Genomic DNA, 72,089 nt, shown 5'->3' on the forward strand with positions numbered 1-72,089 from the left:
ACTGCCTCGGGATAAAACTCCCCTGAATGGTGCTCCATGGGGGGACGGTTGTGAGATGGAATTGACCTGTTGCCCCCGGATGCAGATCAGAAGTGGTTACAAGAGCTGCCGAGTGCTGAGGCCCACCTTGGCTCCCTGAGACTTTGTCCTAGTTATCTTGTTAGATATTGCAGTCTCTAGCCCTTACCCCTCACATTCAATCACTCCATTTTCCCCATTCCCCATGCCCCATCCATGCCACTCATGCCCACCCCACCCACCATGGCCCCTCATATCCTACATGCAAATTGATTCCCCCATTTCCCTTATAGACTTCATGCTAACTTAATGTCAACTCATGCTAATTCACCCACCACTTTTTGCCCTTACACCTTCCATGCCAACTTACCCATATCCACCATGGGCAGACCTCAGGAGCTACATTGAGATGGAATAAAATAAAGATTAAAATACCTATTGCAGCTTTCACAATAGCAACCAAACAGTCCAATTCATGAAAGCCCATTCAAAACTTTAAAAGCCCTCATGTATTTAATCCCTTATCAAAACAAACAGAATTGTATTCATAACCCCACATCAAAGACAGCTAATTGTTTAAGAATCTCTTTGACCTGTCAATCAAACTGTGAACTTACACCCCCCCACCTCTGCTAGGATAATTGTAGGTTGTGGAAAGCAGCCAAACATTAACAATGATATAATGATAGCCCTTTGGGTATCATTACAGCTATTGTAACTACTAGGACAGATATTTTTGAACAGGTAGACTTTCTCCCCCAAATTTTTAAAGAGCTGAGGGTTTAAATAAATTCACAACTTGAGTTTTTTCAACTCTCATTGAGACAGTCAGGCTGTTTTTCAAATTTTAAAAGGATGGGAATTTAAATAATTTGACAGATCGACAGTTCTACAAACCTTATCTGCCCTTCATGAGCCTTAACATCTCCTCCATAAATTCGTGACTCTTGCAATATGTGATAAGGCCCTTGTTGAAAATTGAATCTGTTTGAACTGTACACTAAGTTCAAATTGCCCTGCAGATTTTGGCTTTCCCTCACATGTGAGTCATGCCACGCCCCCTTTCCCCTACTGGCAAAAATGGGACCTGTTGGAAATGGGGGTGAGCCTTCCAAATCCTGGTTCCATCTGCCACGTTTAAAGGGCCATGAAGTCTCCAAGAAAATCTGGCCTGTGTCTTTCAGCACAATTGCTGCCTCTACCGCTGAGCACTTGAAGCATTTTCTGTTTTCATTTCCATGACCTGCACCTTGACTGATTTGAAACTTGCAACTTTATATGCCACATGAATGGGGTAGTTTGTTGCAAAACTAGTCATTACCATTTTTAGGTAGCCTTAAACTCCAGTGTTGCCTCTGTGGGCTGATCTCTTCAAAAACATGACACTGTTGGATTATATTGTCCAGGCTAAAACAAGCTGCTCAATTAAAGTGCACAGAAGCAAAAGATGAAAAGTCACATGCCTGAAATATTAGCTCAATTTTTTCTCCTAAAATACTGCCTGAACTGCTGAGCACCTCCTGCATTTTTTGTTTTTATTTCAGATTTCCAACATCTGAAGTGTTTTGCTTCTATATTAAAGCTCATGGGAATGCCTGCTGCAAACATAAAGGGGGTGATAGGTGGGAACCTATATTCTGACATTCTTGAAGTCTGACAGCTTAATCTGCTCATTATTATTAATCTCGGAGAATAGCGCAATAGAGAAAAAACAGCCAAACAACCAAGAAGACAAGCACAAATTAAATTGGCCCGGAAAATGACACTTATGAAAAACTCAAAAAACTCAAGCTTCCTGAAAATATTTAAAGCATCCCTACTGGACCAATAATTAAATATTGTTCTTCATTCCCTGAAATTCCCGAGTGCAGTGTCCTGGATATATATGTATGTATGATAAGGCACAGCAATTATTTATGTGTTTATTAGTCAGTGAGATGGCAGAAAATAATTATCCATAAAGAGCTGAATAAAACCAAAAATATGTTTATGGCACCTGGTATGTCTTGTTAAAAGCACCAATGTGCAGCTTTGATTAGTTACATAAATGTGAGGAGTAATACCGCTCTTGTTAAACATGGATAACACACTAATGTTAAAATGCCTTGATGGAAATAACTAACAAGATGCAGGTTCGAGTTCATAGTCCAAGACTGTACCCTAACTGCTGAGGCCAGATGTTGGACTCAACTAAGTGTGATTTTAATAAAAGGTGTTCTCATGTAATTTTAATAAACATTGTTCACTGCAGGCATGAATTTTGTGACATATAAGGAAGTAAAATATTCAACCTGTAGCTTTGTGTTGAGTCTGCTGTTGAGAGGGCTGTAAAATTTACAATACATAGACATTTCTTTTTCCTGTTGCTTATTTGACTCATAACAAAACTGTCCATGCAAACTCAATATTTTGTAAGAACTGAGCATGTCAGATGTGGCTCAGTGGGCAGCACCCTTGCCCCTGAGTCAGGCTGTTGTGAGCTTACTCCAGTCCTAATCCAGAGATTTGAGCAGATTGTTAATCACAGCGAAGTACTGAGTGACTGCTGCACTGTCAAGGGTGCTGTCTGAGGTGTTAAACCGAGGCCCCATCTGCTGTGTCAGGTGGACACGAAGGATCCCATGGCACTAGTTGAAGAAGAGCAGAGGAGACATATCCAATATTTAGTGCCAATATTTATCCCTCAACCGGCATGTTATCTTGTCATTATCACATCCCTCTTTGTGGGGGCTTGCTGTGTGCAAGTTGGCTGCCATGTTTTCTACATTACAGCAGTTAATACACTTCAAAAATATTTCATTAGCTGGAAGAAACTTCGGATGACCTGAAGTTGAGAAAAGTACTAAATAAATGCAAGCCGTTCATTTTTTTTTCCATTTGAACCCACCAAGTTTCCATTATTTTTTGTTTCTCTGGCTTCAGTGGACAGTGACTATTGAGAGCATGAAACATTTGTGGTTAAAAAAAAAGGAAATAAAATAGGAACTAGTCAATATACCATTATTGCAATAATGAGTTAGTAAAGCAGTTAAAATAGTTGACACCCATGGATGATGGGATTTAGGGCTGGGGGACTAGGTTGACTATTTTAAGCCACCAGCCACAAGTACAGGGTTGATGGGAACCGTACAGTTAAAATAGCCTTCAAAAACTAACTGCTCGATTTCCTCTCATTATGATTTTGAGGAGGCCCTCCTTTAAGTGGGCATGACACAGGCTGATTAAAGTCCTCAGAGTCCAGGCCTTTACATTAAAAGTCCATAATAAAGCCACTATACTAAAATCAATGAATCCCTCACCAACAACATCTTGGGGATTACCATCAACCAGAAGCTTAGTTAGACATGCATATAAGTACTGTGGCAACAGCAGAGGCTAGGAATTCTGTGGTAAGTAACTCACCTCCTGAGTCCTCAAATCCTGGCAACCATCTACAAGAAATAAGTCAGCAATTTGAAGGAATGCTCTCCATTTGCCTGGTTGCAGGCAGCTCCAACAATACTCAAAAAGCTCAACACTATCCAAGGCAAAGCAATCCGCCTGATTGGCACTCTATCCACCAAATTAAACTCCCTCCACCACCGACGCACAGTGGTGACAGTGTATGCCATCTACAAGATACACTGCAGTAAATTGCCAAGCCTCCTCCGACAGCACTTTCCAAACCTCTACCACCTGGAAAGACAAGGGCGGCAGATGCATGGGAACACCATTAACTGTAAGTTCTCCACCGAGCCTGCACCAACCTAACTTGGAACTACAGTTGAAGAAGGTAGCTCACCACGACCCTCTCAAGGGTAATTGGGGATGGACAATAAACCTTGCTAGCTACACTCACATTCCAAGAGTGAATAATAAAAAAACTGCCAGGGACAGGAGTAAGATGAAAAAATGGATTTTCTATGTCAGGCCTGCTGGATAAATATAAGGACAAAAGTAGAAACAGTCATTGCACTATCGTGATGAGGGGACAAGAGATGTGGAGATTGGCGGCAGTGGGGAGCAGGAAAGAAAAATTATTAACATGAAAGATCAGGGGTGTTCACAAAAGGATCATATACTGTGCAATAGGCTTTAGATCAAGAAGGAAAGAAAATGAATTGTCAGTTCTGATGAAGGACTCTATGGGCAGAATGTTACGGTTGGCAGGCAAGTGAAAAGGCCAAGTGGCCTTTTAATTTTTTAGGAAACCTCATCCATGAGCAGGATGAGGTATCCTAAAGCAAATAAACATTAAATAAAAACTTTATTTTTGAAATAAAAACATGCCCAAGCTCAGGTGACAGAGGCACATGAGGGGACATGCTTTAGTAAATTTTTATTCTCTTCATTATTTTTTTACACAGAGCTTCAATCACCCTGATGCAGCTCCGTGCCTCAGTGAGATTGAAGCGCTCTTTCTTGTGCATGCGTGAACTGCGTGCTAGGCCTGGCTCTCCCTCTTCCCCTCGCCTGCACAAGCAGCACTCAGCACTGCTGCTCGTGATCCACACTGGGCAGGCCTCAATTGGCCCGCCCGCATGAAATCATGGTGCAAGGTCGATCATGGGCAGCGGTCGCCTTCCCAACTGCCTCCACCTGTCCCTGCTGAGCACCCCTACCAAGGGCAAAATCCTGCCCTTTAAAAATACAACTTGCATTCATAACGTTTAACATTGTAAAAAATCCCAAGGCACTTCACAGGGCAATATCAAACCAAATTTAACTCTGAACAGCATAAGAAGCTATTACGGAAATGACCAAAAGATTTGCCAAAGATGTTGATTTTAGGGAGAGACTCAGAGGAGAACAGGTAAAAGTCGAGGGGTTTAGGAAGGGAATTCCCAGGAAGTGACCGCCAATGGTGAAGCACTTAAAATCGGGGCTTGTGTGCAGAGTTGGAGGAGTGTAGCAATCTCAGAGGGCTGTAGGACAGGAGGAGGTTTGTAGGACAGCAGAGATTTGGAGGGGAAACGGGAAACTGGCCATGGAAATGGAAGAGATTTTAAAACTGAGGTATTGCCAGATCGGGAGCCAATGCAGGTCAGTGGACACTGGGCTGGTGGGTGAACTGGACTTGGTGTGAGTTAGGGCAGAGGCCTTCAGCAATGGATGAGCTCAAGTTTAGGTAGGATGGAGGAAGGGAGGCTGGGCAGGAGCGCATTGAAATGGTAAATTCTGGAGTTAAGAGAAGCGTGGCGATGATTGTTTCAGCAGGAGATGAGCTGAGGTAGCAATGGAATTGAGGGATGCTAGGGAAGCGGTATGGATAGCTGCTTGGAAACGCATCTGAGATTAAATACAAAACTTATATGAAACATTAAATGATATTTTGCTCCTTTTTAATAGTTCTCAGTGATGGATCATTATTAAAATGCAATGCCTGCAGCCAATTTCATCTTTCGGCTCAAGGTTCTTCAGGAGGTTTGTGCAGCTATTTCAGTTTCCTCTACTATTTCTCACTCTAGAAACAGGATTGTGTAATTTTGTGGATGAGCAGAGATAATTACAGTTTAAAGTGCAGACTTGGTCAATTACATAGCCAAGATTAATGGCCCAAATCTTGTGAGTTTGGTGACTTGCACCATATAGCACACCACCTAGTGCACCAATCCCAGTGTTAGTAACTTGCTCCAAGTTTCTTGCTTTTCTTATTAGTAGCATTGGGAATAGCAGCACACCTAACATTCAACATCGATTCAACATTGCTGAAGTGTTGGCACCTTCACCATCTGGGGCTATGGGAGTTTCCGAGTGAACGGATAAACTGAAATCTACAAATATTTGAAGCTGTCATCTCCCTTTTCAAGTTTTTTTGATTTATTCTCAGTGAATTTAAGCCATTACATTATAAATTATTTTTAATTCAGGAATAGTATAATTCTTGACTTTTACTTTTGTGGATTATGAGAGCATAAATGAGCTGATCAAACCAAATTTGAATTTTTAATGTATTGAAGAGTTCTGGTGCATATTTCAGTTGAAATGCGACTGAGGATTGCAACATTTTTATGGTACTTTTAAAATGCATCTTCAAGTGGAGACCCCGGCAAATGTTCCCTGGAACAGAATGCAGGACACAGCAAAGGGGCAGATGGAAAGAAAAAAAATAGGTCAAACAGACCAATTTTTCAAACTGCCTGACTGAGATGCAGAAAGAAACTGTTATAAAAACAGAAAATGCTGTAAATACTCAGCAGGTCTTGCAGCGTCTGGAGAGAGAAACAGAGTTAACCTTTCAGATCTGTGACCTTTCATCAGAACTTTCCCAGATGTGAAACATTAGCCCTGTTTCTTGCCACAGATGCTGCCAGAGCTGCTGAATATTTTCAGCATTTTCTGTTTGTACTTCAAATTTCCAGCATTTACAGTATTTTACTTTTGTAAAAAGGAATTATTATTGTTGTTCTTGAACAGAAATCTCAGGAAAATGTCTTGTATGCCTTGTGGAGGGAGCTGAGTGACACCTCTCACATCTAGTGCTCTAGGCTAATGCTGGAAAAACTTTAATAACTTGCTGAGAGCAGGCAATGTAGCAGGCTATTTTTTTACTTCCTTGAGCATCTCGAGCACTGGCACACACCTGGAAATGATTAACTACACAAGTCAAACTTCACAAGGCAGCACGGTTAAGGGGATTGCTATCCTCGCACCTTATCTGCTGCTTTCTCACCCAACACAAATATTTCCACACTGAATTTTAATGTTCCGTCTGCTAACTTAACAGATCTTTTACATCTGCTCTGATATCACCTAGCCTTCTCCTAAGGCACTCACTCTCCAGAGAAAATGTGTGCAAATTACCCATGAAAAATAGGGGACTGGAGGTGGCATTCAGGACACCAGTGAGATACCTCACAATGAGGAACAGGCCATGGAGTTGACAGAGAGGCATTCATCCCTAGCATCAGAAAAGGCAAGATTGGTGAGCAGCAGCATAGTGCTCACACACCTACACAGTTGTCATAGTATGTTTTGAAGAACAATATAACCATAGGATTTTTAATATTCCTCCACGGGATGTGGGCATCGCTGGCTCGGCCAGCATCTATTGCCCATCCCTAATTTCCCTTCAGAAGGTGGTGATGAGCTGTCTTCTTGAACTGTTACAGCCTATGTGGTGTAAGTACACCCACAGTGCTGTTAGGGAGGGAGCTCCAGGATTTTGACCCAGCCACAGTGAAGGGACGACGATATATTTCCAAGTCAGGACGGTGTGTGGCTTAGACGGGAACTTGCAGTTGGTGGTGTTCACATGCATCTGCTGCCCTTATCCTTCTAGGTGGTAGTGGTCGTGGGTTTGGAAGGTGCTGATGAAGGAGCCTTGGTGAGTTGCTGCAGTGCATCTTGTAGACGGTACACACTGCTACTATTGTGTGTCAGCGGTGGAGGGATTGGATGTTGGGGTGCCAGTCAAGCAGGCTGCTTTGTCCTGAATGGTGTCAAGCTTCTTGAGTGTTGATGGAGTTGCACTTATCCAGGCAAGTGGAGAGTATTCCATCACACTCCTGACTTGTGCCTTGTAGATCATGGGCACGCTTTGTGGAGTCAGGTGACTCTCCACAGAATTCCCAGCCTCTGACCTGCACTTGTAGCCGTAGTATTTATATGCCTGGTTCAGTTCAGTTTCTGGTCAATGATAGCCCCCCAAATGTTGATAGTGGGGGATTCACCAATGATGATGCCATTGAATGTCAAGGATAGATGGTTGGATTCTCTATTGTTGGAGATGGTCATTGCCTGCCCCTTGCATTGCATTAATGTTACCTGCTACCTATTAGCCCAAACCTTAATACTGTCCAGGTCTTACTGCATAAGAGCACAGACTGCTTTAATATATAAGGAGTCATGAATTGTGCTGAACATTGTGTAATTATCAGCAAACATCTCCACTTCTGACCTGATGATGGAGGGTAGGTTATTGATGAAGCAGCTGAAAGTGCTTGGGCCTAGGACACTACCATGAGGAAATCCTGCAGTGACATCCTGGTACTGAGATGATTGACCTCCAACAACAGCAACCATCTTCCTTTGCACTAGGTATGACTCCAACCAGTGAAAGATTTCACCCGTTTCCCATTGACTCCAGTTTTGCTAGGGCTCCTTGATTCCACATTTGGTCAAATGTGACCTTGATGTCAAGGGCAGTCACTCTCACCTCACCTCTTGCATCCAGCTCTTTTGTCTGTGTTCGGGCAAGGGCTGTAATGAGGTCAGGAGCTGAGTGGCCCCGGCAGAACCAATATTGTGCATCAGTGAGCCGGTTGTTTCTGAGTAAGTGCCACTTGATAGCATTGTTGACAACTCCTTCCATCATTTTGCTGATGATTGAGAATAGTCTCAAACTGGCTGGGTTGGATTTGTCCTGCTTTTTGTGGACAGAATCACAGAATTGTTTTGGGGCAGAAGGAGGCCATTTGGCCCATTGTGTCTGCACCGGCTCTCCAAATGAGCATCATGACTTAGTGACATTCTCCTGCTTTTTCTGTGCAGCCTTGCAAATTTTTTCTATTCAAATAACCATCTAATGCCATCTTGAATGCTTCAGTTGAATCTGCCTCCGCCATACTTCCAGGCAGTGCATTCCAGACTCAAATCATTCACTGCGTGAAAATGGTTTCTCTCACATCATATTTGCTTCTTTTGCAAATCACTTTAAATCTGTGTCCACTCATTCCCGATCCTTTTATGACCGGGAACAGTTTCTCCCCTTCTACTCTATCTAGACACCTCATGATTTTGAACACCCCTATCAAATTTCCTCCTAGCCTTCTCCTCTCCAAGGAGAACAGTCCCAACCTCTCCAACCTATCTTCATAACTCAAGTTTTTCATCCCTGGAACCATTCTTGTAAACCTCTTCTGTACTCTCTCCAATGTGTTCACATCCTTCCTATAGTGTGGCACCCAGAACTGTATATGGTAGTCCAGCTGAGGTCTAACCAGTGTCTTATATAAACTCAGCATAACCTCCCTGCTCTTGTACTCTATGCCGCTATTAATAAAGCCAAGGGCAGTACCTGGGAAGTTTTCCACATTACTAGGTAGATGTCAGTGTTGTAGCTGTACTGGAACAGCTTGGCTAAGGGCGCAGCTAATTCTAGAGCACAAGTCTTCAGTACTATTGCCGGAGTATTGTCAGGGCCCATAACCTTTGCAGTATCCAGTGCCTTCAGCCAATCCTTGATATTGCACGGAGTGAATTGAATTGGCTGAGGACGGGCATCTGTGATGCTGGGGCCCTCAGGAGGAGTCAGAAATGAATCATCCACTTGGAATTTATGGCTGAAAATTGTGGCAAATGCTTCAGCCTTGTCTTTTACACTGATGTGCTGGGCTCCTCCCATCATTGAGGATGTAGATATTTGTGGACCGTCCTCCTTCAGTGGGTTTTGTTTAATTGTTGTTATGGCAGGTGGATAGTAAATGCCAAGCTGCTGAAATCCCAGAGGGAAACTTGAAACAGTTGACAGTACTATTTGCAATTTGTAATTATTTTGAGATGTAGGCTTTGAATTCAGTAAATAAAAGGCCACCAAGGCTTAGAGATTTTTTACAAAACTAAATTAAACATTTATCAAAAAATAAAAAGATTTTAAGCACATACACATGTCTACAAATTACTACTGCAATAACTCCTAAATCCCATAATTAATCTGACTCCCAGTTACACCTCTGTTAAGGCAACAATAAAACACATATATAGGCCAAGATTTTGCCCTCATCAGGCAGGCTCGGTGGGAGTGGGTGGGAGCAGTCAGGAAGCCGACTGCTGCCCGTGAACGGGGCCGGACTGCGATTTCAAGCTGGCAGGCTAATTAAGGCCTGCCCAGCCTGAAACCCGTGCTGCGGCGCTTGGCACTGCCTGTGTGGAAGGTGGCGGGGGGGGGTGGGGGGGTGTTGTGGGGAGGGAACTTTGTGCACGCATGTGGATGCACGCAGGAAAAGTTCCCTGAGGCCAGAGCTGTCTCAGGAAGCTAAAGGTATAAAAAATCAAAAATCTGTAATTAAAAAATGTTACAAAACATATCTCCTCATGTGGCTCTGTCACATGAGCAGGGGCATGTTACTAATGAAAAATTAAAATTTTCATTTTATTGTTAATTGCTGCTGGAAACCTCATCCCACCCATGGATGAGGTTACCTAAAAAATGCAAAGGGCATTTGGCCTTTCCACTTGCTTGCCAACTATAAGGTTGGACCGGCATCGAAAAATTACCTTTAATTGGCACTTTAGTGGCCTTAATGGGCCTATTAATTGACAGTGGGCGTGCTGCTGAGCCCTATGTTGCGCCCACCGAGTGAAATATCGTGCGAGCGCTCGATGATGTCGGGATGCTCACCCAACGTCATCACATGCCATTTTACGTTCGTTCGGGTCAGGCACGCACCCGCCCGACAAGGTAAAAATCCTGGCCGTAGATTTAAACAGACCTAGGCAAAGCACAACATCCTGGGCTTAGAGATTTTTTACAAAACTAAATTAAACATTTATCAAAAAATAAAAAGATTTTAAGCACATACACATGTCTACAAATTACTACTATAATAACTCCTGAATCCCATAATTAATCTGACTCCCAGTTACACCTCTGTTAAGGCAACAATAAAACACATATATAGGCCAAGATTTTGCCCTCATCAGGCAGGCTCGGTGGGAGTGGGTGGGAGCAGTCAGGAAGCCGACTGCTGCCCGTGAACGGGGCCGGACTGCGATTTCAAGTGAATTGCGAATTGAAAGTGAGTTTTCCTCAGCTTCGGCTCCTTGTGGACAGCAACTTGAGGCTTTTCACAATGGTGTGTCTGTGTGCCCGGTGAGACAGGACATACCCAGGATGGTGATGGCGGTGTTTGGGACATTGTCCATGAGTATGACTATGTCAACCTGTTGCTTGACTTGTCTGTGGGACAGCTCTCCCAATTTCTGCGCAAGCCCCCAGGTGTTAGTTCGGGGGACTTTGCAGGGTCGACAGAACTGGATTTGCTGGCTTCTACAATCTAGTTTCATTAGCCTCCAAAAGGTTAAGCTTACCATTCTAAAATGATGGTGCCTTTCCCACAGACCCACACAAAGTAATTTTAAGGTGTAAGGGGATGAGGAGAGGATAATGATGATGAAGAAGAAGAGAAGGAGCAGTGAGAAGGAAGAAAATGATTCCTAATTAACAAGAATGGTAGTGATGAGGGTGATTGGGAAGAGGACATGTTCACATAGGAGTCCCAGGAGCGAGATTCTGTTCCATGGTCCCACGCTACATTCATCTCAAACTCTCAGATTTTCAGGATCTGATATTTGACATTAGAATAACCAGTTCCACTGATCAGTGGGGAGACGGATCCAGGGCCCAGTAGAATGGCTGGAGGAGGCCTCAACATGATTGCCATTCCTCAGGACAGCAGCCCAAGCCAACCGTCCAATCTTCTTCCTTCAATGCAGCAAACAAGCAATGTGTAGGAGTTGATGGGAAACCACCCTGATACCAGCTAAGTCCAAGCTGCCATAAGCAGAGGTCCACCTGCGTTCCATGTTTGTGCTGCAAGGGCAGCCAACTACTTTTCACCATATTCCCTTAAAGATTGCCACTTAGGAAAAGCATTGCAACAGGTGAAATATAGGAATGCTTAAACAGACAGGACACCCTTGATTTTAATCTAACTCACCAGGCTAGAAACCCAGGATGTCTGGTTGAACGCTGGTGCACATCCCATTCAATGTTGATTTCAGTGGAGGGTAAAATTCAGCAGGCGTAAAACCTGTGTTCCACCCAAACCTGTCAGTTACCTAATATGCTGATAGAACAAAATTGCTTTCAGTGTCAGGAAAGAACAGTTTGTCTTATGGTCACCATTGAGTAGCTTATATTTGAAAGGAAGATGTGCATTTTGTTACTCTTAGCAATTATAGTGTACAGGAAAGGCCCAGCGATTTATTGAACTAGCTGAAAAAGACATGCATAATTATTTAAGACTAAGGAAGTTAAAGTGGGGAAGGAGTTTGTCAGCAATGTTAGATTGTGTCAAACAAACAAGAATGCTACATGGAGCTGATCTGTGATGACCCTTGCAGATGTCACTAAGGAACCAACACTTGGAGCGATCAACATCTTGGTGCTGTCCTCTAATGAAGGTGAGACCATCTCCCCAGGAATCTCCACGTTCAACTGACTCTGGCATTGGCTGCATTTCAAAATTCTCAGTCGAACTTATCACGACTTCATTGATTGTGCAAAAGCATGGAGCAGGGATCTACATTGCCCCTAGTCCTCAGTATACTACATGTGAAGGAACTGATGTGGACATTTGTGTTGTGAGAAGTGCCAAAAAACATGTGAAAATATAGGGTAGAGGTGAAAAAATATAGAAAAAACAGAGGAAAATTAATATAAATGGCCTCTACCCATTTTGTTGTCAAAAACGTTACTTGCCTTAATCACACCAAATTGCTAAGATTGCATCAACAATAGCAGATAGTTCTAAGCATTAATGCAGTCTTCACCTATGTATTTGCTGCTGATATTTTTCCAGCTGAATTTTTATTCTTCGGATTAACACAAACCATTTCCCCCTTCACCTAGTCTCACCTTTGAGCGAAACAACCGAGGCTGAAAGTTCTTGATTGCCGGAAAGGAGAACATGGGGAAAACCTTCACATCAGTGAGCTAAGTGGCACAATAACATTTTATCTTGTAATGCTGATGTATTCAAATTAAGAGGAAATAAAGCATTTTGCCAAACATTTTTTCCCTCCATAGCAAACAACTACTCAGTGTGAATGGCCCTAATTTTCCTCTCATGTATACTCGGAGCCTTTCCAAATTAAACCATCCACTTAGTGTTGTCCTTACTTTTAATATTCTAAACACTGGCACCAGCCTTATACAATTGCAGGAATGAAATTTGTTATTTGGCTCTCCAATTGCTTGACTATTAAAATATTTTACAAAGGCAAACATTGTTCATTCTCTGGCAAGACACCAGCTGGCCGCCCCAGAAAGCCATGGGACTGCTGCTTTGACTGTTTTAGCTCAGAGAATGAGTGCACTTTTTCTCCTCAGTGAAGCAGGAACACAGTGGAGCGATGCATGACATTGTCAAGCGCAACTTCTCTAAGTGGTGCTCAACACACACACACACACACACACACACACACAAAACATTATATCACATCTCTCACAATCTCAGCATGTTCAAAGCACGTCGCAGCCAATGAAGTATTTTCAAAGATTAGTTGCATTTGTAACAGTGCACATATGGCAGCTAAATTACACACAGCAAACTTCCACAAATGGCAATGAAATAAATGATCAGAGAATTTGGCATTGATTGAGGAATAAATCTTGGACGACAGCAAAGGTGAACACCCCGTTCATCTTTGGCGTGGGATCTTTTAGGTCTACCTGAGAGTGCCGCTGGGGCCTTGATTTATACGTCTCATCTGAAAGATGGCACCTCCAGCTGTACAGCACTCTAAAATACACTGAAGTTCCAGCTTGGATTATCTACTAAAACTGGTTTGAAGTGACACAACGAGAGTAGGCTCTTGTCCAAAACTTATGTGTGGAATGGCTACTGATAATAACTTTCAATTACTCTACAGTGGGAAGCTTTTATATTCCTAATTGATACCCAGGCACCCTATCAAGCGCCCTTGCATATGAGAAGTTGGTTGGTGTCAGCCATGGCTGTTAGTAGCATTCCTGACTCTGAGTCAGTAGAGAATAGTTTCAAGTCCCACTCCAGAAACTTGAGCACAAAATCAAGGTGCAGTCTTGATGGAATGCTGCAGTATCTAACGTGCCATATTTTGGATGAGACATTAAAACAAGGTTTTGTTCCTTTCAGGTGGATGTAAAAGTTCCAAGGCATTATTTACAGAAGAACTGCGTAGTTCACCTCAGTGCCCTGGCCATAACTTGTCCCTCAACCAATATAACTAAAACAGATTATCTGGTCTTAACACATTGTTGTTTGTGTGGCACTGCTTGAACTGCCACAGTACAGTGATTATAGGTATAACCTTTCCTACTGCCTTTAGGGGTCACAAGATTGTTCTGATGAATGAGCCCTAAGCACTGGTAATCCGGGGGAAGGAGGGGATGGGGTGTGGGGGTGGGGGGTGTGTGTGTGGGGGTGGGGGGGTCGGGTGGGGGGAGTGGGGGGTGGTGAATGTAGCTTCTAAAAGAGCTCTGTAATAAAGTTATCTGTTTCAAGTAAGAAATCTGTCCACTACATCAAGTTCATTACATTTGATGACCTGGGTAAAATAACTCTGATGCTGCACCTCACCTTTTGAATGTGAATACATCAGTTCTTAAGAAAAAAAGAAAAGCATACTCATCAGTCATGCCACTCTTCGGCAGAATTAACCCTTATGGCACATCCATGGAAGACTGAAGCCAGTATGTAGAGTGCCTAGGATTTTATTTTGTGGCAAATGAAATAAACATGCAGGAGAAGCAGAAAGCGATTCTTTTGAGTGCCTGTGGTAGCAAGACATAAAGTCTCATCCACAGCCTGAGAGCCCTGAACGCAGCCAATTCTAAATCTTTTAACGAGTTGGTTGGTCTTTTGAAGAAGCATCTTCAGCCGAAGCCATTGGTAATAATGCAGAGGTTTAAGTTTAACATTAGATTCAGAGCCCCAGGACAGTCCGTTGCAAACGATATAGTGAAGTTGAAGAAACTGACTGAGCACTGCGACTTCGGAGACACACTCGATGACACATTGCGGTATTGGTTAGTTTGCAGCTTTCACAATGATGTCATTCAATGCCGTTTACTTGCAGAAGTTAACATCGATTTGAAGAGCGCCATGGAAATAGCATGGAAAGTGCTGCGAGGCACTTGCAGGCTTTACAGAATATTCAAATTGGCACCGTTCTTCAGTGGGGGCAGGAACCTACTGCCAAGCGTGGCGTGAAAACCAAAGAGACAGCAGCAAAGCGGGAGACAGCCTCTGCTGCTCGAAAAATGAAAAGGCCTGGGGGAGGCATTTCAGCAGCGACTCTGAAGTTAATCTGTTACAGACACCAGAAACCTGCAGATTCAAGGAGGCAGAATGCCATTACTTCCACAATAACTGTCACCCTTCAAGTGAACGGGAAACCTCTAGTCATGGAGGTAGACACGGGAGCCTCAACCTTATTGGTGGGAGAACGCACATTTAAATACATAAATGAAGGTACCCAGCCACTGAATCTGGAGCAAACCACAGCTCAGCTGAAGACATACACTAGAGAGTCAATACAGGTCAAAAGGCATCGCTGCTGTACCTGTGTCCTATAGGTAACAGACAGCCCAGATTTCAGTGATTATCGTGGCAGGTGAAGGACCTAGTCTTCTAGGCCATGACTGGTTACAAAAAGTTAAGCTGAACTGGTCTGAAACATTTCACTTGAGAACAGGAGGAATTCCTGAGCTGTTAAGGAAGTATGACAGCGTATTTTGTAGCAAATTGGGGTAGATAAAAGGCTTACAAGCAAAAATTTATGTAGATTCTGAAATGACACCCTGGTTATTTAAGGCCAGACCTGTGCCTTATGCCCTAAAAGAGAAGGTAGATGCAGAATTGTGCCATCGTCCAGCCAGCCCAATTTTTGGAATGGGCAGTGCCCATAGTCCCTGTGATGAAACCAGATCAAGCTATTCATATCTGTGCTGACTACAAAATAACTGTGAACAACACAGCCAAACTAGATAAATATCCTGTCCCAAGAATAGAAGATATGTACACTAAGCTAGCTGAAGGGAAATCCTACTGGACATGAGCCATGCATATCAACAGCTAGAACTAGACAGCACATCTAGAACGCATGTAACCATCAACATGCACAAGGGCCTGTACCAATATACACGCCTACCCTTTGGAGTATCATCTGCATGTGCAATCTTCCAAAGGACAATGGAAAATCTATTGCAAGGACTTCCCTGAGACATAGCATACCTAGATGGTGTCCTGATCACAGGAAGCCAAACATTTGGCCAACCTGGAAGAAGTTTAAGAAGGGTTTTGGAAGAGTGTGTATGCTTGATGAAAGAGAAATGTACATTCCAAGTGCCAGAAGTCACTTACCTGGGTCACCGGGTGGATGCCATGTAGAGGAAAGTCAGGGCAACCAAAAAGGCACTTTTCTTCCAGCATCACTGAACTCAAGTCTGAAAAGCTGCACCAATGTTTTGGTATACATGGCCTACCGGATGTCATTGTTTCGGATAATGGTACTGTCTTTACCAGTTCCGAGTTTCAGAGATTCATGAATTTAAATGGAATCAGGCATATTAAAACAGCACCTTATCATCCTTCATCAAATGGTTTAGCTAAAAGAGCAGTGCAAACTTTCAAATCTGAAATGAAGAGGTTATCTGAAGGAACTCTAGAAACTCAACTTTCACGTTTTCTTCCCAATTATCTTACGACTCCTCATGCAACTCCGTCTGAATTATTGATGCAACGTTGCCTACGCACAAGGTCAAGTCTGGTGTTTCCAAACTTAGAGGGGAAGGTAGAGAAGAATCAGAGTAGTCAAACATTGAAGTATGATATTCATAGCAAAGCTCGTAGATTTACTGTAGGAGATAAAGTTTTCATGTGGAATTTTGGATATGGACATAGTTGTGTTCCTGGTATAATTGTCTCTGAAATTGGACCTTTGCCATTCCAAGTGGAAGTGGAAGGCTGGATTGTTCAAAAACATATGGATCATCTAAGGAGTTGAGTGACATTCCAACGACCAATTATTCCACCTGTGATTGATGTTGATCCTTTAATCTCTGAGGTGACAGGTCGACTTAGAATAGACATACCTGATGTCTCTATTGAATTGCCTAATTCTAAACTGTCACTTTCTAACAATGTACTGGATGCTGCAGTTTCTGATCATCTCGATCCAGTGGGAGAATCTCAAGTGGCAGAGATACACCACTCCAACTGAATTAGAAAACCACCTCAGATACTTCATCTTTAATCATATGACCTGTGTATATATGTGTATGTTGTGGATTAAAATATTCTTTGTAAATAGGAAGTGTAAAAAAAACTAAAGGGGAGGAAATATAGTGATTGTAGGTATCATCTTTTCTATTACCTTTAGGAGTCCCATGATTGTTCTGACGAATGAGCCCTAACTGCATGTAATCCAAGGGTCAGAGCTTTTTAGTCGTGGACCTGGCTCAAGCGTGTAGCTTCTAAAAGAGCTCTGTAATAAATTTATCTGTTGCAAGTAAGAAACTTGTCTGTACATCAAGTTCATTCCACACAGGCTATTCACTTCCTGTTGAATATGGCAGGAGGAAGAGAGAAGGGATTTTATGCCAGAGTGACCATAGGAACTCACCAAGCCTCCTTAGACAGCATCTTCCAAACCCATGACTGCTACCATCTAGAAGGACAAGGGCAGCAAATAGATGGGAACACCACCACCTGGAGGTTCCCCTCCAAGCCACTCAACATCCTGGCTTGGAAATATATCACCTTTCCTTCACTGTCGCTGGGGCAAAATCCTGGAAATCACTCCCTAACAGCACTGTGGGTGTACCTACACCACATGGACTGCAGCGGTTCAAGAAGGCAGCTCACCACCACCTTCTCAAGGGAAATTATGGATGGGCAATAAATGCTGGCCTAGCCCACATCCCATGAATGACTAAAAATAAATCATAAACCTATTTGTAAAAATTAAGATTATAAAGAATCATCTCACTATACCCAGCATATAAAAGAAGCTCAACCATCAAGGGAATGCCAATAAGTTGCTTCTCATATTAGAATGTTCAAAAAGAAGTACTTTATAAGCATTTAATTGGCTGCAAAATTCTTTGGGATGTCCTGACATCCTAAACTGCTATATACATTCAAAACCAAAATACTGCAGATGCTGGAAATGTTTGAAATAAAAATAGCAAATGCTAGAAATACTCAACACGTCTGGTAGCATCTTTTGAGAGGGTAATCTCCAACGCTAGCAACATCGTCCAAAGACAGGACATTACATTTTCATGTGTATGCCGACTGCACCCAGCCCTACCTCATCACGGCCTCTCTTGACTCTGCCACTGTTGCTAGATTATCACACTGCTTATCTGACATACAGTACTGGATATGCAGAAATTTCCTCCAATTAAATACTGGGAAGACTGAAACCATTGTTTTCAGTACCCTCTCTGTTCCCTAGTTTACAACTCCATCCCTCTCCTTGACAACCATCTGAGATTAAGCCATAATATTAAAAACAAAAACAGAATTACCTGGAAAAACTCAGCAGGTCTGGCAGCATTGGCGGAGAAGAAAAGAGTTGACGTTTCGAGTCCTCATGACCCTTCGACAGAACTTGAGTTCGAGTCCAGGAAAGAGCTGAAATATAAGCTGGTTTAAGGTGTGTGTGTGTGGGGGGGCGGAGAGATAGAGAGACAGAGAGGTGGAGGGGGGCGGTGTGGTTGTAGGGACAAACAAGCAGTGATAGAAGCAGATCACCAAAAGATGTCAACGACAATAGTACAATAGAACACATAGGTGTTAAAGTTAAAGTTGGTGATATTATCTAAACGAATGTGCTAATTAAGAATGGATGGTAGGGCACTCAAGGTATAGCTCTAGTGGGGTTTTTTTTATAATGGAAATAGGTGGGAAAAGGAAAATCTTTATAATTTATTGGAAAAAAAAGGAAGGGGGAAACAGAAAGGGAGTCGGGATGGGGGAGGGAGCTCACGACCTAAAGTTGTTGAATTCAATATTCAGTCCGGAAGGCTGTAAAGTCCCTAGTCGGAAGATGAGGTGTTGTTCCTCCAGTTTGCGTTGGGCTTCACTGGAACAATGCAGCAAGCCAAGGACAGACATGTGGGCAAGAGAGCAGGGTGGAGTGTTAAAATGGCAAGCGACAGGGAGGTTTGGGTCATTCTTGCGGACAGACCGCAGGTGTTCTGCAAAGCCAGTCTGAACACAAACTTGGTGTCACACTTGACACTGACATGAGCTTCCAACCTCATAGTCATGCTGTCACCAAGGCCTTTGTAACATTGCTCAACTTTGGCCCTGTCACATCTCATTTGTTGCTGAAACCCTCGTCAATGCCATTGTTACCTCTAGACTCAACTGTTCCATTGCACTCCTGGCCGGTCATCCACATTCTATCCATTGTAAGCTTCAGGTTATCCGAAATTCTACTGCCCATATTTTAACTCACAGCATGTCCCATTCCCCCATCACCCCTGTGTTTGCTAAGTTACATTGGTTCCCAGATTTAAAAATTGTCATCCTTGTTTTCAAATCATGGTCTTGACCCTCCCTATCTCTGTAATCTCTTCTAGCCCCACAATCCTCTGAGATATCTGCACTCCTCTCATGCTGGTGCATCCCCAAGTATAACTGCCCTACCATTAGTGGCTGTGCCTTCAGTTGCCTAGGCCCCAAGCTCTGGAATTCCATTCCTACACCTTTCCACCATCTCTGCCTTGCTTTCCTCCATTAGACATTTCTTAAAACCTATCTCTTTGACCAAGCTTTTGGATATGTGACCTAAAACCTGTGACTTGGTGCCATACTTTGTTTGATAACGCTCCCGTGAAGCGCCTGGGGACATTTCATTCCATTAAAGATGCTATATGAATATAAGTTGTTAATATTTTATGTTGACAAATTAACTTTGTTTCTCTCTCCACAGAAGCTGTCTGAGCTGCTGAGTTTTCCTTGCATTTTCTGTTTTTATTTCTATATCAGTTCAAGTCTTTTGACTTTCAGCCCAGCTTATTTCACTGACGGCTTCCACCTTTTGCCACAACCAAAACTGGGTGGGTAGGTGGAGGCTGCATATGGAGTTCTGGCATTTTTTGACTTGTGCACAAACACATCCAGAATAAGCACTACAAGCTGGGACATGTGATGGGTGGGATCTTCCCAATGCGTTATTATTCAGTATTTTGTAACCTAATGGTATTTGTGTCTGACAAATGAATACATTTGCACCAACGTTGTCATGGCTGCAGAGTGATTTAGAGTTACTGCAGAGTGAATTAGGGTAAATTTAAGATCAATTAGCACATCTTATAAATTCCCAAAGCCATCACCAGTTGTTAAATAGCTATCACCTTTTGACTCCCATCACCAGCAGGGCAGCGAGGGATCTGTGTGTTCAAACATTAGAGTAAGGAGTGCTACAACAAAAGTAATTTTCTGTGTTGCAACCCAAATCCATTGTTACCTGCTCAACTGGATTGACCAGGCTCTTTTTATCACATTTCCAGACCATTGCTCAATGATCATCTGAATGTCCTAACTTGCCATTCATCATCCATAGACCAAAAGAGTCCTACAACTTAGCAAATGGGTTTACCTTTGCTGTAATAACTCTCTACTGAGCCTACTCTGCAGGCATATATGTATCAGTCTGTGGGGTAAACTCCAAAATGCTACCAACTGAGCCACAGCTACAAAAAGACTTGCAATTATATAGTTCAGTTCAGGAACACAGGATGTTCCAAAGCACTTTCCAGCCAATGAAGTACTTTAGAAGTGAATTCACTGTTGCAATGTAGAAAACACAGACGCCAAGTTGCATTTAGTAAGCTCCATAAACAGCATTGCGATAGTGACTAGATAATTTGTTTTGGTGATGTTGATTGAGGGATAAATATTGGTCAAGACACTGAGGAAAACGGCCTGACCGTTTTTCATAGTAGTGCCATGGGATTTTATTTTTACAAACTCTTTGGAGAGCAGATGGGGCCTTAGTGTAACATTTCATTCAAAAGATGCACTTCCAACAGTACAACACTCCTTCAGTACTGCACTGAAGTGCCAGCATTGATCTTCACACTCAACACGACAACAGCAATACCAACCAAGCCACAGCTAGTGCCTTCATTGAGACATGCTATTCATTGCAAATGGAAATTAATTAAATAAGAAACAGCATCACATCACAGGATGGCTTTGCATAATGCTAAACTTTATTGCTCTTTAAAACATTTGAACATTTTTACTTTTTTTACTTTTCACTTACATTTCTTTTCTAAACTGGGAAAAATAACATAGGCTGCATAACATAAGTTTGCGACCTGATTTTGTCAGAAATACAAGGAAGTAGTTCAGAAACCATGAAGAAAAACGAGCACATGAAACATGTTATACTCATTATTGATTTCCTTTGACCATCTAGCTTACTGAACCATTTCAGTTACAGATTTTCTTTCTTCAAAATTACAGAATTATTGATCATCTAATATATAATGTTTAGAGTATTGTTCTCTTGCAAGATACTTTGCCAGGTTTAGAAACATACAGAAATTTAGGTTGGTGATCCTCGGATTGCACTCCTGTCAGGAACTTATTTATAATTTGCGCTCTCATGGATACTTCCCACTTTACTTGAGATCCTGATGATGTTGGGTATGATTATAAGCCTAACGCAAGAAAGTCCTTGATCTGTTAGAGGATTGGAAGGGTTGGGGCTCAGGTTTGGGGCATGTTCAGATTTGGGAACAAATAAATTCCAAATTTCAAGCTACAGTCCTCCATCATGGCTCTTCATGGTAACAGACATGACTGCAATTAGCACTGTATAAACAAGTTGTTCATTGTTAGGCAATATGATACCATCTCAACACCAGCAAAGTGGGAAGATTTCCTATGTGAAGCCATAGGAAATCTCCTCTCACATTATCGTGCCTCCCTGTGATTAAAACCCAGTAATCTCGTAGAACACTTCACCAGGCAACTTTTCCCCTTTAAGATTAAGCATTTTTGGTATAAAGCATACAATTCAGCTTCAAGCACAAACTCATACTTTACATGAAGTTACATATAGTTAGTAAATATTACAGAGAGAAACATGCTTTATAAAAAGTCAAAAATACCAAGTCCTAACATCTTTTTTTTTAATGTAAGCAGTTTGCTTAACTAGAACAAAACCATTACAAATGATTTTGCAGTTCTGAATTTTTCAGGTGCCCCTTATGCAAGGTTCAAGAACACCTGGTTAGCAATTCCTACAACCTGCAGACTGACACATGGTGCCAATGCAGCCAATTGCAATTGCCATTCAGTGATGATTGCAGAATTGACTTCATGAATGACTATTAAATCATTGAATACAGATAAATAGATCAGGAGCATCAAAGAGAATTATTCTGGCTGCCGTTATTGTAAATTTAATTCAGTTGCCAAGAATATTAGATGGGCAGATCAATTTACAATTAAAATCCAAAGGCCTAAATTTTATTTTTGGTGGCTTAGTTGAAGTTGTGTTCAACACAGTGAGTGACGTCAGGAATGGTCTAGTGCCATTGTCAATCACTTTGACGAGATTCAAGCTCAGCTTCAATGTGAGCTAGGCAGCTTCTTTCCCCCTCATTTCTTGTGACAAACACCCTTCCACAAGTTAAGGTTACCAATTAAGAAAGAACCTGCATTATTAAAGCACAGTTCACATGCCCAGGTCCATATTCTGCATTGTGAGGACTTAGCTACGTGAAAGTTTCACTTGGATTAAAAAACTGCTTCTTGACGTGTAACAAATTTAATGCCTGAGACTATTTCAAGCAGTAACATGAAGTCATTTTTCCATGACTGAAATGGGCCATCTGCATTCATCACTGAAACAAATCTTTTTTGAGAGATTTCGGACAACATGATCAAAGCAACAATTCAGTAAAGATACAATATGTATCAACATATTCAGCTTGCGGGCCGAGTGGTGCAATTGTTTCAGACTGACAACTTAAAGTTGTAACTTTATACAAGACCATAAAGCAAATCTTTTTGAACTTTGATTCAGAGAAACGGGAAACACTACTGTGCTTCCAAAAAATGTATAAAACCAAGCACAAAAATAAAGGTGCTTAATCAGTTCTGAGGACAGCACCACACAGGAGTCAGCAACAGTGACATGAAATGTATGGAATTCAGTATGTACAGTACAGTATATATGCATTACAGTATGTGTTGCACAGTATGTACAGATTAAAGTATGCATCATACAATATATACCGATTACAGTATATACAAGGCAGACCAATTCCACTATGTATGGATTAAAGTATGTACAGCGCAAGATAATAACAGTATGTACAGTATGTACAGATTACAGTACAAATCATTAAAGCTAAATCTATAAAATATCTCAGGTGCTTAGATAAAAACTTTTTTATCTTCTACATTTTTAAAATGATTAATTGATAAAATGATAAAATACAGGGTTTGTTTTGGAAATACAAAGTCACTTTCATCATATCCTATACAGTAAAATGAGATTTAACTGTACAGTCTAAAACAGTGTATTGACTAGAAATTGGGCTGAAAGTATTTTCACTGAACTATTCCCTAGAGATACTTCAATAAAACTAATTGTATTACAGCTGGATTTTAGGAATTCATCTATAAATGTTATATACATTAATGCAACTAGAGTTTGTACATTACAATCCATTTGGTTCATACTAATTACCACATTAATACTTAGCAATTTGTTTGGACACATTGGATTATTCTTAATGTGGCAACACCTTAAACATTAGGGCTTCGTGATTTATAAGACAGTATTGTGGCAGCTAACTGCTGGGGGTCTAAAAGTTGTGGGTATTGTTTCATAACAGTATCCACGAGGTGGGGTTGGAAGATGGCACACAGCTTCATGCGGACAGTCTCCCGCTCCTCTCCGCAATGGTCATGTGATGGCCACTGGCTACTTTTCCAGTAGGGATCCAGGAGCTGTGGGTCACAGCTTTTCACTGCCCATACATGTGGGTCCAGAAGGCTGTTTGACCTGCTGTTAGGTGAGGCATGGTGTGGGTCAGACCAGCAGCTCCTTGGCCTTTGGGAGCCTGGTGAATTGAAGTCACTTGGCAGACTGAACTGTGGCTGAATTGACATTCTATCCATAGCCATGCAGCACTGAGCACTACTGGGTGGGTTTTGAGAGGGGTAACCACAAGGACCTAGTGATGGCATTGACTCATGGGAATGGTAGCTGTATTGATGATGGTCTAAGCTGTGGGTCGATAAATAATATTGTCCATTGTTTATAGAATATGGTTCACTGTGACTTTGAGATCTGGAAGGCCACATATCAGAAGATTCTTTCTCAAATGAGACAAAGCCTTCATCATAACTCTTATGTGAGGTTGAACAAATTGAATTGGTAGTGGCATTGTCAAAGGCTGCACAATTAAACCACTCAGCATTTGTGTTTGGCGATGACCTTTTGGTCAGTACAATTCCTTTTAACATTGTACTGCTCTCAGGTGGATTTGCATTCTGCATTGGGTACTGCCTGTCTTGGTTGAGTCTCTGCAATGAGCCATTCTCACCCTGATTGAAGGTGGGTAATCCAATATTGGAATATGGTGGCCTCTTTTGCACACTGGCCTTTTTCTCTTCTTTGTGCAGGCTTGCAGAGTTGAGGTTCTTAGTTGGAGAAGACCTGGCAGTAGCACGGAGCTCATCTGCTACTGAACGCTGGGGCTGGTTAATTCGCTCCGGGTGATAGAATTTGCATTTGATTCCATAGGTACATTTTTTACCTGTAACAAAGAAATTGAAGATAAAAAATACAATCTTTTCTTTAAATTCTTTGAGAAGCAATTTACTTCACATGTAGAACTCAAAGTAAACCCTAAGATCTGGAATTCCCTCCTTAAATCTCAATCTCTTCACCTCTCTCTTCTCTTTTAAAATACTGTTTAAAGCTTATCTCTTTGACCAAGCTTTTGACCACCTGTCTGAATATCACCTTATGTGGCTTGACGGCAAATCTTGTTTGATAATGGACCTTTAAAGTGCCTTGGGGTGTGTTACTATATTAAAGGTGCTATATAGATGCAAGTTGATGTTGTTATTGAGACACTCAAGCCACACTATTGATCCTGCAGTAAAATATCATAATACATTTATTTCTTACCTTTTGTTCCTTGCTTCCATGACAATGGTGATTCATGGCCAGGGTAAAACTTTACTGGCACCAACTGCTCACTGGTCCCAAGCCCATGTACCCTGTCCAGCCAAGAAAGGCCAAATCCTACCTCATTCTCAACCATGATGCACATTATAAAATTCCCAGCAGGCATCATTGGACAGGAGCAATCAGGATGAACCCTAGCTAACATTCTCCCCTTCTTAACTTGAGGATACCCGGGTCAATTGTTACCAAGTTTAAGAGATTGAACCTGTGATTTTCCTGATGCGCATGGCTCAATGGACTATTGCATTATGCTATTGGGTGAACTTTCCTGGACTTTAAATAGGATTCTTAAAATGCATGTTTTAAACAAATTCAGTGGGTTCAATTTATAAGTAAAGGCAATCAATGAAGCACAAAGGATAGCCAAATGATGTTGAAGAACCACCATGTTGTGCTAAAGAATTGTATGATGCATGGATTGGTGCCACTGTATCCCCACACTGCCAAGCCTTGATTCCAGCTCTGCTGTACAAGGAAAGCACAACAGTCATAGGGAGTAATCAATGCTACAGGCATCCTATGGGCACTAACATATTTCAACCTATCAGCCAGCTAGCATCAGGGTAGGTTGACAATGATTTGAGGTGAAACACATGAAAAAGTGAGAAAAACAATTATTTTCTCGAGATTAACATTTGATCCACAGTGTGCAGTGCTAACTTCAGTGCAGCTTAAAAGCATGTAAGCATAGGGGATATATTTCTTTCATTTATAATAGTGCAGGGTTTTTTGCAGTGAACAAATCTCTTACAAGGTATCCCAGCAAGATCCACCCATATTGCCCTATCATTAGCACTCAGCCAGACACATTGTTTTCTCATCATTATTAGCACTGCTGGATTCTTTGCTTTCCAGCTCAGGCAAGGCTACAATGTAACTTTAACAAAAACAGAATTACCTGGAAAAACTCAGCAGGTCTGGCAGCATCGGCGGAGAAGAAAAGAGTTGACGTTTCGAGTCCTCATGATCCTTCAACAGAACTGGGAGAATCCAAGGAGAGGGTGAAATATCAGTTTATATTTCACCCCTTTCCTTGGATTCATCCAGTTCTGTTGAAGGGTCATGAGGACTCGAAACGTCAACTCTTATCTTCTCCGCCGATGCTGCCAGACCTGCTGAGATTTCCAGGTAATTCTGTTTTTGTTTTGGATTTCCAGCATCCGCAGTTTTTTGTTTTTATCACAATGTAACTTTCTCTCTCTCTTTCTCTCTCTCCCTGCTTCCTTCCAGGACTTTCCAACTCTGCCTTAGCCCCTCTCTATTTCTCTGTGCTCCACCAAGATTCTGCAATATACATTTGCCCAATATGTCACGCACACTCCCTTCCATTGGAAAACACTCCAGTTACCTGAATCCAGAGAGCTTAGGCACAGGTTGGCAGAGTTAAGTGCCTACAAAGTCCTCTTGAAATTTAACCAGCTCACACAATGCAGCATCCGGGTACGGAGGGAGCATGGTACAGCTAGGCCCACACTACTTGTAAAACTATTGGCTTGAAACTCTATCTAGAGCTGAGTGTTAACTATCCATATCCCCATTGACAGGTCTGCCACTCCATGTTTAATTAGAGCAGAGGCTGGCTGATCAAATGATTGTCAATGCCCTGTGGTTCAGATGTTCATTACTGAGCCTACAGAGAGTTGAATTTGTCCTTAAGTTCTGCAGCATCATCTTGGAGTGACTGCAATCCGAAATCGATCTTACCCCTCTACTAGAGAGATAAATTTGAGAGTGAAATTGGTCTAGAAGGGTCTAAAACACTGCATACTGTCAAACAAAGTGCTCACCATAGGGGCAGTGTTGTCGTTTATGTTCTGGTATTACAGGCTTTATCCGTAGGAAATTATCCAAACTAGGCCCATGACGCCCAAGGGGATCATCGGGAGGCATGAACCTACACAACAGCAGAAAGTCATCATTAGAAAGGGACAACAGCAAGGCAACTGATTAATGATCATCATTAAGTAATCAAAATATTTTGCAACAGAAAAGTTTCACAGGACAAGGTCAGATTGAGATAACCAAACATGGCTAAGATCGTTGAACCCACCGTACTTTTCATGCAAACATAGTTATGTCCAATTTCAAGGATGAAGCTGCATCATCAAGGGGCAATTGAGAGGCACCATGACCCAGGAACAATGTCACCTTGGCATGTGGCTCTGAATCCAGTCCCAACTGGTAAAAGAAAGTTCTCTCTCTGCTCCAAGTATCCTAAATGAGATTAACTTTTGCCATTTAGTTCCAGTTCTCAAATAAGTTTGAATCTTTGAGGTAAAACTGCCCACAATTTGGTCCAGATTGGGAATTTCACTCACAAAGGCAACAGAAATGATTATTATGGGATATCAAAATTGACGCACTGGTGCTGGAATGGTTGTCCTTCTGGGTATTTAGTAGAACAAGCAATGAACCTGAGACTGCTTCATACCGATCTCAGGCGATAAAGCTGCAGTTATGCTCCATCCTGTTGTGGCATGTCACTGTGCTGAACTCAAACATTCACCAAATAAAAATGATTGTTTGAATTTGCTATGTGAGACTCACTCCAGAAAATTTGTGCCATTTTCAATGATTACCTTGCTCTCTCTTCACGGTTGACATAATCTGGGCAATTTTAAAACTTGCATTGCAGTCTTACTCTTTGAACATTTTCCAAACTGCTTACTGATAAAACACAAATACTGGTTTCTTTTCCCAAATTTTACAATATGGATGAATACTTCACTATTGCTCAGTGGTCTTTAAATTCAGTCCTGTTTACTGGGTTTTTCATTACCTGTTTAATTTTAATGAAGAAAAGAAGCAATTGATTGGGCAAGCTGTGTGCTTACTGGCCTTTTTGGTTTGTTTACAGCTTTTTCTGTTCCAGCAGTTCAGTTTGTTAGTGTTTAAGGTCAGTGCACAGTCCAGGACATGCAAATGAAGATAGAGAGCCAACTTCAGTCAACTGGTCACAGTGCTGGCTGGGTGTCAAATTTTTTTGGTTCAAAATACCAGTAGTAAATTGAGCCGAGTGCAAACAGGATTTGCAGGGCTCACTTGGTAACTTGTCCGTGCTGGACAGGGAACTGGTGATTGCGGGTCTGCTCCCTTCACTTTACATCCATGCCCAGTGTTCCTTTCAGCTGACCCCTGCCACCTTTTTCGTGCCTGGCAGGAACAGTTAAATCAACCTAAGGTTTTCTTTTGCTGTCATTACCAGTTAATGACGGGAAGCATTCCTCCCCTTTGAGTTTACGCCTCATGTAGTCTAGGGGTTTGTGTCTGGGTCTATGGAGGTTGGGATTCGTTCTGAATTCTCACTGGCACCTCGGAGTGACCTCAACCTCAACCCCGAACATAGTACCCACTTATCTGAAGTAAAAATCACTCATTTTGGTTTTAAAGTGCAGCTCATTTTAATGTAATTCTCATCTTGAAACTGGACGCCAATCTGTTGGGTTTACCATTATGCTTAATCTTGTGGATTTTAAATCTCATTCCTGTGCTTGCATTTTGGTAACTGTCCTATAGTTCATGTAGCTGCATGTGCATTGAATCTTGTTTATAATAATCTCTATCCTGACTGAATTCTGTGTTATATGCAAATATTTTACCTTGTGTGTATTAAGCTGGGATATCGTGGTGTGGTGCCTTGGGTCCTCAATTAGTAATACAGAGAATGAGAGCTTAAATCTTACCATGTCAGTTTGAGAATTTGAATTCTATCTAAAGAAATATAAAAAGCAACATTGGTGCAGCTTAGATTGTTGTAAAAACCTAACTGGTTCAGTAATTCCCTTTGAGGAAGGCAACCTTCTGTCCTGACCAGTGTGCCCTCAATGTTACAGCAATCCCATTTCAAAGCTTGATTAACTGCACTCAAAAATCTGCTACAAAGACAGAAGGCCAATTCTCTGGGCAGCTGAGAATGGGCAATAAATGCTGGTCTTGTTAGTGATGTCCACTTCCTGGACAGTGAGTTGGAATAAAACAAAATTAAGATCAACTTAAATTTACCATATTTAAGAGAGAAACAAAATTAATAACCCAGGTATTGAGTCGGAACACCATCGTGGTTCAAATGATTAGGAAATAAGGCGCGGTAAATCTAGAACTTGTGGTTAAGTAATGTCAAGTTTATGTTATAAAAGTTGGAGTTAATCATAAATAGGAGGTGTCTGCCTGAATTAATTGCAAGAAGCAGGTTGAGCTGAAGATTGACTTACTTGTCATTCACGAATGAATACATCAGCAGACGTTCCTCGATGAACTTTTTCCACTCGGACTTTTCATTCTGCAGGTCCCGATAGGTATCATTTGAAACAATGATGCCGTCAGTCTCATATGCCAGCTTGACAATGAAACGATCATCATAGCAGACGATCCTCTTCCCACCGACCCGCCGCGATGGCGTGAAGACAAGTATCTTTTTCTTTTCAAGCTCTCGAAGGATGTGCTGGTCTAAAAGAAAAATAGTGATGATCAGTAATTAAAGTGATAGGAAAATGAGATGCTTTTTCAGAGTAAGGGGGAGCCAGCTGTATGATACTTTTATCAACAGAATTATGATTTACGGTGGAGAAATTACTTTAACAATGCATGACTCAATTCTCTAATTGAATGCTTATTTCCAAAGAGTTCTGTTATTAGCATTTGCCCATTCAGAAAGCAGCTGCCAGTTAGATTTAGGATTCCATCATTTCCATATCTATAATATTAGAAAAACTATCAGATAATTGTGCAATTAATGATTCCCTTTTGAAAGGAGTACCTGTTCTTTCATGCAAACAGCACATATGTGAGGGACTGATAGGATCTATGAAGCTCTGCTGTGCCAAATACAATGAATATTGTGTGCTAAATTAATGCTACATACATTATGGCCACAGCCTATTGATAAATTTTATTTTGAGTTTCACTAGTTGTCTAGATGTCGAACGCTTTGAGGCTTGTAATTGGAAGAAAATGGTGTCTTACTGAGCTGTTCAAGGGTATGTTAGTCACTCTCAAAGAGAAGAGAATTTGAAGCTGTGTAAAAGTTTGCCGTAAAGATCACTCTGATTTAGAGGGAAGGCACTGTTCAATGCCCACCTAGATCAGAATGTCAGTCTCTGGTTTGTACTGAGATAACTGATCTCAACCAAAGCTGCAGTTGAAGTTGAACTGTCATCTGAAAATGCAAACTAAAAACAGAAATTAGCCAGCAGATCCAGAAAGAATGAAAGTGGGTTAGTTTGGAGACTAACCGAGGCAATAAGCAGAGTGGGGAAGGGGATTGGTCGTGAGAGGAGGACATCTGATGGCTGACAGGAATCCACAAAGGGAAATAGTACAAGGAAACAAACCATTGGTTTGGCTACCAAGTATCAGAGATTACTGACTGTGGAATGCACGAATGTGATTTGTCGGAAATGTATTTTGGAAAGGGAGCCTCAAGCAGGCATTGAGCCTCCTGTTCACATATGTAAAGGGCCCAACAACCTTTTTCAAACATGGGTCCTGGCTGTTTACCAATATGACAGGCAGCGCACTTCTGGTGTGGAATACACGAGCACAAGCCACCCACTATATCGCAAGAAAGAAAGTTCTTGAATTTTATATAGTGGCTTTTCCAACTTCAGATCATGCAAGAGCACATTTTGGTCAATGAAATATTTATTGAACTGTTGTAATGTCGGAAATGCGGCAGCCAATTTGCACACAGCAAATTCCCACAAAGGGCAATGAGGTAAATGACGAGATCATCTGTGACACGAGCATGGTTGCAATAATTGCCTAGGCTTCTGCACATTACATGCTATAGAATCACAAAGCATCCAGGAAATAATTAGGCTTTGTCAATTCAGTATCACATCACCAAGAATGGTGTATTGCAGTTTGCAAGTGTTTTTCATTTAACATTTAAAGAAATGTGCATTTCATGCCATCAGCTAACTCAATGTTGATATTGATAAGCTGCAATAAATTTTCCTCAACTACATCTCCCAACAGCTGAAGCTGTAAGGTGCTCTTGTGTAACAGATCATTGACTCAGGACACAACAAGAACGGAGAAGCTGGGGTGTTTAAAAGTTATTATCTTATTTTTCTGTGCTCACAATGGTCCTTAACAATAACTTTAATTGCCTTTATAGATTTCAACACTGTGGTTCAGTGTAATGAGAAAGCAAGCAAGTGTCAAACCACCACAAGCTGATTAATCGGAACACATGTATACCTGTGATTGGCACATCAGGCCTTGGCTGTTCCTTCCTCCAAGATGGGACAAAGACAGTGATATCTGTGTGACTTCTCTCCAGGAACCAGTTCACAGCCAGCAGAATCCCATGGCAGGAAAATACCTCTTTATTCCCGTGACTGCATGGAACATAAGACCAAATACATTCATAGTTACACTGTGTTCACCTCCTGCTTCATCTTAAGTTCTGACAGCATTTACAATTGCTGAGCTCATAAAATCATTCCACAACAAATTTTACATTTACCTCGCATTAAAATTTGAGTTTAGTGACTATAGAATGCAAGCGACAGACTTAGCATGCGCATCAGGCAGGCTGCTAACTGATGTTACACTTTCACCCAGTCTTTTTTCACCTCTTCAGCTAATGAAATCTTGATTTTCTTTCTCTTTTGCTCAATTGCCTCAGTTGGATGCCTGGTTTGAGATTCGGAAACTTACCTTGCAGGAAATGACAGACGAGAATTTGAATCTATCCAGCCCATGGCTCTGCATGCCAATGTGCCAGCTGCTGACTCACACAGCCAGAGGTATGCAGCCACATGCAAATTCCAGCAACCTCAGCAGTAAGGGGCACTGAAGAGTTCAGTAATAGCACAATTGGGGGCATATTTGGCTGCTTAATACAAACAGCTCTCAGACTTGCACTGCAGGCATTGCGTGAGTTGGCATGCTCCAAATTTCAAAAGAAAATTGGGTCATGATAATCCCTGTTATATAACTAACGGTATGTGTTTATATTATTGCAAAGGATGTGGGTACCTAATGTATAGGATGGCATTTAACTTTCTAAGCCTTAATGTACAATACAGAGCAAAAGAAAACATAAGAATATCTTAAGATTTTCCACTTTGCTATTTGGAGACAATGGCCGGGATTTTCCGTGCCCGCTGGCATCAGGCGTGCTCGGTGGCATGAGCGGACATGAAGGCCAAAAATCGGTTTCACGACTTTGTGAAGCTAGTTTGCGATCGTCAGCTCAGCACTTCAGTGGTGGTGGGCCGTGTTTCCGGCCATCAGATGTCAGAAACCTCACTGTAACACATCTGCATATAATGATAAGGTCAGCCCACTGGAAATATCCTGCCCCCACCCCGCTGGATCGTCCGCCCACATCAGCAGCAAAACACACCAATGTGTTTCACAACAGCATATATAAAGGCATACACCTGGTGGACTACACTTCGCTCGGGACTTCGAGGTTTGTTTGCCTACCTTGCTTCAGGCAGCATTCGCAGTCATCAGTGCCAGGCTTCACACACAGCACCACATCATTTTTAGTGAGGCTTACGGGTAGGTCTCTACCTACTAGGGTGGCTTTTCAATGCTGCAGGGCAAGGCCTTGCTTGGGGAATGGGGAGAAGTGGCCTCAGGCAAGGGAAGAGGCTGCAAGACAAGGGCTGTACTGGGGACGGAGAGTGTCCCAGGGTACGTATGGGGGCACTTGTTGATCGTTGCAGGTAGCCTCAAAATATTGAGGCCTGAGGACGCAGTCTCCAGAGAAGATGAGGCCAGATAGACATGTGAGGCTATGTCTGTGAGAATGGGTGATGATGCCCCTTGAGCTGACAGTGAGTGAGATGCCAGTGACTGTGTGATGGCCTTGTCAGCATGTGAGTTTAGAATGACGAGATAGTTGCCATACTCGGGCTGTACATATGAGATCATTCATCCTTGATTCGCATTGGATGGCCGACCTCTTCTGTGCAGCATTGGCACTGATCACCACTGCCATCACCCACCGAGCCAGAGTGACAATGTTGCTGCCCCTCCTGCGGCCAGAGCAGGGGTAGAGGACATCACAGCGGGCCTCCACGGTGTCTAAAAGGAGCGTGGGGATTACAATCTTCTTGCCTTTTACAGCCATGTCTTCTTTGCTGCAATCCTGGGCTGGAAGAATTGAGTGCAGCTGTAATTTAAATGTAGTGCCTGGCATAATGAAGTCGTGAGGTGTTGGCGTGACAGGGAAATCGGAACCCGCCCTCCAGCAAAACGGTATGTATCTCGGGAATGCATAATTAATGCAATGGGTTTGGGACAATATGCCGCGAAAAGCTGCCATTGTGGCTGGTGGGTAAAATATTGTTTCTCCTGCCTGCTATCGTACTTAGTGCAAATCTGGGATGATTCCACCCAATGTTACAATTTGGATCCTGAATTCCAATCACATAATTCACTACATAGGATTATATGGGATCTACAGCACAGAAACAGGCCATTTGGCCTAACCAGTCCAAGTTGGTCTCTATGCTTCATTCAAGTCTCCTCCCATGTTTCCTCATCTAAATCTACGATCATAACTCTCTGTTCCTTTCTCTCTCATATACTTGTCTAATTTCCCCTTCGATCCATCTGTTACTGTTTGCTTCAACCATTCCCCGTGGTAGCTAGTTTCACATTCTTACCACAGTTTAGGCAGAGTTCTTTTCTAAATTCCCTAATAGAATTATTATATGTCAATATTTCTAATTTACTACTTTTCTGAGACAACTAGCACCTTGACATACTTGACTGCTGGAATTGGACATAAGCCTACCTAACACCAATCGTTAGGTCGCGTGAAAGAAACCTATAATTAGATGACAAGAAAGGCATCATTCAAATGGCCAGAGATTCCTATGTGTGTATGCACGTTTGTATGTGCTTATATATATAGTATTTGAATGTGTACATTTTTATATATATGAGTACATGTGTGTGTCTCACTATTTCAATGAGATTTACACATATGCCTGCAAAGTTATGCATTGGCCAAGCTACAGTTTCTTATCTGACTTAATCTGAATAAGGCACCTGAGCTCAACCTGTGATTGTATGACAGCTGAGTTAAATAGCCATCAAGATAATGTTGCAATCACTACAGTACGGTCACTTACTGTAACTGGGAAGGAATGAGGCAAATTTCGCTCAACTCTGACTCAGTTCAGAAGGAGGGAAATTTCTCATAATCCAGCCTTGAAAAAACACGGGTAAAACTTGACCCTCATGCGCAAGTTTTCTCCAACGTGCATGGGTCTGGAATATACCATGTTCTAAAATAAACTGGCCGGTCACAACTCGGTCAGTTCATTGGGAGAAATTTCCAGTATAAGACAATTATAAGACATAATCCTTAAAATGTAAACTGTCCATGCACAAAAAGGTGGTGTTCAGAGGAGTTTGTAGCCCAAATAATACAAAGAAAATTTTGAAGAAACATTGCTAATACACCCACAGGTCCTATCATAATATTAATAATAACTAACCTTTCCCTTATGTCAAACAGTGAATAATTTTATTGTTTAAGTAAATAATAAAAAGATCACTGTAAATTTTTTGTATGAGGCTCCAATAAAAAATGATAGCTGCAGCTCAATTTTAAAAAGTGATTCCTGTTGGTTTCAGAAGGTGACTGAAAACAACTTAATTTGCTTAATATTCTAAGTCACTCACAGGTCTTGTCACCTATTTTTACATTCAATTTTATCTATGATTTTTTAGTCTAGTGAGGGATAGGATGAATGTGATCTCCTCCTGGAATATTTTCAATGACTGAATTTAAAATGAACCTCTTGTATCTTAGAAACTATTGTTTCTTTCATAGTGCATGCAAATATCAAAAAAAAATACTTAACAAGCAACAACTTGTAATGTATGGCAGAGAACACTTTTTTGTATAATTCAAGGTCAAGAATATTTTTTTTTAAAAGACTTGCATTCATAGAGACTTTCCTGATCTCAAACATCTCAAAGCACTCTACAGCCAATTAAATACTTTTTATCTGTTGTAATATAAAAAATGTAGTAATCAATTTGCGCATAGCAAGGTCCCATAAACAGCAATTTCAATTTGATGATAACCAGATAATCTACTTTTATGTGTCATTTGAGGGATATTTCTCACCCAGGGCAATAAGGAGAACTCCCATGCTGTTCTTCAAAATAGCACCATAATATCTTTTACGTTTACCTGAGAGGCCAGACAGTGACTCAGTTTAACGTCTCAGCCTTAAGATGGCAATCCGATAGTGCAGCACTCTCTCAGTAAAACGCTGGAGTGACAGGTTAGATTTTGTGCTCAAGTCTCTGGAGTGGGATTTCAACCCATGACCTTCTGACTCAGACACAACCAACTGAGCCATGGCTGAAACAACGTGACGTGCTGCATCACAAAACAATTTCCTGTGAGGTTGTATGTCACCCACGCCAGGAAGTAGAAATGATCTCCATCAATGATACTTGTTTACAAAGCGTAACAATTTCCTAACCCCCAACTATTATAATTACTGTGCAGCGTCTGAAGTTTGCTCAGGCGACCCGTTTAAGCACAGCCTCGAATACCGTCACCTAAACAGGGAGTGCATTAGTAGTTTCCTTCGGTTTCCTCAGGAGGAATAATCATCACAACATTTAGGTCGTGTAATTATACTAAGAATGTCACAGACAGAATGGAGTTAAAGCACAGCTGCCAGTATATTCAGCTTGTGCCATAGGGCATAGCTGGGTAAGGTTCATTTGGCACCAACAGGTCAGCAATAAGGAAACAGCCTCTAGAAGTTTAAATTGGTTTCCAAATTTATACCAGTTACAATATTACCAAGATCAATGATAAGGACAAAAGTTTCCTTATTGAAGCAAAGGCCCTCACAATGAATTAGCAATTCTTGCTGATTCTACCTGCAGACACTGGGGAGAGATCCTCTCAAGACACTGTCTAAAAAGATAAATATTGATTTTAAATGCCTCCTGGTCCAATGAGAATGGGGCACAGGGGTTAAAATTGAGGCTCTGTCCCATCACCCATGTCCCTGCTACATTCCTACTTGCGGTAATTTGAACAGATGCATTCGACTTTGTCGCAAAAGGGTGGAGGCCGGGTCAAATATACAAAAGCTGACACCCTATGACCAAAAGAGGATTTAGAGACAATTTTAATGTGCAGTCATACCCAGAGGCAGAGCTGTCAGTGAAATCTAGGTCAAAACAGGAACAGGAACAAGTCCAGAATAGGGCAAGAAAGATTGTTTATATAAAACGTCTTTGGTTTCCTTGTGAGCCAGGAGGAATAGGGAGCTTCTCTGGGTCCCAAGATTTCCCCCCTGCATCAGGTATTCTCCCCAACCTCAACCTCCCCCAAGTTCACCTAATATGGTCATTTAAAGTTGCTTGCGCAACCCTATTCCTTACTGCCAAGCACTTTTCCCTTGGGTCCCTGGCTGGTTGCTTTCAAATCCCACTCCCACCTACTGGAATTAGGCAGCGGATTCACTTGGCAGACGGTAATGAGATTGGGTTATGAACATGGCACACGTCTCACTGGCGTGTCCATGTGAGCTTGACACATTCCCAGCCATCCCAACACCGAGCTCACACCCTGAGTTAATGGTTCGAGAGAATATTCAGAACCAGAACTATTACAGGAAAAATGCAGCCTTTCAGTTTAGTACTGTTTGTTACGATTGTTCATCTTTATCCAAGAGATGCCTTTGGTTCGTTCCTCCTCATTCCAACCTTAATGGAATGAATTGTGCTTTCTACATTGCTCGTTATCTTGTAATAGTTTTGTAAATCATGATTATTTAAAAAACATACTGCCTTCATGATTCACTATATTGCAAATCTGTTCCTTACTTTGCAGGATGTGAGAACAGCCAGTTCAGCTGCATGTTCATTTTAATTGTGAACAGCAGCATGATTGTTTTAGTTTGACTTAACCCATTGCTTCATTTACTTGCTGATGTGAAACTTTTCTTCATTAAGGTGCTTTTTGAGCAGAGTTTTGTATGGGTTGTTCTCACATACAAGCTAAATGTTCACCAACTTTGTTTAAAATATTTTATGTAAGAAAATAATTAAACTTAAGGACACACACCGATTGACAGTTTTACATTTTCTATACTAAAATGTTAAGTTGAAATTTTAGACATTGTTCCATAAAAGAAAATCCTGTGAAGGACTAGATACAAAAGGTGACATTAGTTCGAGAGATTTGAAACACTGGAACTGGGCCTAGTGCAGGGCTACTCTCAGTGTTTGGCTTCACTGTCCTCTAATTTTGCTAAAGTTAATTTCTGTGCTGTGGTAGTTCTGTTGCCATCATTAGTATGGATGAAAATAAAGGACCTAGTGAATTTGGTTTAGTTTTGAGTTTCCACACATTGCCCTCATAGTGAAACTTAAATAAATTCGAGGATTACATTCAATGTCGAAATTGGAAACCTCAGAACATGGTCCAGCTTCAAAGTCTTGTGTTGTTTCAGGGTGGTGTGTCTCACAGAACAGAAACTTCCCTGGTTCGCAGGTGATCTAGATCAAGCTTGTTCAGGTTTGTTCTCATCCTTATGGAAAAACCCATTTGAAACATGCTTAAAGCAGCTGCTTTGACAATGGGTTCTTTGATGAGGTGGTTGACAGCCCTGCCACAGCTTTGAGATGGTAATCATAAGGATTCTTCGACAGCACCTTCCAAATTCACAACCTCTACCACCTAGAACCGGAGGGAGAAATGACAGCAGAAGCTTTGCTTGAGGAGCTGGAAGAGAGTCACAGAAAATGCTGTGCTAAGGGTCATATGGACTCGAAACGTTAACTCTGTTTCTCTCTCCACAGTTGCTGCTAGGCCTGCTGAGTTTTTCCAGCATTTTCTGTTTTTGTTTCAGATTTCTGGCATTTGATTTTATCAGGAGCAAATCACTCCTACACCTCTCACCCACAAGCAAGACTATCAAAAGCATTCAGCTGCCTCCCTTTAGCTTCCTGATTTCCCGAGCCGTGGGAAGCCTGGCCAGTCAGAATCAAATTTAAATGGCGGCCAAAATATCGGGAACAGAGCCTCATTTCAATATTATAATGATAGATCCGCATCAAAGCAAAGTTACTCGAACCAGCCCCTTCAAACCCGGATGGTTATAATGGAAACAGGCATGTTTGTGGCAGGGTTGAGATCAGGTTTTGCATACTTGACAATTTAATCTCTCCATTGACCCTCTCCCGCCAGTTGTGAATGGGTTAAAATTGCATTGCCTCATGAGGCGAAAAGCACTTTGATTTATTGTAGGTAACACTCCCTGGAACCCTTCCAATTACACAACCATTATCTTATGCATCATCTGGTAACAGAAGCAGTGTGTTCTCCTCTGCAGGCCGTGCCAGAGCTGAAAATTCCCCTCAGAAGGAAGTGCAGGCCTATTTGCATATGATTTATAAAAGGTTAATACATAAAGATATGTGTGTGGCTGATGAGTCAGCAGTGGGTCAAAGGTACATAATACATACAGGAAACCGACAAGATTCCCGGAATTTCAAATGGTTCCTGGAATTCTCTCATTAGTTTTAAAGCTTGCATAAAGTTTAAAGACTGAACTACTTTACAATTATTGAAATTCCCTGTGCCCTTCCCAGCCCATTTGGAACTGAGGGAACCATGACTTCCAAAACAGCGAAAGCCGAGAACCAGACGTAGACCATTGATCACATACATGGAATTCTGTCCGTGGAGTGGGGGCGGGGGGCGGTTTGGTGGGTGGGTTGCCAGGGGTGGGGTGGGGGGGGCGCGGGGGAGGCTTTGACAGACCATAGAAAATCTCTAGTTTCATGGCTGAATGAGGTCACTCAAACATAAACCACTGAGCCTCACCAACATGCTGCCAGTTGACTCTCCACATTAGTCAGGTCAGGAGTGGGTGAGGTGCACCTACTGGCTTGTGGAAACTTGCCGGGCCCACAGCTGGCTGCTGGTCACTTAGGTAAATATGGGCACAGTGACTTAGGTGAAGGAGGTGTCGGGGAGGTGGGGGGACAGGTGGTGTGGAACGGTCCTGCATCACGTTATGATGAAGGGAATGCCTCAGTTTCCCATGTGGGGCCCCACGGAGCATTCCTGCTCTCTTTCTTAGGTTAGAGTTAAAATCACTTATCACATGTCACTGGCATATCTAAAGAAGGGCCCTGTTGGTTTGCAGATTAAAACTGAAAGTAGTGTGATCTAAGTCTCCCCTTTTCAAAAAATCCTCCATTGTTTTCCCATTCATAAGCTCTTGCTGAATTGAAATTGAAACCCTTACAGTAGATCTAAAAATACCGGGACAATACACCTGGCACTTCCTCTTACAGCAGTAATGTGGTGAGGGTTAACAACATGGTCCTGAAAGCTCTGAACACAAATTGGCTACAAGCATAATAAGAGCATCATACCTCATTGCAACATTGCTGCCGTCTATAACAATTGCTCGCAAGTTGATTTCCTGCTCCTGTACCTCTTCAGTCACCGGCCCACCAGTCGGGGTTTTGACTGAAGGACCACCACGAGATAATAGGGTAGGCGCTGGCATCTCCTCTGGCACAGTCTCCTTTTCCACAGTGCCTTGTGCCTTCACTAGCTCTCCGAGCACGGTGTTGGTATCAGCATTGCTCTCCACCTTTTGGAAAACCATATGGATCTGTTCTGTTGAGTAGCCCAACTTACGGAAGAAGTCCACTTTCATCTGCACTTCAGAGGAGTCGAGGGAACTTGGTGGGGAGTCCTCACGACCCTGCCTGGTCCCACACTCTGCCTCCAATTTATTGCCCGTTCTGCATTCTTTTGAGCTGTTACTTTTCCAATCATTATTTGACTGGACTTCATTGGAAGTCAGTTTCTGCTTGGTAAGACTAGTCCTTGTTGTGTGGGAGGAATCAACCAGGATATTTTTGCCCCAGGCAGGGAGGTCCAAGGAGGGTTTGTGGCTGTATCGTGCAGGTTCTGCCAAGCTCATGTTTCCCTGTGGATAAATCCCACGTCCTTTTAAATCTAGTTCCTAGAAAGATGCATAGAGATGTACATTTGTATTACTAATAATGCAAAACTGAGGTTATCAAAGCAGTTACAAATTCTGACCAGAGTGGAGGAGTTTATCTATGCTCAATTGCAGACAGGGTTAGGGCTATTGGCTACATAAAGTGCACCTTTCCATTTACTTAAGTCTTACACACAGTCCACGTAGCCAAAACATTGTTGTAAAAAATAACTCAAAATTCCTCAAATATTTGCCAATTGAGGTTAAACTTTTGGCTGCCCTGTAAATGTGAAACTGAGTTTCTATTAAAGAACTATTCAAGAATTGTTAGTATACAGAAGAAACGAACTTAAATTGGCAAAGAATTTCCCAACATTTGCCTCACACCACACCTCAGAAGCATGCAAAAAGGGAATTCTCACTGGTGTGTGTCTTTGCTGTTCAGTCCAACTGGTGTTTGGAAAAAGGATTAAGTCATTGATAATACAAAACCAAAATACAGTAGATGCTGGAAATCGAAAAAACTGAAAATGTTGGAAATACTCAGCAGGTCTGGCAGCACCTGTGCAGAAAGAAATAAAGTTAAAGAGCCAGATCTTCCAGTAACAGCAGTGCCAGTTCTGTTAATGCATCGGAACCCTGAGGAAATTCTGACACACGGACAGACACCGCAATTGCCCAGGGAATCTAAGTTTCCGATGGCTGATTTGCACTGTCCCGCTTAGAACTGGAGAACAGAATTGGAGTTCTGATGAAAGGTCACCAGCCTGTTTCTCTCTTCACAGATGCTGCCAGGCCCACTGAGTGTTTTCAGTGTTTTCTGTTTTTATTTTAAGTAGCATCTTCTGTTTTACTTAATTGAAGCTATCTTAAATATCTCAAGTAGAAGTTTAGATCAATTAGCTAGGTGACCCATTTATATTGCTGTACAACTGTTTTGTCTACATTGCAAGATAGCTTCCATGACAACTGGATTAATTTATGTGCATGTAGTTGCAGCTCTTTTCTTCACCAGTAGTCTCCTTAATGGCTAACTAAGGATGCTACAGATAAATGCTGCTACCCTAGGGGTAGTCGAAAGACTTCAGCCTCTACGTGCAATTTTTCCAGCTTTGCTGACATCAATGTAATGAGAATGGACTAGTTTGGTGGTATATATCATATTTGCTGACAGCATCTCCACTACATTTACATAACAGTTTGCACTGATAACATCAAACTTTTAATAGTCATTTGGTAGTACAGAACTTGAGTATTGCTGAAAAAAGAGACATGTAAAAGCTGTTCATCTTGCACTCATCAGGCCACTTGCCAACCAATCAGCACTTTCTTTCCATACAGTATAAATTGTTACTTTCCCCTTATATTGGCATTCTTGCAAAGTGTCCTGATGAGTGCAAGATGAAAAATTTTGATATGTCTGTTTTTCATCAAACTTTTAGTATCAAGCTTTTAATATAAATAATACACAGACATATATATTATATAAATATATGTGTGTCTATATATACATATACACATATATATATATTTATATATATATATATACATACATATGTGTGTGTATTATAACAGATTATGTGGTGATATAGAGGTGGAACCTTGCTATGCACAAATTGGCTACTGTATTTCCGGGGGGGGGGTTGTGCGGAAGTGGGCATGAGTGGCCGGTCTCGCAATCGGCACCCCCAGTCAGGGGTGCGCCACCATTTTATGTGGGCGGGCCAATTAAGGCCCGCCTAGCATGACGTCCGCCTGGAAGCGCTGTGCATTCCCTGTGCGGGTGCAGGGGGGGTGGGGGATTCCCTGAGCAGGTCTGTGCGCTCTTTCACGCATGCACGTGGAAGAGCGCACAGATCTCCCTGAGGGAAACTGCTGCATCAGAGAGATCGGTTGAACTTTAAAAAGTTTATTAAAGTTAATAAAAAATTTTCTTGACATGTCCCCTCATGTGTCACATGAGCTAGGACATGTCCATTACTTTTATTTAAAAATTTTCCAAACATTTTAAATCCCTCATGAAACCTCTTCCTGCCCATGGATGAGGTTTCATGCATTTTTGGAAGGCCGCCTGGGCTCTTCACCTGCCCGCCAACCTTAAGGTCGGGCGGGCAGGTCCATTACTCATTTTAATCACTTTTTTAATGGCTTTAAAAGGCCATTGACAGGCGCAGCTGACTTGGCTGTGTGCCCACTGAACTGAAAATCTAAATGACGTGCGGTGATGTCAGTATGCACGCCCGACGTCACCTCGCATCATTTTACGTGTTGGCAAGTGGGCCCTGCCCCTGCATGCCGGCCGGGAAATGCTGCCCCTGCATTACAACAGAGGACACTTCAAAGGGCTTCATCGTCTGTAAAACTCTTTAGGGTGTCCTGTGATTCTGGAAGGCGTGGTATAAATGCAAGTTCTTTTGATCCACTATATTGTGTATAGTAAACTAATGAAAAATAACTGGATACTAAAGCAGCTCTGTTTGTAACGCTTAATGACATTTTCCATCATATGTGATGTACCCTAAATCTTGACTAAATGCAGACTCTATTGCAAAGGTTCTACAGATGCAAACGCTTAAGGCAGTTGAAAAATTTATGAAATAATTTACTATACGTTTCTAAATCACATTTTATAGCCAGGGATAGAGAGACTTAACACATGGATCAACAAGTTATAATTCAAATTTGCATAATTCCAAAATATTAATCATAATTACAGTCATCTAACTACTATCATTTGCTTATTTTGACAATGGTCAGTTTAACTTTCGACCATTTTTTAAATAAAAAATGTGCCTCTCACAATCCATTTATCTTATCCCAAATCATGGTATAATGTAACACAATGGAAATGAGACCTCCTTACCATACATGCATAGCCTAAATGGATCTGCATATCTTGTTACAAAGCTAACATGTTTGTGATTGTAACTGATTCATGACATTTCAGTTTGAGTGATTTAGACTTTGTACCTTCTCTCTATATTGATCTGCTGTACGATCGCTCTGTGCTGTTATCTTTCCCATTGTTCCAAGCCATAAAACATGTTTACAAAAGCAATCTTTGCCCAGTGCTGCACTGTTATGATAAATGCCACCATGACATGTTGAAACGTCTCAAAGTTCTTCAACTAATTATATTTTCCAGAGCAATGGCTGTTGCGCAGGCAAGTACAGCAGCCTGCCCAGCAACAGAGAATTGAAAGAGTAGTTAAACTGTATATTTGATGATACGTTGGTTAATATAAAATATTTTTCTGGGCCAGGAGACAAACTCCCTGATTTTTATTTAACACCAAAGTGGTTCAACAGATCACCCAGAGCCAAAGGACAGCACCTCTGATGATATGGTGACACCTCGTGCATTCTAGAAACCTTGGCTCAAGCCCATAATCCTCTGACCCCAAGCCACGAATACTGCAAACAAAATATATAAAGCTCTACCTGCATGCTAGCGCTAAATTCTCAGGTTATTACTTTAACTGAATTTGGAGTCCTATCTTCTGGGACAATAATCTTGCAATGCTGAAAGCTAATCCGCTGTCATCGTGCGCTACCATGCTGTGCCGTAGGGGAATGCATAGGCTTACTGGATGGTTAACTACCTCAGTTTAACTCTATGTCCTTATGGTGATATGCAGACTGGAAGTTAGGTGCTTTCCCAGAAAGAGGAAAACTCAGAGCCATTCAAGGGAGAGCGCAAATCCACCTTCCAGTTCCTGACTCATCTCATGAAACCTCCACTTTTTGCAATGGCAGATTGCCCAGCACACAGACTTATCCACAGCCTTTATAAAGAGAGTGATACAGCCTTACAGGGCGACCGAGTTCTCCTGTCAATTTTCTCACTCTAAAATGGGGGACTCTACAATTTTAAAGTCCTTCAATGCATAAACATGAATTGGTAAATCATTGGTTGGGCCAGAGGTCAGTGTCCATCAACGCTGGGTTCAGTAGAGCTGTGATTAAGCGCTTGCGTTTAAGAGCAATTTCCTTTAAAGTGCTTAACCGATAACTTACTGTTTACTTATCCAGAGATTGTACTCATAGGAACGCAACAAAGAGAAATAATCCATTGCAATTTATTTCCGGATCTGATTGGTCCACAACTAATATTATCAGGTTCCGTTCACCTGTACCAAGACTGCTCACTATTTTAGGATTATCCCAGAATGCAAAAATAATCCTTGGTTTCTTTTCTCCACCACCAACAGTTTCCTTGCAATTATTTCCTCTGTCTCCTCCACATTCACCTCCAACCACATGTGTCTGAGCTCATAACAGCCACTTAGATTGAGACCACCCATTCAACTATCTCTGCTGCTTCCTTCCCTTCTCTTTGCTATTTATGCTACGTTTCTCCTAAGTTTCTACCTTTCCCTAATCCTGAACAGGCATCCATCTCTCTTTCCTACATCCCCTCCTGCCATTTCCAAAACTCCACTGCCTGGTTCCCATCAACATCAAGTCCTCCTCATCCAAACAGTAGCATAAATAGTAGAATATGTAAAGTTGACACTAAGCCAAAGGAGATGTTATTAAGAAAGGTTTCTAAAAGCTTAGTCAAACAGGTAGGCTGGAAGGAGCATGTTAAAGAAAGAGAGATGGGTAGGGAAACAGAAAGGTTTATGGAGGGAGTTCCAGGACCTAGGCCCTGGTCAGCTTACTCCAGTTTATGCCACTCCGATGTGTGAGCAAAGTGCCACAGATGCCACCCGCGTTTCAGCATCTTAACTCTAAAATGGTGGAGGAAGAGTAGTGAAAAAGAATCAAGAGTAATGCTGGCAATTCTGAGCAAAGGTGAGAACAAGAGGTCAGAATGAAACTGTTGGAGATTCTGAAGGAACAAGCGCAAAATGAATAAAGAGGGGTAGAGCACAGGGATATGAAGGAACAAAAAAAAATCAAACAAAGTGAAAAGAAGGTGATTTAAAAAGACTAAGATGGAGGCATGGATGCTCTATGGAGAAAGATCAAGGAATCTGAGGGGTAGAGAGTCAATTACAAACTGAACTGGTGAATCTGAAAGCAATAACTGATTGTGAAAGGGCTGAAGTTAAATTGTAACTCAAAATCTAAATTGAAAGAAGAGATAAAACAATGACTTGATTGTTAAGATAACTCCCATGGAAAATTAGCTCTGTGATTATAGATTTTCAATTGGTTTGCAACCTACGTTCTTGGATGACTGATGTTCTGCATCACTGCAGCAGTTAGTCAGGTTAGCGATCTAGGCCCAACTTCAGCTGTTTCATCAATGACCTTCCTTCCATCATAAGGTCAGAAATGGAGATGTTTGCTAATAGTTGCCAAATGTTCAGCACCATTTGCGACTCCTCAAATACTGAAGCAGTCCATGTCCATATGCAACAATTCAGGCTTGGGCTGGTAAGTGGCAACATGGCACCACACAAGTACCAGGCAATAACCATCTCCAACAGGAGAGAGTCTAAGCATCTCCCCTTGACATTCAATGACATTACCATCACTGAATTTCCCATCATCAACATGCTGGATCGCATTTGACCCAAAACATAACTGCTCCAGCCAAATAAATACTGTGGCTACAAGGGTAGGTCAAAGGCTAGGAATTATGTGGCAAGTAACTCACTTCCTGACCCCCCCACCAAAGTCTGTCCAAAGGCACAAGTTAAGAGGCTGATGGAATATTCCCACTTGCCTGGATGAGTGGAGCTCTAACAATGTTCAAGAAGCTTGCCATCATCCAGGACAAAGCAGTCTGCTTGATTGGCACCCCATCCACCATCTTAAACATTCACTCCCTCCATCAACAGCTCATAGTGGCAGCAGTTTATACTATACAAGATACACTGCAGCACCTTACCAAGGTTCCTTCAACAGCACATTCCTAACATTATTGCCTAGAAGAATAAGGATAGCAGAGCTCATGAGGACATCGCCAGTTTTTCATTCCCCTCCAAGGCGCACACCATACTTATATGGAAATATATTACCTTTCCTTCACTGTCGCTGGATCAAAATCCTGGGATTCTCTCCCTAACAGCATTATGGGTGTACCTACACTTCAGAAAGGCAGTTCAACATTCACCTTCTCAAGGGCAATTAGGGATGGGTAACAAATGCTGGCCTTGCCAGCGATGTCCATTTGCCATGAATGAATCAAAAAAGAGTTGGTTTCGTATCAGCATGCGGTAACTCCCTGGCTCCCTCCTAGATCCAAGACTGAATATTTGTCAACAATATCTATTAGTTGTTTGAATTATGCCCTCCATTAAATTTATATGATTTTCTTTAACCTACTACAAAAACAAAGAAAATAGTACAGCTCTTACTGTAGACCTTTAACAAAACCTCACTGTCACTAACCGACCCTGAACAAGAATTCAATTTCCCTTTTTCATTGAAAAGAAACTAGTGTTTATAATAGAAGAACCTGAGTTAACTGCTTCTGAGTTTAGTTGAATCTATTCTTTCCGTAAATTTTATACATTCCGGGAAATATAGCACAAAATTCTCTCATATGAACAGCAATTACATTTATATAGCACCATTAATGTAGTAAAATGTCCCAGCGCTTGCACATAAAATAAAATCGCCCTGATGAATGTTTAACTCTTAATATCGAAAATGATTCCTATACATCCTAATTATACGTTTAGCAATGTTACTGGACATGGAATGCTAATGTAGTCTCACATTACACTGAGAATGAAAGGGGTCCACACCTATCCTGTTCTCATTTTCTTTCCTCCAATCAAGCAATGTAACAAAATGAGGTGTTGTGGCAGGGTTTGGGGGCAGTGGTAGTGCTAGGAGTTTCTTGATCAGATAGTGATGTGAAACGAGGTTATTTTCTAAAATGATTTCTATGTTTAATCAGAAAACACATGAGCCAAAACATAATGTGAAAATTGACCTTTTTGATTCAAGACTGGGTAACAACTTATTCGAGTCTCCACATTACATGCTTTCATTGAACGATTCTTTCAGGAGGTACCATTTAGAGCTCTGTTATGGATATAGAATACAGAAACACTTTAGAAACAGTTTGTAATTACATAGAATTCTACAGCACAGTAGCAGGCCATTCAGCCAAAAATGTCTATGGCTGGGACTTTGCGGCCCCGTTGCGGGTGGGACCTGCCGCGGGCGAGGCAGCCCCCCCCAACCAGAAGTCCACTGACTTGCAGCAGGATCAGAAGATCCTGGCAGTGAGCGGGTGCGGAAGATCCATATATTAGCACATATGCTCCTCAGCTTACTTCATCTTTGCTATTAGTACGTCCTTCTTTCCTTCCTGTCTCATGTGTACTTACCCAGTTTCCCCTTAAATGTATCGTTCACCTCAACACGATATCAAGTTCGATATTCTAACCACTCTCTGAGTAACCCTCACAAACACATCAGATCTGACAGGAAACAGTTAATACAAGAAAGCAAGCGAGCACTTATTGACCTTGTTGGCGCTTAAGCAGCAGATAAAAATAACTCATGAAGGCACAGCAGACAAACAGTAATTCTCAAAGTTATAGTGTGGGGCAGGTTGGGATCGGGGGTGGGGGGGTTGGGGGGAGGTTGGTGATGGTGGGAGGGGTAGTTTCCTTGATTCTGTCATCTCCATGCTCATGATGCACTTTCAAGATTAGTTTTTCCAGTCTCAATCAACACTCATTTCTCTTTCATTTTTTAAGGTTACACAGACTAGTTTTGCAAGACAGTATCACTTCTGATGCTTCCTTCTTGTAATGTGCACCCACCCTGTAGGCACAAGACACGGCATGAGTCTCAATGTATATTATCATGGTAATTACCGAGAGATCACTGTGAGCAATGCTACAGTCTTATACAGACAAAGAAGGAACTGCAAAGAGTCAACTTTTCTTCCTTTCAGCCTAAATGTCATCATCAAACATTTTTTTAAAGTCAGTGTCTTATTTGACGCTCTACTTCACACATTCCTGATGATGCCTTAGCTGTGAAAATGTAATCACCAAAGCAAAAACACCTATCACTTGATAGACTGGCTTCCATTCCTTTTCTTGTACCGAAGTTAAGATCTGATGCTTATGATCTCTGATCCTGAACTTTACAGTGATTTCTTCACTGTCAAAGCGTGATCTTTTAAATGCAAGTAGCTGCCAGCAGCCGTTGATCAACAGTACTTTAATCTTTCGCAGTACTGCCCAGTTCAGAACAGGGTTCTTTTTGAAGAGTTGAGTTTAGTTTCTAAGTCTCACAGATGAGTAAACCTTGGCAGGCTGAATCTTACTACAGACTTCCACCTACTTTGCACAGACTAGTAAAAGCACCCCTCGTAGCAGTGAGTTGCTGGGTGAAACAAGCCCTTAAAGTACTTTTACTCTGTTATCTAGCCTTTGTGAGAAAACACAGGTATAGTGTAATACTTACCAGACTCTGTTTGCACAGCTCTCCATTTACTAATTCCGGAAGGTGCATTCCAATCACACCTAAGTCTGTGTGTTCTACTGATTACAACCCTGGAGTCATAGGTTATATCTCTTTGCCTGTGACGTCATAAAATTGTTTTGTTGCCAGGAAACAACTTAAATGTATGCAGATGAGGAACATTCTCCCCCAACTTGTACTTCCTGATTCTCGTCATGCAGAGCAAATAACTGAAAGGAATTAGGAAATCTGCCTGGGCCAATTCAAATCTGCTTAAATTTTCATACTTAAATAGTTGACTTAACTTCCTTATGAAGCAAAAGCAATATACTGTGGAAATCTGAAATAAAAACAGCACGTGCTGGAAACACTCAGCCGGTCATCTGCGGATGGAGAAATAAAGTTAAGGCTTCAAGTTGAATATGGCCAGTTCTGGAGAAGGCACATATTCTAACCAAAATGTTTTTTTTTGAAAAATATACTTACTTCATAAAATATCTGAAAGACCATGACAAAACATTTCTAAATCGCCATCAGAAAAAGTGCAATCATTTTTAACTTTTACACATGGGTCACGAGGTGCTTCAATATAATCAATGAATATTACAGTCATTTCAATATGGTCATTACAGACAGTCAGACAGTGCAATGATATTGGAGTTTTCAACAAACATTATGTTGCACCCTGCGGTGCTTCAATACAATTATAATACAACTAGTATTCAATGCATACATTCACTGTGAGCCGTACAGCCCGAGGGATCTATACCTTTCCCAGCCCCTCGGTGCGCTATGGCAGAAAGGTCTTAGACAGCAACCTTTCCCCATTGCGCCTGGGCGGCTGCCCCAAGCTTTAGTGCGTCCCTCAGCACGTAGTCCTGGACCTTAGAATGTGCCAGTCTGCAAAGCTCGGTCGGGGACAACTATTTGCGCTAGAAGACCAACAAGTTTCGGGCAGACCAAAAAGCGTCTTTCACCGAGCTGATGATCCTCCAGCTGTAGTTGATGTTTGTCTCGGTCTGTGTCCCTGGGAACAGCCCGTAGAGCACAGAGCCCTGTGTCACAGCACTGCTCGGGATGAACATCGACTGAAACCACTGCATTTCTCTCCGGACCTTTTTTGCAAAGGCACATTCCACAAGGAGGTAAACAACGGTCTCTTCCCTCCCACAGCCACCTCGAGGGCAACGTGCAGAGGGGGTGAGACTCCTGGCGTGTTGGAAGGATCTGACAGGGAGGGCCTTTCTCACCACCAGCCAAGCTACATCTTGATGCTGGCGATGAGGCATTCTGACTTTGACAGTCTGCTCGGCGAACCAGCCGACAGGATCCACCTTCTCTTTTTCCTGCGGAGTCTCTAGGCCGTTATGTGCCGACCACTGCCTGATGGACTTGTGGTCAAAGGTGTTTCTTTGCATAAATTTTTCCATGAGGGACAGGTGGTAGAGCACGGTCCAACTACTTGGAGCGTTCCGCAGCAGCATGGCCAGACCCATCCTTTGCAACACCGGGGACAGGTAGAACCTCAGCACATAGTGACACTTGGTGTTTGCGTACTGAGGGTCTACGCACAGCTTAATGCAGCTGCAAAAAAACGTGGTCATCAGGATGAGGGTGATGTTGGGCATGCTTTTTCCCCCTTTATCTAGAGGCTTGTACATTGTGTCCCTGCGAACATGATCCATCTTTGACCTCTAGGTAAAGTGAAAGGTGGCTCAGGTGATCACCACCACGCAGGAGTGAGGAATGGGCCAGATCAACACTGAGATTGCCTCACACCTGATGACCAGGCTCTTACCCGCAATGGAGAGGGAGCGTCACTCCCAAATGCCCAGTTTCCTTTCCACCACAGCCACTTGCTCCTTCCAGTTTCTAACACATGCCCTGGTCCCTCCAAACCACATCCCCAGCACCTTCAGTCCATCTGACATGACGGTGAATGGGATAAAGGATCGGTCAGCCCAGCTCCCAAAGAACATGGCCTCGCTCTTGCCATGATTTACCTTGGTACTCGAGGCCAGTTCGAGCTGGTGGCAGATGTTGATTAGCCTGCACACCGACAGTGGATTCGAGCAGAAGATGGCAACATTGTCCATGTACAGGGAGGGTTTGATCTGAGTGCCTCCACTGCCTGGGATCATCACTCCTCTTATGCCTGGATCCTTCCTGATAGACTAAGCAAAGGGTTCAATGCAACACACAAATATGACAGGGAAGAGAGGGCAGCCCTGCCTAACTCCAGATTTAATTGGAAAGCTTTCTGATTCCCACCCATTGATTGAGGCTGCACTACTGATGTTAGTGTAGAGCAGTTGGATCCAGTTGTGGATTCCCTCCCCAAATCCCATATTGGAGAGCACATCCACCATGTAGATGTGTGATATTCTGTCAAAGGCCTTCTCCTGGTCCAGGCTGATGAGGCTGGTGTCCACACCTCTGTCCCGTACAAAGACAAACGTATCCCTGAGTAGTGCGAGGCTGTCAGAGTTCTTCCTGCTGGACACAGCGCAGGGCTGGTCAGGGTGGATCACCAATTCCAGAGCAGACCTGACCCGATTGGCAACGACCTTGGACAGAATCTTATAGTCCACATTCAGCAGCGAAATGGGTCACTAATTTCTAATTCCCGCCCTTTCCTCCTTTCTCTTGTAGATGAGGGTGATGATGCCTTTCCTCATGGATTCTGACATGCAGCCGATCAGGAGCATATTTTCATACACTTCTAGCAGGTCTGGGCCAATCCAGCCTCACAGAGCCGAATACAACTCAGCTGGTAAGCCGTCGCTTCCAGAGCTTTTAATCTTCTTGAAGGACTCAAGGGCCTTAGTCAGCTCATCAGCAGTTTGTCCAGACTCTCCTGGGTACTGTCGTCTAAGACCTCCGTGATAGAGGACAGGAAGGGCTGGGAGGCCGTGCTGTCTGTGAGCTTCAAGTCATACAATCCAGCATAAAAGGATTTACTGATCCTCAAAAATTTCAGGCTGCGATGACTTTACTGAGCCGTCTTCTTCCTTCAGGCTGCTGATCATAGAGCTCTCTCTGTGTACCTTTTGGAAGAAGAAACGTGAGCACGTCTCATCCTGCTCCAGGGAGCGGACTCTGGAATGGAGGATGAGCTTGAAGGCCTCCGAGGCAAATAGTGAGGCTTGATGGCTTTTCACCTCTTAGAGTTCCTCCTTGACATTGACCCCCATTGACTGCAGCCAGAGCAGGTTCTGCATGTTTTTCTGGAGTCAGGACATTTCTCTCTGTTCCTTTCTAGCTTTCTGGATGCCTTTGAGGATGAAAAACCTAGTGGTGTTTTCCTTGATCGCTCCCCACCAGTGTATCAGGGACTCAAAGAGGGGTTTCACGGTTTTCCAAACTTTGTAATCCCTCTTGAGTTCCTCAATGTTCTCTGGGGTCAGCAGTTGCATGTTTAGCTTGCATGCACCCCCACCCCCACCACCCCCCCCCCACCCCACCCGCCCACCCTCTGGTCTTCCTGTAAATGACAGTCAGCCAGTAGGAGGCAGAGATCAGAGAAGAACACTGGCTTGACGTCGGTGGATCTGACTGTGAATGCACGGGACACAAACAGGAAGTCTATCCTGGAACAGATGGACCCATTTGGCTGCGACCAGGTGTATCTACGCTGCGCTCCATCAGCAGGGTTGCTGAAGACATCGTGTAGCTTGGCATCCTTTCCTGCTTGCATCAGGGATCTGGATGTAGCATCCAATCTGCTGTCAGCCCTGCCGGATCGTCCAGCCACATCGATGATGCAGTTGAAGTCACCGCCCAGAATGACCGGCCTGGAGGTCGCCAGCAGCAGTGGGAATTGCTGAAAGACCATCAGCCACTCGCTCTTTTGAGCCGGGGCGTACATGTTAATTAGCCGGAGCGGAGCATTCTTGTACATTACGTCTGCTACAAGGAGGCCCCTGGCCACCACCCCCTTAACCTCAGAGGTGGTGAAGTTGCCTCCCCGCAGCAGAATACCCAGGCTGGAGGAACATGAGTTGTTTCCTCCTGACCAGATCGATGGCCCATGGAACCACCATCATGACCATTGCCTGTAGAAGCTGAGGTGCGGTATCGCACACTCCTGCAGAAACAGCAGGTGACCTTTGACCTTGGCAAGGTAATCCAATGTTGCAACACATCGTGTGGTAGATTTAATGCTTTGCATATTTATGGATACAATCTTTATCTCCATTTTTAAAGCATTTTTAAAGCATTTTGTCGCTTACCAACCTGCTGTCTTTGAGAGTTCCAGGCATTTGGACTGCTCCTGCATACCCATAGTGTTCATAAGTTGTCTCACTTTCAATGCGCTGAGGAAACTGTCCCGAACCATCCCATTGGAGATGTTCTGCTCGTGCAAGGAACAAGCTTTGAATTGTTCGCTGTTAGCGAAGTCTCTCCAATCCACTCCCCCTCTGGGCGTTGCTGCTCCCGGCTTCCCGGAGCTTGGATGCGCTGAGTGCTCCACTGCTCCCAGATTCCCAGAGCTGGGGTGCACTGGCCTCTTCAAGTTGTGGGCAAAGTTGGGGTGCGCTGGTATCCTCATTGTCTCCAATGTTCTGGAGCTCCGGTGTCTCATCCTCCAACCCCCTAGAGCTTGGCCGCTTCTTCTGTTGGTGCCACCCTTGCCCTTGTCATCTGTGTCAGATGGGAGACGCCTCTTGCCAACAGTCTGGGAAGTGGCTTGATCCCTTCTTAGCCCCTTCTTCTTTTTGGCCCTCTTCACCAGCTGCCACTTCCCCAGGTGATTTTCTGCTGGTTCCTCCTCCATTGATTTGCTCTGCTGAGGAGTGGGAGGTTCAGGGGACAGTGCAGTTGTTTGGCTGTTTGCTGCCTCAATCTTTTCCTTCATCGTGTCTCTCTCCATGTCCTCCTTTGTCCCATTGTGCTCACTGGAGGCTTTGGTGGTTGGAGGGTTGCAAGTGTCCTTGGTAGTAGTGACACGAAGCATTTCATCTGCTTCCCCCTCATTGGCTTTGGCTGCCTGTGCATAAGTGAGACAGCATTTGGGGCAGGTCTTGTAGAGGTGGCCTGCCTCGCCCCACAGGTTGCAGCACTTGGCCTGTTTGCAGTCCTTTGTCTGGTGCCCTTCCTGCTTGCAGTTCTTGCAGAGGACGGCGCTGCAGTTGGCCACCACATGACCAGACTTGCCGCATGAGCGACAAATTTTGGGCAGCCCAGCGTAGACAAGGTAGCCACGGCTTCCCCCGATCGCGAAGGAGGGTGGAGGATGGCTCCCTTACCATCCGCCTTGAGCGTGACCTTGACCTGGTGCTTGTTGGCCCAAATCCCAAAGTCTTTAACTTTGGTGCAGTTCTCAACCTTGTCACAGTACCTGGCGAGGGAAGTGAGCACAACGGTGACAGGGACATGGGGCTTGTAGAGGTGCACAGTCATTCCTGGTCCCGTTGCAATGGCAGAGCAAAGAGTGGCTCCACTCTGAAGATTCTCATCTGCGGCTGGTCTCTCTTCTCCTCGAACATCTTCAGGAACTTGACGCAGGCAGCAACATCCTTGAAGGTCACGTCGAAGTATCCAGCGCTGAGGAAGTACTGCAGACAGTAGATCTCCGCAGCTTCAAATCCACATGACTCCAAAAGGATTCGCTTAATGAAGAAGGCACAATCCATGGATGTTCCTCCTTTGCTGTCCTTCACCGCCACCCTAACAGTGTCACGTACTCCCTGGTTTGGGGCTCGACTGTTTCTAGCCATCGCCTCACTCCACTTGATCTTAGCCAAAGGGCCGAGAAGCGATGCTCTCGCCACATGACTGCTGCCAGACATGCTGAGTATTTCCAGCACTTTCTGTTTATATTTTGTTGGCTGCCTTTATGGTTGCCAAACTTTATCAGGGGTTTCCAAGAATTGAGGATTAATCTCATATTTGGATGCTGAACAATCCAGCAGAAAAGTCATATGGGTATTACAAAATATGTTTTTTTTTCATTGGCATTCACCAGTTATAAGAAGGATGGGAGATGTGAATAAAAAGGCTGTTTGTTTGGACAGGGGGTGGAATCTCCACGGATACAATACATCCAAACAGAGTTCCTCTTAGCAGCACTCTGTGCAGTGGCTGAAGTGTCATTGTGTATGTTGGTTAGGCTCAGTGCTGAAGCTGGAGAACTGTGAGATATGCACTTGCCCCAAATCATTGCAGGTTGGCTATGATGAATTTTCCAGGATAGCTACCTATGCATTGGCTAACTCACAGCCTGCTTTGTGACTGCAGCAAGATCTGGCTAAAGGTTATGGAGGAGGAAGGACTGTAAATCACGTTGATGCGTGACACTAAGCCTTGAAGTGGCTGCAACACACAATTAAATGGGTGTGACCATACAGATCTAAATGGCAGGTGAAGCAAAAAATAGTTCTGTCTGGGATTTATTTCTCAACCTCCACTAAAAAAGTGATTTGATCTGCAGTACATTGCTGTTTGTGGAACCTCATTATGTGCAAAATGACCACCCTGTTTCCTTATTATGAACATATTAACATACAAATTAGGAGCAGGAGTAGGCCATTCGGCCCCTTGAGCCTGCTTCGGTGTTTGATAAAATAAGTGTTGAACTCTAAAGGGTTGTGGGCTGTCCTGAGGTGGTAAAGGCACTGCAGAAATGCAATTCTTTCTTTTCTTCCCAACTAGAGGAGTGAATTGCTGTTTAACATGAGCAGGCAATTCTTTCCTTTCTCCCTTCCATGAACAATATCTATCATGTTAATGGGTAAACAAGCCCAGGGCTTTTCTTTACTTCATTCTTTAATTTTACCAAAATCATTTTAAAAAGATATTCAAAAGGTGGATGGGAGTGGGGAGGAGTGGATTTTTCAGGAGCTTGTATTTATATAGTGCCTTTAATGTACTGAAGTGTCACAAGGCACTTCATAGCATTGACACCGAGTAACATAGGGAAATATTGAGCAGTTTGGTCAAAGAGGAAGGCTTTAAAGGCTGTGTTAAAGGAAGAAAGAGAGGTGGCGGCGTTTAGGGAGGGAATTCAAAAGGGAGCAGGAAAAGAAACTTCAAGAGCTAGCAATATCAAAGTTCTTTTTACAATTATGTTATGAAAAAAAGACTGGCCAAGAGCAATGTGGGCCCCTTAAAAACTGGCAATGGTGTCATTGTCAATGAGAATAAGAAAGTGACGGATATGCTGAATAATAACTTTGCATCTGTATTAACAGTAGAGGAAGAAGTCAGGATGCCAGACCTCCCAAGGAAACAAATACAGAGATGAAATGGGAGAGGCTCAATGAGGATTTGGTGGAGTGTGATGCTTCCCCAGATGAGAATGATGAGGAACGTGATGAGCAGAAATATTGGAGTTGCAGTGTCACTGAAGATTGTTCCTCTCCTAAGAGGCCACCACATATCTTTGGGCCATGATGGTGGATGGGTGGAGCCCCATTAGTATTGGTGGTCACCTGATGCCATTGCTGATGAAGGGAACCATGGCCCTTAACTTCTATGCATCCGGTTCATTCCAGGGACCCAGTGGAGATATGTGTGACATCTCCCATTCAGGGATACACATTGCATCAAGATGTTGATTGATGCCTTCTTCAGGAGGGCCAGCCAATACATCCATTATTACACTGATCTGGACAGTCAGTCTGAGAGATGCAGAGGATTCGGGGCCATCACTGGATTCCTCAAGTAGCAAGTTGTGATAGACTGCATGCATATGGCCTTCAAGGCTCCCACAGCCAGCCACCAAACTTTATTAACAGGAAGTGATTCCACTCTATCAACATGCTATGGTCTGCGACCATCACCAATGGATCCTTCCCACTGCCCTGGAAGGAGCCACAATGTCTACATACTCAGACATCCCCAGGGTTTTGACTTTTCACTACCTCCTTTGCGACCTGAAAGTTACATTCTTGGGCTATGCACTAAAGAGATGAGTACTGACTCCATGTGAGGAACCATGGCCTGGAGCAGAGGAGAAATACAACATCAGCCTCCTGGTGACCCGAGCCACCACTGAGCAGACCGTTGGTCTCCTGAAGATGTGCATCAGGTGCCTGGATTGTTTCAGTGGGGCACTTCAATATGCCTCAGCAAGGATCTCCAAGATTGTCCAATGAGTGTTTAATGAAGTGCCAAGCATCCTCCAATGAGGAGGATGATGAGGAAGCTGATGATCAGCTGCAGCATCTGGAAAGACATGAAGACCCTCATGGGAGAGACAATGACAGTCACAAGGAAGGCTTGGGAGGCACTTTTACATCCGTGTTTCAGATGACCTTTCCAGTTAGATAAAGGTACACCTTCACCATCCACTGTGGACGTTTACCTCATGTCAAGCCCAGGTACCCCCACCCAGTGTCACCTGGTGCTTCAGCACAGTCAAAAAGATGACCACAAACATTTGAGTCCCTCTTAGGCAGCCCTTGAGAAGGGCCATGGTATTCCTGGCCTCCAACAATAGAGGGAAATGTTAACAAATTGAACAACACCTGCATTACAAACATTGGCAGACACAAGAAGTAATATCTTAGCTATCTATTCACCTGTGAAAGCTAAATATACCTAATGCATTTTCTTAATTCCTATGAGGTGCTCTCCCCTCATTGCCAGCTGCGGTTGGAGACAGGCTGCTGACACTGCTGTCCCGTGGCCTGGGATGACCTTGGTGGCCATCCCCTGGCTGCTTGAGGGCTGGAGGGCCCCGATATGCTGAGGGGTTCTTGTTGTTGTGGAAACTTGAGGTGCTGATGTCACTGACACAGGGAATGAGAAAGCGCTGTTCACGCACTCGGATCACTCTGGCATGAACCCCCAGATATGAAAGGCAGTCGCTTCTCCCCCGATATGAGACACATTTGTTCCTCCCTGTTAACCTGCGATGATCGAGAAGTTGGGGAGACTCCAGCTACCTGCCCTCAAGCTTTGTCACTGCTCCCTCAAGTTCATGGACAAGGCAGTGGCATGCAGGTCTGCATGCATATCTGGCAGCCACTGATGGGTCTGCTGGATGTGTCTCTCCAGAGTCGCCAATCTCTCAATTGAGGAAGCTTTGCGTGCAGATGAGAGGTAGACTGCAGCACTCATGACCTGAATGGACTCCTTTACTGTCAAGCCAGGGTGTACATGCCTTCTGAAAAGACATTCATGCATCTCACACTGAAATTGCAGCATCAGCAGCCTCATAGATCACCCCAAAGACATGTCATCAGCCTGATGTGGGGTACTCACCCCACGGTCAAGGTGTGGGGTACCCACCCTTTCAGACCAGAGAAGGTCATTCTTTCCTTTTCCCTTTTGGCGGTCCCTTGAACTGAGGAGGACACTTCCCACTGGGTCTGAGAGTAGAGAAAGGGAGAGAGAGAGAAAAGGAAACAGGGAGAGTAAGAGAGAGAGGATGTAAGAGATAGGGGTGAATTAGTGCAAGGTTAAAGAGGTCGAAAGGGAAAGTAAAAAAGAAGGTCCTTTGATCAGTCCATGGTCAATTAGGGGTTGTGCCCCATCTTGAGCTTCCTTCTTGCTCTCATGTCTTCAGCCTTCATTCGCCCTGGTTCAAAGCCAGCTGCGCCTTGGTGAAGCAAGCTATGCCATTCGGGCAGACAAGTACACTCTCTTCCCAGCTATTGCAATCAAAGCCAATCTTCTTCAAGGAGGCTTTCAGGGAATCTTTGAAATGTGTCCTCTGGCTGCCCTGTGACCTTTGACCAGTCATAAGTTGGGAGTAGAGAACCTACTTCAGAAGGTGAGTATTTGTCATTCTGAATACAGTGGCCTGTCCAATGCAGTTGCAGTGCAAGAATGGTCTCCTCTATACTCAGGGCGCCTGCTTCCTGGAGGATGCTTGTGTTTGTGTGGTGATCCATCCAGGTGATGCATAGGATTTTCTGTAGGAAGTGCTGATGGTATGTCCCCCAGCTTCCTTGGGTGTCGGCGATACGCTTTGCAGCTGTAGAGGAATGTCAGGAGAATAACTGCCTTGTAGACTACGACTTAAGTGTCTGTCTGTAGGTGATGCTTACTGAAGCCTCATCTGAGTAGCTTCCCAAAGGAGGAGCTTGTGCGCAGGATCTCCATGCCTGTGGTCGCTGGGACATGTGGCAACCGAGTAGCAGAAGTGATTGCCTCACTCCAGGTGGAGACCTACCACCGCGATGCAGGGTGCAAGCCCCGGTTTTGGCTGGAGGAGGTCCTTTGTCTTATTGGCATTCAGGTGCAGCCCTAACAGTCGTATGTTTCCTTGAACAGATCGATGGTGGCCTGTTGGTCTTCTCATGTGTGCGCCAGGATAACACAGTCATCCAATAATGGAGATCTGTTATGGTCGAGCGCGAGAGACTTTGGTCTTTGCTTTTAGCCTTTGGAGATTGAGAAGCTTCCTGTTGAGTCTGTACTCAATTCGGCCCAGGTGGAAGGGTATCCTTGACCATGTCAGGGACGGCACCTAGGAGTGTGGAGAAAAGAGTGGGCATAAGCATATATCCTTGCTTGACGCTAGTTCTGATGGGAAAGGCATCAGACTCTGGTCCTTTGCATAGAATGGTGACAGCCATTTCGTCATAGCGAAGCTGTACAACCTTGATGTATTTCTGCAGACAGCCGATGTGACCCAGGATCTTCTAGAGCGCTTCTCGGTTGACTGAGTCAAAGGTCTTCGTCAGACTGAAGAAGGCCATCTACAGAGCTTGACTTTGCTTATGGCTTTTCTCTTGTATCTGTTGAGTGGTAAAGGTCGGACGCACTGTGCCTTGCGATGCTCTGAATTCACATTGGGATTCTGGAAGCGTGACCTCTGCAAGTGGAAGTAGGCGCTTCAGTAGTATCCAGCTAAAGCACTTGCCTGTGGTGGAGAGGAAAGCTATACCTCGGTAGTTGTCCGATGAAGAACTATTTCCCTTTTCGAAGGTTCCTATCTTGAAGATAGGGCTTCTGGAAGCCTCACTTCATGCCAAATTTACTGGAAAATAAGTGTAGACTCTGCACAACTTAGTCACTGCCAAGTTCATACACTCCAGCTGGGATACCATCTGTATTGGCAGCCTTGTCATTTTTGGCTTGTGGACTGGCTTGGTGAATTTCATCTAGAGTCGGAGATTCGGCACGGGACTCGTACGCCGTGTGCTGGCGTGCAAGGTCAAGAGCGGTGTCCAAGACTATCCAGCTACAGCTGAGAAGAGCCTTGAGGTTCTCTCTCCACCTGGTTCTGTTTGTGAGCAGGAGGACCTCTTAGAAGCTGGGGCCAGTGTAGGGCCAGATGGGCACAGACCATAAACTGCTTTTGTGACCTAATAAAGCTTCTTAGGCTGACAAGGGTAATGTGGTACACGTGGACTTCCAAAAGGCATTGGATGCCCTTGGCTTTCTCTTGCCACCAATTGTTCTTGATCTCTCGGACCACTCTCTGGAGTTTAGCCTTGGATAGTCAGCAGGGAAGGTTTTCTGGAGTTGTTTCTGGGGTCACTTTTCTATAGGTGGAAGGCAGCTCTCTTCTCATTTAACACATTTTCAACTGCCGTGTCGTTGTCATCGAACCAGTCCTGATGGCGGTGACTGGTGGAGCACAGTGTTTAGCGCAGACCTAAAGGATGCCAGTCTGGAGGCCATTCCAGATGGCTGCACCAGATGAACCAACCTTAGGGAGAGCAGTGAGCTTGGAGTGGAGGGCTTGCTGGAAGGCCTCATGGGTGGTCTTTCCCTGAAGGGAGATTGTGTTGAATCTCCTATGGTCTGCCTTCACCTGGCTGCACCGACATCGGGCGGGTCAAAAGTTAATGATTGACTTGACTAGACGATGGTTGCTCCAGCAGTCGTCAGTGCCATGCATCGCTCTTGTGATGTGGTTGTCTCTTCGGTCTCAGGTGCAGACGATGACATCATTTATCAGGTGCCATTGTTGGAACGGGGTGTTGCCAGATTTTCTTGTACCTGTCGCATTGGCTGAACATGGCATTAGTAGTTAGGAGCTTATGCTCAATGCATTTACTCAAAAATAAGATGTCGTTGCAGTTCAAGCATCCTGCACCCTCCTTCCTGATCATCTCCTTTCAGGCTAAAGCCATTCACACTTTTGCAGAACTGTAGCCAGGTTCTCCCAACGATCCCATAGCTGCTGACCTCCTCTGTGACCTCCATCCAGGCTTGCTTGGTTAGGCAGGAGCTCCTCTCCCCTAGTCCCTAGAGAAGAGAGCCTCCTGCCTATCTCAAGTAGCCTGGAGGAGAACATTCAGGCAGTTATCACTGAACCGTGAGATCTGGGATCCTCCTTTTGCTATGCTGACAAGCACCTTGTCCTGATGGCCTTCACCATGCTTGCCTTCGTGACCTCTTGGTCTTCCCCCACTGGCAGGCCTGGACTGCTCCTGGGTCTTCAGGGATGGCTGGCTTCACTCATGGAAGGCTTTAGCATTCTGTTGGTGGCAGTTCTTCAAAGTGGCACCAGCACATCCATCAGCATCAGTTGCGACCGCAGCTGCTGCCTCAATGCTGCCTCCACCCCCTAAATTGTCAGCCCTCACCATCTGCCCACTGTTCATTGGTGACTGGTTTGAGATAGTGGTGCAATTGGGAAGTGGGGCAGGTGCGCCAGTGCCACCCATTTCCAGTGGGGGCATCCACTTCTTACCACTGCTCGTAAAATGCCAACCAATGTTTCAGGTCGAAAATCTTTCATCAGAAGCTTTCATCAGAAAAATCATCGACCTGGAAACATGAACTCTGTTTCGCTCTCCACAGATGTTGATAAGTAAATCTAGAGACCTTGGAATGTTTGTCCACAGGTCTGTGAAGTAGCAGGACAGGTAGATAAGGTGGTCAAGAAGGCATATGGAATGCCTTCCTTTATTGCATGAGATGTAGAATACAAAAGCAGGGGCGTAATGCTGGAAATGTATAAAATGCTGGTTAGGCCACACCTGGAGTTTTGCATACAGTTCTGGTCACCACATTACAGGAAGGACATAATTGTTCTGGAGAGAGTACAGAGGAGTTTTGCAAGAATATTGCCAGGGCTAGAAAATTGTGGTCATGAGGAAAGATTGGATAGGTTGGGGTTGTTATCCTTAGAAGAAAGGAGGCTGAGGGGTGATTTGATTGAGGTGTACACAATTGAGGGGCCAAGATAGGGTAGACAGGGGAGACTCATTTCCCCTAGTGAAGAGGTCAATTGCCAGGGGGGCACAGACTTAAGGTGATTGGTAAAAGGATTAAAAGGGATATTAGGAAAAGATTTTTCACCCAGAGGGTGGTAGATATCTGGAATTCACTGCCTAGATTAGTGGTTGAGGCAGAAACCCTCAACTCTTCTAAAAGATACCTGGATCTGTACCTGAAGCGCTGTAACGTGCAAGGCTACGGACCAGGTGCTGGAAGGTGGGATTAGAATGGGTGACTAATTTTCAGCTGGCACAGACATGAAGGGCTGAATGGCCCCTTTCCCTGCTGTAACTGTTCTATGGTTCTATAAAGTACAACTTTGGCAAATGGATTTCAATGTAAGTAAATGTGACGTCAATTACTTTGGATCTAAAAAGAATATATCAGGGTACTTTCTAAATGGTGGAAAGCTAGAAACACTGGAGGTCCAAAGAGACTTGGAGGTCCAGGTAGCTAGATCATTAGAATGTCATGAACAGTACAGCAAATAATTAAAGAGGCTAATGGAATGCTGACTTTTATATTGAGAGGAATAGGATACAAGGAGGTAGAATTCATGTTTCAGTTATATTGGCTTGTGGGGCTGGGGTTAGGGGAAAGGGGTAGTGGAAATTTGGTAGTCCTAAATAGCCTTGGTTGTGAGGAAGGATCTTGACTTGAATGATCAGGAAACAGAACCATGGAGATTAACATGGGGGAGAAAACATTGATGGGAATAGATTATTGGCCCCTAACAGTAACTATGCTGTTGGATAGAGTATTAATCAAGAAATAAGAGAAGCTTGAAACAAAAGCAATGCAAACAATTGTGGTGGACTTTAATCTGCATATAGACTGGACAAATCAAATGTTTACAGTAGTTACAGCTAAAGTAGTTTACAGGATGACTTCATGGAACGCATTCCAGATGGCTTTCCAGGAAAGCACATCACAGAACCAACCAGGGAACAGGCTATTATAAATCTTGATTGGGTAATGAGACAGCATTAGCAAGCAATTTAATAGTTAGGGACCTTCGAGGGGAGAGTGATCATATTATGGAAGGATTTCACATTGAGATTCAGAGTAACATACTTGAGTCTGAAAGCAGAGGCTTAAAAAAAATCAATTATATAAGTCTGAGCGGCAAGCTGTCTAAGGTGGATTGGGAAATTAGGAAATAGATGATAGATATGATAACAGATAAGAAATGGTGAACAATTAAGAGATATTTCATATTTCTCAATGAATATGCATTCCATTGAGAAATGAAGGCTTCATTGTAAAAGTGATTAATTTGTGGTTAACTAAAGAGGTTAAACATTATTAGATTAAAAGAAGCTTATAATGTTGCCAAAAAGTATAATGAGACTGGGGATTGGTGATAGTTCTATAAACCAACAAAAAGTGACCAAAAACGATGAAGACGGAAAAAAATACAATATGCTGGTGAACTAGCAAGAAATATAAAAACAAATTTTAAGAATTTCTATGAGTATGCAAAAACGAAGAAAGTAGCAATGTATATATGGGTCCATTAGAGTCTGAACTAGGGGGCATAGTTTAAAAAATAGAGCTAGATTTTTCAGGAGGATAATTAGGAAACACTTCTATATGCGTAGATTGATAGAAGTTTGGAACTCCCTTCTACAAGTAATTGATGCTAGATCCATTCTCAATTTTAAAATTGAGATTTTTGTTCAGCAAAGGTATAAAGGGATACGGGGATTATTTGGGTATAGGTTAGGCCACAGGTCAGCCAGTCTCATTGAATGGCAGTTCAAGGAACTAAATGGATTACCCCTATTCCGATGTTCCGACGAAATATTTTGAATCTGTCTTCACAGTTGAAAACACAAAACAATCTGGAAGTAATGGGGAGTCATGGGCCTAGTAAGATTGAGGAACTTAAAGTAATTAATGTCAGTAAAGAAAAAGTAGTAGTTTGGTCGTACATTGCCGAAAAAAGATTTTTTGTCAAAGTTTTTTGTCTTGCACTCATCAGGACAATTTGCAAGATAATACCAATGTCAGGGGAAACAACATATTTACATTGCATGAGAAGATTGGCAATGCCTCTGCCAATCAGAGTCCACTTGCCAACCAATAAGCACACTCTTCTCATACAGTATAAATATGATGTTTCTCCTGACATTGATATTTTCTTGCGAATTGCCCTGACGAGTGCAAGATGAAATGCTTCAACAAAAAAAATCTTTTTTCATACACTAAAAAAAGGTAGTCATCTGATATGCAATATACCTTTAAGAGGAGTATTGTAATGCAAGGTCACCGGATCCAAATATCCAATAGCAGGCTACCTCTGTGTGAGAGAGTCTTGAGTCAGTCACTGATGAGTGAAGACAGAGTTTTATGCTGTGAGCACACAAGTGTAGCTGCTGAGTTTAGTTGGTAAATAAATAACAGGTGTTTATTCTAACAACGATCTACTGATGTTCTCTGTCTCTACCAACTCAATCACCCGAAACAAGTGTGCAACCCGGACCCTTTAGCCCCAACAAACCAAGGGCACTAGATCCAACGAACTAGCGACGAGAGTAAAAGCATGAAAAAACATGGAAAAAAATGAGGTTAAAAGTGAGGAAAAGTGAAGGAATCCAGAAGAACCAAAATTGGACCGTACCTTGCACGATAGTTGTAAGCAAAAGAAAATTTCTTTCTTGAGCATCAAAGTGATCCCCCCAGAGTACGCCGCAATTTGGAAGATTGGAGCCTTTCGATCCAACCTCGGACGACAGGTCTCAATATGTGGAATGCCTCTTGTTCTTCTTCCAGGAAAATGACACTGTGGAGTAGGAGGAGAGGCATGCGATCCTTTTGTCCAAGTGTGGGAGTAAGACTTACGGATTTATTCAAAATCTATTGGCTCCCAGTGCCCCAGACTTGAAAAGTTTCGATGACTTAGTGAACCTCATAAAGAATCATTACCAGCCCAAGCTGTCAGTGATGATGTAACGGTTTAAATTTAACTCAAGAAATAGAGCTGTGGGGGAGTCCATCACTTGTTATATGGCAAGTCTGAAGCAATTAACTGAATATTGCGAGTTTAGTACACCAATTAAGGATATGCTTAGAGATCGTTTGGTGTGTGGTATAAATGAAAATGTATTCAGAAGAGATTGTTGGCTGAAACAAATCTAGATTTTCAGAAGGTTGGAAATCGCTCTTACAATGGAAGGTGCACTGCGAGACTCAGAAGCCATTCGAGGAGCGTAAAATGTTGGGTGGGGAGCCTCAACCAAAAAGAGTGCAAAAGTTGCTCCGAAGCGGGAAGCAGCCTCTGCTAGCAGACACATTAAAAGGGAAAACTTAGCAGCAAAAACATGGCATAATAGTGACAGAGATGGAAGCAGGCAGCCTTGTAATGAACCACAGTTCAAAAAGATTGAATGTTTCTTCTGCCATTGATATCCCTTATGAAACATTGTAAGGGTAGAATCAGGCAGACTTTTAGACAAAAGCAAAAATCCAGTGAGATAAACGGTGTTGAAAAGCCTGAAATAATAGATGCTGATATCTATTTGTTGTATTATTTAAAGGTAGGAAGAATGAAGCCTATCTATGTTACCATGGGAGTGAATGAGAAGCCAATCATAATGGAGGTGGAACAAAAACAAAAATAGCTGGAAAAACTCAGCAGGTCTGACAGCATCTGCAAAGAGGAATACAGTTAACGTTTCGAGTCCATATGACTCTTCATCAGAACTAAGACATATAGAAATGAGGTGAAATATAAGCTGGTTGAGTGGGGTGGGACAGGTAGAGCTGAATAGAGGGCCAGTGATAGGTGGAGGCAAAGAAGAGATTGCCAAAGACGTCACAGACAAAAGGACAAAGGGGTGTTGTCAGTGGTGATATTAGCTGAGGAATGTGCTAATGATGACATTAAGTGTAGAAAGCAGGACGAGCAAGGTACAGATAGCCCAAGTGGGGGTGGGGGGAAGGGATCGAAATAGGCTAAAAGGTAGAGATAAAACAATGGATGGAAATACATTTAAAAATAATGAAAATAAGTGGGAAAAGAAAAATATATAAAAATATATATTTTTTAAAAATTATAAATTATTGGAAAAAGGAGGTTTGGAAAGGGGGCGGGGATGGAGGAGAGAGTTCATGATCTGAAGTTGAACTCAATGTTAAGTCCAGAAGGCTGTAAAGTGCCTAGTCGGAAGATGAGGTGCTGTTCCTCCAGTTTGTGTTGAGCTTCACTGGAAGATTGCAGCAGGCCAAGGACGGACATGTGGGCATGAGAGCAGGCTGGTGTGTTAAAATGTCAAGCGACAGGGAGGTCTGGGTAATGTTTACGGACAGACCAAAGGTATTCTGCAAAGCAGTCACCCAGTCTGCGTTTGGTCTCTCCAATGTAGAGGAAACTGCATTGGGAGCAGCGAATGCAGTAGACTAAATTGAGGGAAGTGCAAGTGAAATTCTGCTTCACTTGAAAGGAATGTTTGGGCCCTTGGATGGTGAGGAGGGGGGAAGTAAAGGGGCAGGTGTTGCATCTTCTGCGGTTGCATGGGAAGGGGCCGTGGGAGGGGGTTGAGGTGTAGGGGGTGATGGAGGAGTGGACCAGGGTGTCCCGGGGGGAACAATCCCTATGGAAAGCCGTCGAGGGGGGTGTGGTGAAGGGAAGATGTGTTTGGCGGAAATGGTGGAGAATGATCCTTTGAACGTGGAGGCTGGTGGGGTGATAAGTGAGCACAAGGGGGATCCGGTCATGGTTCTCGGAGGGAGAGGAAGGTGCGAGGCAGATGTGCGGGAGATGGGCCGGACACGGTTGAGGGCCCTGTCAACCACCATGGGTGGGAAACCTCGGTTAAGGAAGAAGGAAGACATGTCAGAGGAACTGTTTTTGAAAGTGGCATCATCAGAACAGATGTGACGGAGGCGAAGGAACTGAGAGAATGGGATGGATTCCTTACAGGAAGCGGGGTGTGAGGAGCTGTAGTCGAGGTAGCTGCGGGAGTTGGTAGCCTTGTAATGAATATTGATGGACAGTCTATCACCAGGAATTGAGACAGAGAGGTCAAGGAAGGGAAGGGAAGTGTCAGTGAAAGACCATGTGAAAATGATGGTGGGGTGGAAATTGGAAACAAAATTAATAAATTTTTCCAGGTCCAGATGAGACCATGAAGCAGCACCAAAGGAATCATTGATGTACTGGAGAAAGAGTTGTGGGAGGGGGTCTGCGTAGGACTGGAACAAGGAATGTTCTATGTACCCCATAAAGAGATAGGCATAACTGGGGCCCATGCGGGTACCCATAGCCACACCTTTTATTTGGAGGAAGTGAGAGGAGTTTAAGGAGAAATTGTTCAGTGAGAGAACAATTTCAGCCAGACGGAGGAGAGTAGTGGGGGATGGGGATTGTTCGGGCCCAGTTAACCTATGATGCATCACCTTGTGGAGTGGGAGCGGTGCTTTGCCATCGAATGAATGATGGATCAGAAGGACCTTTAGGATATGTGTCTAGAACACTTAGTACTGCAGAGAAAAAGTACTCTCAAATTGAAAAAGAAGGCCTATTAGTCATTTTCAGTGTTAAAAAGTTTCAATAACTTTTCAACTAACAAAATCAATATGTGCATGGTCATTATTTTATTATCATAATGGACCACAAGCCATTATTAGGACTATTTGGTGAAGATAAGGCTATACCTCCTATAGCCTCAGTAAAGGTACCAAGATGGGCATTGATCTTGGCAGCAGCGGAAGAGTATACTTTTATTCACAGACCCAGAAGTCAAATTGCAAATGCTGATGCACATAGTCATCTACCCTTGCCAGTAAAAGACGAGGATGTTCCAATTCCTCAGGAATACGCCTTATTGTTAAACTTCCTGGACTCATCACTGATATATGCTAAACAAATTAAAGGTTGGACAAACTGAGATCCAGTCTCATCCAAAGTGAGAAATCAAGCTCTTTATGGTTGGTCACAAGCACGCGAATCTGATGAAATGAAACCGTATTTTCAGAGAAGATACGAGATAACTAGCCAAGAAGGTGTTTTATTGTGGGGAGCTCAAGTGATTGTTCCTCCAAAAGGACGAAAGCCATTGTTATCTGAACTTCACGGTGCACATCCTGGAATTTCCAAAATGAAGGCAATAGTGCGTAGCTATATGTGGTGGCCAGGAATGGATGGAGAAATAGAACATCTAGTGAGAAGTTGTATGCAGTGTCAACAAGTCCAAAAAATATGCAACAGCTCCGTTACACCCCTGGGAGTGCCCAGGAAGGTCATGGGTATGAGTACACTTTGACTATGTGGGACCTTTAATGGGAACAATATTTCTCCTTATCATAGACGCTCATTCAAAATGAATGGATGTATATGAAGTGAGGTCACCCACATCTTCAGCGATAATAGACAAGCTACAACAAAACTTGGCTATAAATGGGTTACCTGAAGTGCTAGAATCAGATAATGGGACAGTATTCACAAGTGCTAAATTTAACCGATTTACGCATCTCTATACCATCCTTCTTCAAAGAGACTCACCGCGAGAGCAGTTCAGAGGTTCGAATTTGGTATGAGGAAGTTATCTGGAGATTTGTTAGCGATGAAATAAGCACAATTCCTTTCCATTATGGAAACACCCATCATTCGACAACAGGTGTCACACCTGCTGAATTAAAATAAAAGCAAACTACTGCGGACGCTGGAAATCTGAAACAAAAATGGAAAGTACTGGGAAAGCTCAGCAGGCCTGACAGCATCTGTGGAGAGAGAAAAAACAAAGTTAATGTTTCGAGTCTGTATGGCCCTTCTTCGGAGCTCTGAACTTTTGTTTTTCTCCCTCCAAAGATGCTGTCAGACCACCTGCTGAATTATTGATGAAGCGCCGTCTCCAGTCGAGGCTGACCCTAATCATGCCAAACTTGGGGGGAAGGTAGAAAGAAAGCAGGAAAGTCAGAAAATGGAACATGATTGTCACAGTCGGGGCATTTAATGTAGGAGAGAAGGTATTTGCAAAACACTTTAGAGACGAACCAGCATGGTTGTTCGGTGAATTAAGTGCCGTAACGCGACCTCTTTCCTACCACGTGGAAGTCGGAGATCAAATCGTAAGAAGTCATGTGGATCAGATATGAAGTGGAGAAACCAAATATCCAGAAGTGATTCCCCCAATGCTCGAGATTGAATCAACATTTCCAGTTGAAATAGCTCCGCCAAGTACAAATGCATTTGAAGGGCCAACTGTACCTGAAAGCGTCTTAAGAAAAAAATTTACCAGTACCTGCTGTAGAACGTATTCTCAGACAACTTCAGCAAGGGAGATTCCAAAACAAACTTCAGAAGCTATAGAGCTGAGACATTCTATATGCATAAGGAACCCCCCACAGAGACAGACTTTATAAATACTTGATCTGTATAAATAACCTGATATATAGAAAAATTATAAAATGTATTTTTCCATAAAGGGAGAGGGATGTAGTAATCTGATAATGTAATATACCTTTAAGGCAGGTGTTGTAATGTAAGGTCACATGATCCAAATATCCAATAGCAGAGTAGGGTGGGCTACCTCTATGTAAGAGAGTCTTGAGTTAGTTACTGATGAGTGAAGACAGAGTTTTATGCTGTGAACACACAAGTGTAGCTGCTGAGTTCAGTTTGTAAATAAACAGCGTGTGTTTATTCTAACAACAATCTACTGATGTTCTCTGTCTCTGTGCCAACCCAGTCACCCCAAAACTAGCATGCAATCGGGATCCTTTGGCCCCAACAAACCAAGGGCATTGGATCCAACGAAAAAGTACTGAAGGAATTAATAGGACTAAAAGCTAAAAAACTCCCAGATGACCTACATCTTTCTAAATATGGATCTAAAAGTGGTACCTGCAGAGATACTGGATGCATTTGTTGTGATCCTCCAAAATTCATGAGATTCTGGCATGGTCCTAGTGGCTTGGCGGACAGGAAATCTAACTCTGCTATTGAAAAAAGGATGGAGGGAAACCAGGGAACGACATGTCAAATAACCTGTCATCAGCATCAAGACAAAGCTGGAGTACATTCTTCAGGAAATGGTAGCAAACAAAAAAGAAAAGAAAGACTTGCATTGACATAACACCTTTCACAAACAAAGTGCATCTCAAAGCACTTTAGAGCCAATGAAATACTTTTGAAGTGTACTCACTGTTGTAATAAAGGAAAGTGGTTGTCAATTTGTGGACAGCAAGATTCCAAAAACTTCAAGGTGATTATGAACAGATAATTTGTTTTTGTGACATTAATAATTGGATAAATATTGATCAGGACTTCTGAGATAACTTGCCTACTCTTCTTCAAAATAATGCCATGGTGTCTTAATTTGCATCCACTTGAGAGTGCAGGCTTGGTTTAACATTTCTTCTGAAAGATGGCACCTCCCAGTGCAACGTTCATTCAGCATTGTACTGGAGTGCCCGCTTTTGATTTTTGTACTCAAGTCCTGGAGTGGGACTTGAACCCACAACCTTCTGACTCAGAGAGTGTGCTGATCCACAGGTGGCAGATTTTACTGAGGATGTCCTTACTGAAGCACAGACATCAAACATGTTGTTCCTCTGTTCCTTGTAGAGGTTCAAGACGGTTCAGGCTTTGCAACTTTAAACAACTATAGAAATGAACGTGTTTTAGAATTGTAGCAACAACCAGAAGAAATCAACCAGTAACTAACCTGTAAGCAGCTGATGATTTCTTGTGTCCCGCCTGCTACTGAACGTGTGTTTAGTTATGTGAAGTTAAAAGAGGGCATTAACTGGAGCACTGAGCTCCAAAATGGCACCACTGGCATCGTCAGTATTGAATACCGATTGACATGATCATCTTCTTGTTCTGCATGCTAGAGGTAGCTGTTCCTTGCACATGTGCTTCCACTTGCACCAATATGGTGTCTGATGTGACTAGCCCCAACAATGGTGGGCACACTCTGGACTTCATTTTAGAGGAATAATGGTATACAATGTTCCCAAAAAATAGGTACAAACAATCCAATTTTTTGCCCACAGAGCCTAAACCTGGAAGTATAAATTAGGATATTTAATTCAATATAAAATCATGTACAGAAAATAGAATCAAGACAGGGAAAGAAAAATTGGATATCATGAGAGATATGAGAGGCAGAAAGAAATAATAGAGAATAAATTTTATTTATTTAAAAAAAATCTCCAACTGTAATTAATACCTGAAGAAATCTGACTCTACAACTTCCTGATTTCCATGTCTAACTTTGCACAGGTGGATGTAGGAAATTGTTGTCCAACTTACTCTATAATAACAGGAAGTGCTGATATCCTCACTAGTAGTATTGCTGCATAATTTAAACCATAGGTGATTTATTTCTCTCATTACCATATCACAAAAAAATTAGTAGATTAAACCACGAACCATTCAACTATTCGGCCCATCAAATCCATGCCGGCTCACCGTAAAACGAAACAGTCAGTTCCATCTCTCCATCTCTGTCCCCATAGCCTAGTTTATTTCTTTCAAGTGCCCATCCCAATTTCTTTTTGAAATCATTCATCATCTCCACTTTCACCACCCTCATGCACAGCAAGTTCCAGGTCAGTATAATTCCTTTTGTAAACTCTTTCATGGGATGTGAACATCACTGGCTAGGCCAGCCTTTATTGCCTATCTCTAATTGCTTTTGAGGGGGTGATAGTTGGCTGCTGCCTTGAACTGGCGTATTCCATGTGGCATAGGTACATCCGCAGTGCTGTTAGGGAGGGAGTTCCAGGATTTTGACCCAGCGACAGTGAAGGAATAGCAATATATTTCCAAATCAGAATGGTGTGTGTCTTGGATGGGGCTAGCAGGTGGTGGGGTTCCCATGCAGCTGCTGCCCTTGTCCTTCTAGGTAGTGGAGGTCGTGGGTTTGGAAGGTGCTGTTGAAGGAGTCTTGGTGAGTTGCTGCAGTGCATCTTGCATATGATACACACTGCTGCCACTGTGCATCAGTGATGGAGGGACTGAATGCGTAAGGTGGTGTATGGGGTGCCACTTTAGTAGGCTGCTTTGTTGTGGATGGTGTCAAGCTTCTTCAGTGTTGTTAGAGCTGAACTCATCCAGGCAAGTGGGATGTAGCCACAGTATTTACAATGCTATTCCAGTTCAGTTCCTGATAATTGGCAATCCTCCATATGTTGAAAGTGGGAGATTGTGATGATAATGCCGTTGAATGCCAAGGGGTGCTGGTTAGATTCTCTCTTGTTGGACGTTGTCATTGCCTGGCACTTGTGTGGCGCGAATAATACTCGCCACTTATCAAGCTAAGGTCTATTCATCTATGAACATAAACCCACAAGCCCCTCTGTCCCTGCATACACTTCTGTGGCATTAAGTCTATATTGCCTCTCCCTATTCCTCCTGCCAAATGTATCACCTCACACTTTTACTAAATTCCACTTGTATGCCCATTCTACTAACCTATCTATGTCCTATTGCAGTTGATTTGCATCATCCTTGCCATTTGTCATTCTCCAAGTTTGGTATCGGCAAATTTTGAAATTTTACTCTGTATTCCAAGGCCCCAGTCATTTACATACACCGAAAAGGTCGTGGTTCTCACATTGACTCTTGGGGAACACCACTGTCTACCATCCTCCAGTCTGAAAAATAACCACACATCACAATTTGCTGTTTTCTGTCCTTGAGCCAGCTTT

General features: G+C 43.0%; 1 protein-coding gene across 2 annotated transcripts; it reads right to left on the bottom strand.

The window, feature by feature from the left end:
* Window positions 1–20,913: 20,913 nt before the first annotated feature.
* LOC121291804 (ribonuclease ZC3H12A) lies at window positions 20,914–48,384 on the bottom strand. Of its 2 annotated transcripts, XM_041213375.1 has the most exons (7): window positions 48,306–48,384; window positions 46,813–46,904; window positions 39,337–39,938; window positions 31,144–31,283; window positions 29,154–29,388; window positions 26,730–26,836; window positions 20,914–24,505 (listed from the first exon to the last, which is right to left on the bottom strand). In XM_041213375.1, exons 3-7 carry the CDS (start codon window positions 39,894–39,896, stop codon window positions 23,490–23,492), a joined length of 2,058 nt encoding a protein of 685 aa, XP_041069309.1. In that variant the 5' UTR covers window positions 39,897–39,938; window positions 46,813–46,904; window positions 48,306–48,384; the 3' UTR covers window positions 20,914–23,489. The 2 variants fall into 2 exon arrangements, with proteins under 2 accessions (XP_041069309.1, XP_041069308.1); XM_041213374.1 differs by lacking the exon at window positions 46,813–46,904 and having other exon boundaries at window positions 48,306–48,378.
* Between the last annotated feature and the right edge of the window lie 23,705 nt (window positions 48,385–72,089).

The sequence above is a fragment of the Carcharodon carcharias genome, chromosome 19 (assembly GCF_017639515.1).
Source record: "Carcharodon carcharias isolate sCarCar2 chromosome 19, sCarCar2.pri, whole genome shotgun sequence".
In the NCBI taxonomy this organism is placed as follows: Eukaryota; Metazoa; Chordata; class Chondrichthyes; order Lamniformes; family Lamnidae; genus Carcharodon; species Carcharodon carcharias.

Coding starts and splice junctions, on each gene's coding strand:
- LOC121291804 (XM_041213374.1), bottom strand. CDS start 48,353: ATGCACCTTCCGGAATTAGTAAATGGAGAGCTGTGCAAACAGAGTCTG. Junction 31,284..39,336: donor GGCAGCAATGTTGCAATGAG/GTATGATGCTCT, acceptor TGTTCCATGCAG/TCACGGGAATAAAGAGGTAT. Junction 29,389..31,143: donor GCCTGATGTGCCAATCACAG/GTATACATGTGT, acceptor TTTTTCTTTTAG/ACCAGCACATCCTTCGAGAG.